The sequence below is a fragment of the Chlorocebus sabaeus genome, chromosome 29 (genome assembly GCF_047675955.1).
Source record: "Chlorocebus sabaeus isolate Y175 chromosome 29, mChlSab1.0.hap1, whole genome shotgun sequence".
NCBI classification, from domain to species: Eukaryota; Metazoa; Chordata; class Mammalia; order Primates; family Cercopithecidae; genus Chlorocebus; species Chlorocebus sabaeus.
In genome coordinates this window covers 4,451,700-4,522,571 of record NC_132932.1, presented here as the reverse complement: position 1 = coordinate 4,522,571, position 70,872 = coordinate 4,451,700, and the positions used below count along the sequence as shown (strand labels likewise).

Below are 70,872 nucleotides of genomic sequence, written 5' to 3'. Positions count from 1 at the left end.
GGATTGTCTGGGAGATGCGGGCTCTTTTTTGATTCCATATGAACTTTAAAGCAGTTTTTTCCAATTCTGTGAAGAAACTCATTGGTAGTTTGATGGGGATGGCATTGAATCTATAAATTACCTTGGGCGGTATGGCCATTTTCATGATATTGATTCTTCCTATCCATGAGCATGGTATGTTCTTCCATTTGTTTGTGTCCTCTTTTATTTCACTGAGCAGTGGTTTGTAGTTCTCCTTGAAGAGGTCCTTTATATCCCTTGTAAGTTGGATTCCTAGGTATTTTATTCTCTTTGAAGTAATTGTGAATGGGAGTTCATTCATGATTTGGCTCTCTGTTTCTCTGTTACTGGTGTATACGAATGCTTGTGATTTTTGCACATTAATTTTGTATCCTGAGACTTTGCTGAAGTTGCTTATCAGCTTAAGGAGATTTTGGGCTGAGACAATGGGATTTTCTAAATATACAATCATGTCATCTGCAAAGAGGGACAATTTGACTTCTTCTTTTCCTAACTGAATACCCTTGATTTCTTTCTCTTGCCTGATTGCCTTAGCCAGAACTTCCAACACTATGTTGAATAGGAGTGGTGAGAGAGGGCATCCCTGTCTTGTGCCAGTTTTCAAAGGGAATTTTTCCAATTTTTGCCCATTCAGTATGATATTGGCTGTGGATTTATCATAAATAGCTCTTATTATTTTGAGGTATGTTCCATCAATACCGAATTTATTGAGAGTTTTTAGCATGAAGGGCTGTTGAATTTTGTCAAAAGCCTTTTCTGCATCTATTGAGATAATGATGTGGTTCTTGTCTTTGGTTCTGTTTATATGCTGGATTATGTTTATTGATTTGCGAATGTTGAACCAGCCTTGCATCCCAGGGATGAAGCCCACTTGATCATGGTGGATAAGCTTTTTGATGTGCTGCTGGATTTGGTTTGCCAGTATTTTATTGAGGATTTTTGCATTGATGTTCATCAGGGATATTGGTCTAAAATTCTTTTTTGTTGTGTCTCTGCCAGGCTTTGGTATCAGGATGATGTTGGCCTCATAAAATAGGTTAGGGAGGATTCCCTCTTTTTCTATTGATTGGAATAGTTTCAGAAGGAATGGTACCAGCTCCTCCTTGTACCTCTGGTAGAATTCAGCTGTGAATCCGTCTGGTCCTGGACTTTTTTTTTGGTTGGTAGGCTATTAATTATTGCCTCAATTTCAGAGCCTGCTATTGGTCTATTCAGGGATTCCACTTCTTCCTGGTTTAGTCTTGGAAGAGTGTAAGTGTCCAGGAAATTATCCATTTCTTCTAGATTTTCTAGTTTATTTGCGTAGAGGTGTTTATAGTATTCTCTGATGGTAGTTTGTATTTCTGTGGGGTCGGTGGTGATATCCCCTTTATCATTTTTTATTGCAACTATTGATTCTTCTCTCTTCTCTTCTTTATTAGTCTTGCTAGTGGTCTGTCAATTTTATTGATCTTTTCAAAAAACCAACTCCTGGATTCATTGATTTGTTGGAGGGTTTTTTGTGTCTCTATCTCCTTCAGTTCTGCTCTGAGCTTAGTTATTTCTTGCCTTCTACTAGCTTTCGAATGTGTTTGCTCTTGCTTCTCTAGTTCTTTTAATTGTGATGTTAGGGTGTCATTTTTAGATCTTTCCTGCTTTCTCTTGTGGGCATTTAGTGCTATAAATTTCCCTCTACACACTGCTTTAAATGTGTCCCAGAGATTCTGGTATGTTGTATCTTGGTTCTCATTGGTTTCAAAGAACATCTTTATTTCTGCCTTCATTTCGTTATGTACCCAGTAGTCATTCAGGAGCAGGTTGTTCAGGTTCCATGTAGTTGAGTGGTTTTGATTGAGTTTCTTAGTCCTGAGTTCTAGTTTGATTGCACTGTGGTCTGAGAGACAGTTTGTTATAATTTCTGTTCTTGTACATTTGCTGAGGAGTGCTTTACTTCCAATTATGTGGTCAATTTTGGAATAAGTGTGATGTGGTGCTGAGAAGAATGTATATTCTGTTGATTTGGGATGGAGAGTTCTATAGATGTCTATTAGGTCTGCTTGCTGCAGAGATGAGTTCAATTCCTGGATATCCTTGTTAACTTTCTGTCTCTTTGATCTGTCTAATGTTGACAGTGGAGTGTTGAAGTCTCCCATTATTATTGTATGGGAGTCTAAGTCTCTTTGTAAGTCTCTAAGGACTTGCTTTATGAATCTGGGTGCTCCTGTATTGGGTGTATATATATTTAGGATAGTTAGCTCTTCCTGTTGAATTGATCCCTTTACCATTATGTAATGGCCTTCTTTGTCTCTTTTGATCGTTGATGGTTTAAAGTCTTTTTGTCAGAGACTAGTATTGCAACCCCTGCTTTTTTTTGTTCTCCATTTGCTTGGTAAATCTTCCTCCATTCCTTTATTTTGAGCCTATGTATGTCTCTGCATGTGAGATGGGTCTCCTGAATACAGCAGACTGATGGGTCTTGACTCTTTATCCAGTTTGCCAGTCTGTGTCTTTTAATCGGAGCATTTAGTCCATTTACATTTAAGGTTAATATTGTTATGTGTGAACTTGATCCTGCCATTATGATATTAACTGGTTATTTTACTCGTTAGTTGATGCAGTTTCTTCCTAGCCTCGATGGTCTTTACATTTTGGCATGTTTTTGCAATGGCTGGTACCGGTTGTTCCTTTCCATGTTTAGTGCTTCCTTCAGGGTCTCTTGTAAGGCAGGCCTAGTGGTGACAAAATCTCTAAGCATTTGCTTATCTTTAAAGGATTTTATTTCTCCTTCACTTTTGAAACTTAGTTTGGCTGGATATGAAATTCTGGGTTGAAAATTCTTTTCTTTAAGAATGTTGAATATTGGCCCCCACTCTCTTCTGGCTTGTAGAGTTTCTACTGAGAGGTCTGCTGTTAGTCTGATGGGCTTCCCTTTGTGGGTAACCCAACCTTTCTCTCTGGCTGCCCTTAAGATTTTTTCCTTCATTTCAACTTTGGTGAATCTGGCAATTATGTGTCTCGGAGTTGCTCTTCTTGAGGAGTATCTTGTGGTGTTCTCTGTATTTCCTGGATTTGAATGTTGGCCTGCCCTACTAGGTTGGGGAAGTTCTGCTGGATGATATCCTGAAGAGTGTTTTCCCCCAACTTGGTTCCATTTTCCCCCTCACTTTCAGGCACCCCAATCAGACGTAGATTTGGTCTTTTTACATAATCCCATACTTCTTGCAGGCTTTGTTCATTTCCTTTTCTTCTTTTTTCTTTTGGTTTCTCTTCTCGCTTCATTTCGTTCATTTGATCCTCAATTGCTGATACTCTTTCTTCCAGTTGATCGAGTCGGTTACTGAAGCTTGTGCATTTGTCACGTATTTCTCTTGTCATGGTTTTCATCTCTTTCATTTTGTTTATGACCTTCTCTGCATTAATTATTCTAGCCATCAATTCTTCCACTTTTTTTTCAAGATTTTTAGTTTCTTTGCGCTGGGTATGTAATTCCTCCTTTAGCTCTGAGAAGTTTGATGGACTGAAGCCTTCTTCTCTCATCTCGTCAAAGTCATTCTCCGTCAAGCTGTGATCCGTTGCTGGCGATGAGCTGCGCTCCTTTGCCGGGGGAGATGTGCTCTTATTTTTTGAATTTCCAGCTTTTCTGCCCTGCTTTTTCCCCATCTTTGTGGTTTTATCTGCCACTGGTCTTTGATGATGATGGTGACGTACTGATGGGGTTTTGGTGTAGGTGTCCTTCCTGTTTGATAGTTTTCCTTCTAACAGTCAGGACCCTCAGCTGTAGGTCTGTTGGAGATTGCTTGAGGCCCACTCCAGACCCTGTTTGCCTGGGTGTCAGCAGCAGAGGCTGCAGAAGATGGAATATTGTTGAACAGCGAGTGTACCTCTCTGATTCTTGCTTTGGAAGCTTCCTCTCAGGGGTGTACTCCGCCCTGTGAGGTGTGGGGTGTCAGACTGCCCCTAGTGGGGGATGTCTCCCAGTTAGGCTACTCAGGGGTCAGGGACCCACTTGAGCAGGCAGTCTGTCCCTTCTCAGATCTCAACCTCCGTGTTGGGAGATCCACTGCACTCTTCAAAGCTGTCAGACAGAGTCGTTTGCGTCTGCAGAGCTTTCTGCTGCGTTTGTTATTGTTTACTGTGCCCTGTCCCCAGAGGTGGAGTCTACCTAGACAGGCAGGTTTCCTTGAGCTGCTGTGAGCTCCACCCAGTTCGAGCTTCTCAGCGGCTTTGTTTACCTACTTAAGCCTCAGCAATGGCGGGCGCCCCTCCCCCAGCCTTGCTGCTGCCTTGCCGGTAGATCACAGACTGCTGTGCTAGCAATGAGGGAGGCTCCTTGGGCGTGGGACCCTCCCGGCCAGGTGTGGGATATCATCTCCTGGTGTACCTGTTTGCTTAAAGCGCAGTATTGGGGTGGGAGTTACCCGATTTTCCAGGTGTTGTGTGTCTCAGTTCCCCTGGCTAGGAAAAGGGATTCCCTTTCCACTTGCGCTTCCCAGGTGAGGCGATGCCTCGCTCTGCTTCAGCTCTCGCTGGTTGGGCTGCAGCAGCTGACCAGCACCGATTGTCCTGCACTCCCTAGTGAGATGAACCCAGTACCTCAGTTGAAAATGCAGAAATCACCGGTCTTCTGTGTCGCTCGTGCTGGGAGTTGGAGACTGGAGCTGTTCCTATTCGGCCATCTTGCTCCGCCCCTCCTGGAGTTATTTCTTTATGTAGTTTTGAGTTACTTTCTACTGTTTTTTAGTTTGTGTCTGAAGGTGTCTTTTTTTAAAAGTGTATCTTGAAGTATAGCTTACCAAACATGAACTTTTAAAGCTTTCTTTCTTTTCTTTTTTTTTTTAAATTTGGGAATGTGTAATTTATCCTTAATACTTGAAGGGAATATTCCAAGTTATAGAATTTTTGGTTGACAGTGTGTTTTTCTTTCAGAAGTTTAAAATGCATCCTAAGTTCTTCTGACATCCATGGTTTATAATGAACTATCTGCTGTCAAACTTATTGAGGATCCCTTGTAAATGATGAACTGCCTTTCTCTTGCTGCTTTCAAACATTCACTTTGCCTTTTGACAATTTGAATCATAGTGTGTCTTGGTGTGAATATCTTTGTATATTTTCTTGATGAAGTTCACTGAGCTTTTTGAATGTGTATATTTGTCTTTAGTGAAATTTGGGAAGTTTTCAAACATATTTCTTCAAATAGCCTTCCTGCCCCTCATTCCTCACCAGGATTCTGTATGTAGGCATTCTTGATGTTGTTACACAGGTCTTTAGGCTCTATTCTTTTTTGTTGTCATTCTTTTGTTTCCCTGCTCTTCAAACTGAATCATTTCATTTGATACATCAAGTTCACTGATTCTTTTTTCTACCTCATCAAATCTTCTGTTGGAACCCTAAGTAAAAAATAACTTTTTACTTAGTTATTGTACTTTTCGGCCTCAGAATTTGTTTGTACCTTTAAAAAAAAACATATTTCTTATTTATTCATCTGTCATTCTCTTGGGTTTCTTTTGTTCTCTAAGTTTATTTACGACAGTTATATAAAGTTTTTGTCTAATATCTCTAACATCTATGCTTAGGGATAGTCTCATTTATTTCTTCTGTAAATGGGCCATACTTTTGTGTTTATTTGCATGCTTCTTAATTTTTGTTGAAAACTGGACATTTTGGATATTATGTGTTTTTTCAGGAAACCAAATTTTCCCCCTTTTCAAGGTTATTTTTGTTACTCACTGTGGAATGTAGTTTTTATTTGTTTAGTAACTTTTGTAAACTGCTTTTGTAATATCTGTATTCTTTTTTATGTTTGATGTTTGAAGGCTCTCTTCCTTTAGCTTGTGTTCATTTAGCATTTAGTGATTTAAAAAAGATTTCCTTGACTGCAAGGAGCCAAAAAAGAAAAAAAATATGAAAAACCTCTCCCAGACTTTGCTGACTGAATCTGCATTGGGGATCCTTCAACACTTAGCCAAGCCATATATAAATCTCCCTTAGCCTTTATTTTTTCTTGCCACAGCCTAGGAATTACTAAAGGTAAATTATTAGTGTCTTCTCAGGCCTTTTCTGAGCATTGTCCCACCTTGGTCATGCTCATGGATTTCCAAATTTTTCATTATATATAAGCACTTTTGAATATTCAAATTTCCCAAAGAAACTTTCTCTCCTGCTTTTTCCTCAAGCTTTCAGTACAGTATATCTTGCCTCAATTGTAATATTTTGCCTCAAATGGCTGAGGGTTGTTAATTTGCCTTTGGACGATCTGATTTCTGAAGGTTTAGTGGAATTCTCCATGAAAACATCTAAACCTAGTGTGTGTGTGTGTGTGTGTGTTATAATTCCATGACAACTGTATTTTTCTATGGAAATTGTTCACATAAGTGCTGCACTTCTTCTTCTTCTTCTTTTTTTTTTTTTTGAAGTCAATTGTGGTGAATTGTATTTTTCTAGAAAATTACCCATTCCCTCTAACGTTAAATGTTTTTCATAGATGTGAACAACATTGTTTCTAATGATTTTGTATTTGCTGATTATCAATAGTTATTTCTCTCACCATTCCTTATTCGTTTCTGTGCTTTCTCTTTTTTTTTTTAATTCATGATTAATGAACTACTTGTTTGTCTACTTTGTTGATTTGTTTAAAGAACAAGATTTTTGGTTTACTGATTTGATCTGTTTTTTGGCTTCTTATTTTATTAATTTTCACTTTTATTTAGTTTGGGTTCTTTCTTGTACATTCTGCTTACTCTTTTAGATACTTTTTACAGTTTTGAGTTGATAATTAATTTAATTCCTACACTTTTATTAATAAATGTGTTAAGGCTGTAGATTTTCCTCTGATCACTGCTTTAACTATATTCCATATACAGATGCTTCTTGATGTATGATGAAGTTATGTCTCAATAAAACCCCTGTAAACTGAAAATATCGTAAGTTAAAAATGCATTTACTACACCTAAAATTATAGGTTAGCCTGGCTTACTTTGAACATGCTCAGAACATTTAGATTAGACTTCAGTTGATCAAAATAATATAACAAAATCTATTTTATAATAAAGTATTGAATAACTGTTTTTATTAAATATGGTACTGAAAATAAGAAACAGAATGGTTTTTATGGGTACTCACCATTAATGTACATAGCTGAAATCACACAGGGCCTGAAGAATTTTTGAAACATTGAACAGCAGCGGGTGTGGGTAGGACCCATGGGAGACAGACTGGCTTCTTCTTTGTTGTTGACTGCAGCTCGTTGGAGGTGTGGTTAAAGCACTGGGGGTCTTTGCTCCTTTGTTAGTTCAAGGGTAGCAGGGATAGTACCACCGTAGAGGCAGTGGTAGAGGGACTTTTGGTTGACCCTGGGGGCTCCATCTCCAGGTGGAGCTGCTATTACTGGGAATGTTCAGCTTGTGGGGTGGGGCAGCTGTACTGCTGGTATGAGGTTAGGGCTCTGCTTGTTGGGAATTGGGGGGTTTAGGGCTTACTGGGAGGAGAGACTGTTCTGCTCTCCATATGGGAACTGTGGCATGCTGTAAGTTCAGGTGTAGCCTTCAGGCGCTCTGTTTCTTTCCGAGACAGAGGACAGCAGGGATAGAACTGCTGCTGTGACAGGGGCAGAGAGGCTGCCATTTGCCTCTGGTAGCCTCTCCCCAGGGAAAGTCTGGGCCACTGCCCGTAGGTAAGCTCAGCTGTCAGTGGGGCAACTGATCTGCGGTTATGAGCTGAGGGCCGTGCCTGGTGGAGTGGGTGGTGGGAGTTCCCAGGGGAGGGGGCTGGACTCCTCTCTGTATGGTGGTTGTGGTGTGCCGAAGGTGCCATCGCAGTGACTAGACTCGAACTTCCCCAGCCCAAGGGCTGTTATGGTGGTACCACTAGGGGTTGTGAATTGACTCTGGTATTTCCTCCTTGGAGAAATGCTGGGTTACTTCTTATTGAAGTGATCAGGTGGGGACAGGGTGGTTGTACAGGAGTCCCAGGCCAGGTGGCCCTGCTTGGTGAGGAGAAGTGAGGACTGAAAACTGCATGAAGAAAAATGCAGCCACCTTTCCATGAGGTAGGTGCCCTCTGCTGTGGGTTCAGACCAATCCCTGGTCCCTGTGGACTCTCCAAGGCAAGGGCTGTGAGATTCATTTTCTTATTAGATGATCTGTTTAATTCTGAAAGCGGGGTGTTGAAGTCCTTCACTATTATTATATTTGAGTCTCTCTGTTTTGATCTAGTAATACTTACTTTATGAATCTGGCTGCTCCAGTGTTGGCTGCATATATATTTAAAATTGCTATATCCTCTTTCTGGATTGATTCCTTTATCTTTGTATAATATCTATTTTTGTCTTTTTTCTAAAACTAGTTTTGACTTAAAGTCTGTTTTGTCTGACATAAATATAGTTACTCCTACTCATTTTAGTTTCTGTTTATGGAATATCTTTTTCCATCTCTTTACTTTTAGTTAATATGTGTTTTTACAGGTAAAGTGCATTTGTTCATGGCAGCACATAGGTCATAGTTAAAATTCATTAAGTCATTCTATATCTTTCAGATGGAGAATTTAGAAGAAATATATATTTTTTAAAAATTAGTTTAATTAAATTTTTTATTTTTATTTGTTTTTTGTAGAGATAGGGTCTCATTGTGTTGACCAGGCTGGACTTGAACCTCTGACCTCAAGCAATCCTTCTGCCTTGGCCTCCCAAAGTGCTAGGATTGGCTGGGCGCAGTGGCTCATGCCTGTAATCCTAGCACTTCGGGAGACCCAGGTGGGCGAATCACGAGGTCAGGAGATCGAGACCATCCTAGTTAAAATGGTGAAACCCCATCTCTACTAAAAATACAAAAAATTAGCCGGGCGTGATGGTGGGCGCCTGTAGTCCCAGCTACTGGGGAGGCTGAGGCAGGAGAATGGCATGAACCCAGGAGGTGGAGCTTGCAGTGAGCCGAGATCGCGCCACTGCACTCCAGCCTGGGTGAAAGTGCGAGACTCTGTCTCAAAAAAAAAAAAAGTGCTGGGATTATAGTCATGAGCCACCATGCCCAGCCCCTAAGTGGATATTTAATCCATGTACATTCTAGGTTATTATTGTCTATATTTTATATAATCAAATACCTAGTCATTCTGTAAATTATTTTAATAGTTTCAAATACATTTGTTATGTTTGGTCTATTTGAATTATTTGAATCAGGATCTAAAGAAGTTTCAAAGTTGCATTGGTTAATACATCTTTTTAGTTTTTAAAAACCTGTATGAATTCCTTCCTCCTGCTTTCTCTCTCTGTGTATTTGCTGAATAATCCAGGATATTCGTCCTGTTGAATTTTCCATACCTTGTGATTATCTTATTAAATCCTATAGTGTTCTTGCATGTTTCTCTCTTCCACATATTTCCTGTATATTGTCATAAAATAGAGATTCTTTACTATTTAGGCTCATTTCTAGTTGGTTCTGTGTGCTTTGTATTATACTTTATGTGTATTCACTTCATGTGATATAAAACTTGATCAGTAGGTTCAGGTATTTTCAGCTGATTCATTTCATGTAGGTTTTCTTTTGAAACAGTTACTCATCATTTTAGCTTCTGTTGGTTATCTTAGGCCCATTAATTCACTGGGTTCCAAATGAATTTGACTGTATGTTAGTGTCCCATGAAACAATTCTTTTCTCTGATGTTATATAACTTAATTAAAATACCAGCTCTTGATTTTTAACAGTTGTAATTTTTTTCTATTAATTTAATTACATTTTTAAATTACATAAAACAGCTACATGATTTCAAAATCAAAAATATAAAATAAGATGTATTCAGAAAAGCATAGCTTTTATCCCCATGCCTTGCTCTGTTTCCTCCTTCTGCCATGAAAAAATTATATATGTATTATGTTTTTACCATTTTAAGTATGCTTATTTAAATATTTACAAAATGTATACTTATGAGTTATATATGCATGTAAATCCAATGTATATATCCCTGTCTTAACATAAAAATAGCATTCTGGTGTCAATTTTTTGTTTCTTTTCAGTTAAGATATACCTTGTAGATTACTTTAGAGTTGTATTTGGAGATGTTTCTCACTCATTTTATAGCTGCTTAATACTCTATTGTGTACAAGTCATGCAAGTAGTACTTACTAATTGTCATTTGGTTATTTTCCTTTTTTTTTTTTTTTTTTTTTTTTTGAGATGGAGTCTTACTCTGTTGCCCTAGCTGGAGTGCAGAGGTGCTATCTGGGCTCACTGAAACCTCTATCTCCCAGATTCAAGCGATCCTCCCACCTCAGCTTCTCAAGTAGCTGGAATTACAAGTGTATACCACCACACCCGGCTAATTTTTGTTTTTTTGGTAGAGATGGGATTTCACCATGTTAGCCAGGCTGGTCTTGAATTCCTGGCCTCAAGTGATCTGCCCGCCTCTGCCTCCCAAAGTGCTGGGATTACAGGCATGAGCCACCACGCCCAGCCTACTTTCCATTCTTTACTATTAAAAACAATGCTTCAATGAATAGACTTGTGCATCCATTATTTTGTATTTTTGCCAATATATCTTTTGAATAGAAGTAGGATTGCTAGACCAAAAGTCAGTAACGTGTAAATTTTTTTAGATATTGCCAAGAGGTTGTACCATTTTGTATTCTCACCAACAATGCATAAGAGTGCTTCTCTCTACAGTTTCATCAACAGGTTGTATTATTAAATATTGAGGTCAAATATTTGATATTTTATAGGTTAGAATTGATATTTAAGTATCATTTTACTTTGCGTGTCTCTTAATCTGAGAGGCTTGAACATTTTTTCATATATTTAAAGATTGTTTAACAGATGCTGGTGAGGCTACAGAGAATGGGGAACACTTCTACACTGCTGGAGGGAATGCAACTTAGTCCAGCCACCGTGGAGAATATTCTGGGGATATCTCAAAGAACTAAGAGTTAAACTACCACTCAATCCAGCAATTCCATTACTGCATATATGCCCAAAGGAAAATACGTTGTTTTACCAGAAAGACACATGCACTTGTATGGTTGTCACAGTGCTATTCACAATAGCAGACATGGAATCCACCTGGATGCCCATCAACTTTGGACTAGATAAAGTAAATGTGGTACATATCCACCACAAAATATATGCAGCTAGTAAGAAGAAAGTCATATCCTTTGCAGCAGCATGAATGCAGCTGGAGGCCATTATCCTAAGTGAAATAACACTGAAACAGAAAACCAAATACCACATATTCTCACCTACAAGGGGAAGCTAAACATCGAGTACAGATGGACATAAAGATGAGAACAATAGACACCATAAACTACCAGAGGGAGGATGGAGGAAGAGGGAAAAGAGTTGAAAAACTCCCTGTGGGGTATTGTTCTTGCTACCTGGCAGGTGGAATCATTTGTACTCCAAACCTTAGAATCATGCAGTATACCTTTGTCTCAAACCTGCACATGTACCCTCTGAACCTATAATGAAATTTGAAAGAAAAACCCCAAATATGGTCATTGTAGGCCAGAAGCTAAGACATGGTATAACTGAATGGTTATCAATTAGAAACAGACATAAAAGTAACAATCTCTGTGCTTGATTTTAAGATCAGGTCTATGTGCCATATTTTATCTAGTCTGACATTGATGGGCATTTGGGTTGGTTCCAAGTCTTTCCTATTGTGAGTAGTGCTGCGATAAACATACATGTGCACGTGTCTTTTTAGCAGAATGACTTATAATCCTTTGGGTATATACCCAGTAATGCGATTGCTGAGTCAAATGGTATTTCTAGTTCTAGATCCTTGAGGAACACCACAGTGTCTTCCACAATGGTCGAACTAATGTACACTCTCACCAACAGTGTAAAAGCATTTCTATTTCTCCACATCCTCTCCAGCATCTATTGTTTCGTTTTTAATGATTGCCATTCTAATTGGTGCTAGATGGTATCTCATTATGGGTTTGATTTGCATTTCTTGCAGCCATAAAAAAGAATGAGTCCATGTCCTTTGCAGGGACATGGATGAAGCTGGAAACCATCATTCTCAGCAAACTAACACAAGAACAGAAAACCAAACACTACATGTTCTTACTCATAAGTGGGAGTTGACCAACGAGAACATATGGGCACAGGGAGGGGAACATCACACACCAGGGCCTGTTGGGGGGTGGGAGGCAAGGGGAGGGATAGCGTTAGGAGAAATACTTAATGTCGATGATGAGTTGATGGGCGCAGCAAACCACCATGGCACATGTATACCTGTGTAACAAACCTGCACATTCTGCACATGTATCCCAGAATTTAAAGTATTAAAAAAAAAAAAGACTAGGCCTAATTCAGATAATATGTATGTATGTATGTGTGTGTATGTGTGTGTGTGTGTGTGTGTATTCATATAAGTAACATATTTTACTGCATAGATTCAAAATTTTTTTGCCTGCCTCTTTCCCGGGGAGGGGTACCCATAACTTCTGTTCAAATTTCAAGAGAAATTCTGAATATATTGGTTTCTCCCATGGCATTGTACATATTAATGCACTTAGTAGTTAAATGAATTATGAATAAATTAGGGGTAAATTTTACAAATAAATGCAAAATAAATGTTTCTTGCCTACAACTGTAAAGAAAAAGAAAAAAAGACTGACTCTCCTTATGTATGAACTGTAAGTTTATCTCTTTTGCCCATTTTCCTATTAATACTTTGGGTTTTTTTTAGAAGTTCCATATGTATTATAACTACTATTTTAATATGTGAGTTATAAGTAGTTTCTTCTCACTTATCTTTTAACTTTTCTGATAATTTTATTATGCATTAAAAATTAATTTGATAGTCAATGTTATCCATCTTTATCATATTCATAGATTATAAAAACATTAACTTGTTTTCTTTTAATGTTTGTAGAGTTTTTTGAAAAAAGAGTTATGTCTTGAATTCACTTAGAGATTGTCCTGGCATTGTGTGTAACAAAGAGATTAAATGTCCTGGCATTTGGTGTAACAAAGAGATTAAATATATATTTTCCTATATTGCTATCCAATTATCCCACCATCACATTAGTAGGTCTTTCCCCCCGCATTGATTTGAGATACTGTCATTATTATTTACTACTTTTATTATGTGTTTTTAATCTGCTTATGAATTTTCTATTTTTCCTAAGATAAACATAATTTTAACCCTCTTATCATCTGACTCTCCTTATCTAATAATTCAAGTCACATTTTGACAAACTGGATTCCTTTTTTCTTAGAATATTTAATGTTCGATTTTATTCCGACTCAGTGATTCTCCCTGGAAAGAGAAGATATTTGTCAGAATCATTTGTTAAGGATTTTTTTTTCAATTTATATTTTCCTTTACTTCTATCTTAAATTTTCGGCATGCCTTTCTAGGGTGGTAAGGTGGAAGTATATGAGTACACACTTGCACACAAATGTGCACACTTCCACTTACAACTACAGTAACCCAAATGAGCATCCGTTAAGATTGGAATGTGTCATATTTCATAAGAATGCTGGGAAAAAAATCAAGGTTGAAACTTTTGACTTTGTTGATATACAGGATTTTAATAGTATCTAACGTTTATTAATGCTTAATATGCCTCAAAGTGGGCTATTTGATTTATATCTATTTTGTCATTTTCCTTCATAATAACCATGCATAATAGGTATTATCTCCTGTTTATAAACGTAGAAACTAAAGCTTATGAAAGCCAAGTAATGTGTCCAAAATCGTGATTAATAAGAATCAGTAGAGTTGAACCCAGCTTTTTTTTTTTTTTTTACTTTAAAGCCTGTGCTTTTAAACATTAACCATGGAAAATGACATAGATGGATCCAAGTAATATACTTTTTTTTTTTTTTGAGACGGAATCTCACTCTGTTGCCCAGGCTGGAGTGCTGTGGCATGATCTCGGCTCACTGCAGGCTCCGCCTCCTGGGTTCACGCCATTCTCCTGCCTCAGCCTCCTGAGTAGCTGGGATTACAGGAGGCCGCCACCATGCCAGGCTAATTTTTTGTAGTTTTAGTAGAGATGGGGTTTCACCATTTTAACTAGGATGGTCTCGATCTCCTGACCTCGTGATCTGCCCACCTTAGCCTCCCAAAGTGCTGGGATTACAGGCGTGAGCCACTGTGCCTGGCCCCAAGTAATATACTTTGTGCCAACATGATGAGAGACTGGATCCCTCTAAATTCTTTCTACTGCTTATGAGCAGTTATACCACAGATGTCAAATACCTAGAAGGCACATTTCACATTGGCAAAATTACTCTTCCAATCACTCCTGATAATGCCCTCATGGATTGTGAGTTGTTACAGTGGTGGGAGGGTGAAGTATGAACGCTTATAATGGGAGGCATTTGTTTTTCAAACCTCTTAAAAGTTGACATATATCTCCTTACCACTAAGCATATATTTTTTAAATTAAGCATGTGACAGTTCTTTTTTTATGTTTTTCACAAAATGGGCCAAATAAAAATAGTAAAAAATTTATAAGCTAGGCTATATTTTCTCTCCTTTCTTCTACTAAACTTCTACTAAACACACAGGAAGGTACAGGTGTACACAAATACTATGTTTATGCCTTTCTTTGTTTTAAGAATTAACAAAATAATATTTTGAAAGCATGATAACTTTGTATCTATATTCCAAAATATAACACACAAGTTGTTGAAAGATAAATTGAGGCAATGTATGTGAAAGTTCCTAGACGATTACTAAATTATATGGGAATGAAAGGCACAATTTTCATGAGCTTTTACTAAATACCTTACCAACTTCACTACATTTTATGTCATTATCTGAGATTAATCTCACAGTGATATAAGATTTAAGACTTTACACTAGAATGCACATCCCATTTTCTCAGCCGTCTTATTGCAGTCTTCATGTCTTTGTTCCTCAGTGTGTATATAATTGGGTTCAAGAGAGGGGTGATCACAGAATAAAATACAGCAAGGAATTTATCTAATGACTTGATGGGGAATGGCCAGGCGTAAATAAAGACACATGGTCCAAAGAATAAAAGAACTACTGTGATGTGAGCAGTCAAAGTGGACAGAGCTTTGGATGACCTATCTGAAGGGCGACGTTGGATGGTCATTAGGATGATAGTGTATGAGATGATTAGAAGAACAAAAGAACACACAGTGAACACACCACTGTTAGCAATGACCATAATATCTAGCTTGTAAGTATCTGTACAGGCAAGTTTGATTACCCTAGGAAGGTCACAATGAAAGCTATCGACCTCATTGGGACCACAGAAGGGTAAGTGAATGGCAAAGGCCAACTGGCTCACTGAATGGAGAAAGCCAATTCCCCATGCAACAGCCATAATGCCGACACATGCATTGCCACACATAATTGTAGTATAGTGCAGGGGTCTGCATATTGCTACATATCTGTCAAAGCCCATGGCTATGAGGATTACCATCTCACTCCCACCAAAGAAGTGAAGGAGAAATATCTGAACAAGGCAGCCCTTGAAAGAGATGGCTTTGCGCTGGCTGAAAAAGTCAGTAATCATCTTGGGGGCTGTGACTGAAGACAGAGACAGATCAATGACTGAGAGGTTGGCTAGCAGAAAGTACATGGGAGAGTGAAGGTGGGAGTCAGATACCACTGTTATGACAATAAGAAGGTTTCCAAACACGATTCCTCCATAGAATACAAAAAACAACACAAATAGGAAGATCTGGAGTTCCTGAGAATCAGAGAGACCCAGAAAAATGAATTCAGTCACTATGGAGTTATTTGTTTCACTCGTTGATTCATTCCAGAAAGTAGCCGCTTCAGTTACCTTGAAGAAGAGCATGAGAACGAAGTCAGAATTATTATATTCAGATTCAAAGCCTCATTTTGTATCATTCTGCTCACTCTTACAGTGACTTTCTATACTTGATTACTTAAAGACATTCAGAATTCAACAACCAAAGATCATAATTTTATCTCACACTACTTCCCTGGCTATGCCTTATAATTCAGTTATCTTGATCTTCTCAGTGTCTCCATTAATGTTAGGTTTATCCCTAATATAAAATACCATTATTTATGCTTGTCTCTCTGCCAGATTAAGTCTATGCCACAACCCTATGTTTATCTCCTTTTTCTTTGAACTACAAAACAGTTCGTAGCACACATGTTATTTGGTGATATTAAAGTTCTTAAGAGAAAAAAAAATAGGCCAAAATGAAATGAAAGATTAAAAATAGAAAAAAGAAAAAATAATATCATAAATATAATGCTTAAAAATTAAGAGAGGATAAAAGAATAGGGAATTCAAAAGTGAAGTGAGAAAAAGTGAGGAAAATGCAATAAAGTTTAAATGAGAGAAAGCGTGAAGGAGTTTCATAGGAGATAAAATTGGTAAGAGATTTTGGAATGCTTTCTAAAAGATTTCTGTTTTATTATAGAGACAAGAAATACTGAAGAATTTTGAATGATTGTTTAATTTAGCTCTGGACTCTATGTGAATTGGAAGGGAAGGAGCTTGGGAATGAAGCCAAGTAATTATTTTAAGCCTAACAATAGGTAATAACTACAGGTTGTGGTTGTGTGAGCAGGAAAGGGGTGAATGAATACCTGTAAGAGCCCATCGAGCAGCATATTAAAGTGGTTAAGATGTGAGCTTGTGTGCCAGGCTTGTGTTCAAATCCTGGGTATATCTACTATGTATCTGAATGACCTTAGACAAGTTACTTAAGTGATTTGAGTCTTATGCCCACATCCAGAAAAGATAGGTGATAATGGCACATCTTTATAGAAGTTCTGTGAGGATTGGATATGACCAGGTATATAAATTTTCTAGCAAATAGTAATGGTCAATATGTAATAGCCATTATTAAGGTACTGATAACAATATAGTTTTTCAGCAAGATGTGGAAAATAAAAAAAAAAAAAGTTATTCCAGTGTCTTTAGTCTAAGTAATTGGGAACATTGTGATGGCTTTAACTCTGATAATAATTATAACAAGCACTAGTATAACAATATTTTAGATAGAGATCCCTTTTAGGAGCAGAAACAAATACAGAAAAAGGTAAAGGATAATGATAACTGTCTAGACACGAGGCGGTATTGTTGGGGCATCTTTGTAAGTTGCTATCTGCTAGGTGAGAGACTGAACACTGACTTCTGGGCGTAAGTTGAGAGCCTTTTCAATTGTGTATGGAGGAGAAAAAATAAGTACTGTTTCAAGAAGTTTTGCAGTGAAGAGAAGTATCAAATAAAAGGTATCCTGAAGGTGAGGTATAGCCATAGTAACAATCTTTAGATTAGGTATAAGAGTTAATGGGCAAGTAAGATGTAAAAGAGAGAAGTGGAAATTGATGACTAACATTCCATGGGAGATGTGAAGGTATGGAGTTTATGCTTGGCATCTTTTTTGGAGGAATACTGTTATTTATTTTTTGCTGTTTTTTAAATCACAGTAATTCACAGTGCTTGGAAATTCCACTTTTCTCTTTACTACTCTGAATCCCATGTCTTAGTCTTACACACGCAAGCAGCACATTACTGTTTTTAAAGTCCTATAAAAATTTAGTGATTCTAAATATTTTTAAGGATAAAGAGAAGTCTAATAGTGGAATAAATCATCAACATTCACTTCAGTTCTCTTCTGCTTAGCACAGTAGTAAATATAATCATACTAATCATTGACAGTACAAATGATAGGATTTTTATTGTGAGATAATTTCTGTCCTGACTGATTGGTTGAACTGTTTCTTTTGAATCAAAGTGTGCAATTTAGAATAGACCTTAGATATGTGTTGATATAAAATTAATTCATTTCATTGATCAACAAGGACAAACTTGAAATCATATTTCCACATGAAATATGCCAAGGATGAGGTTGACCCAAGGGTTCTCATCTGTAGCAAAATACTTTCTATGATGGTTGTTGTTAGTAAGAATTCATGAATGCTTTTCTTTAGCAAAAGGAATTTCTTGCTAACATAGTTAAGACATCTCTCTCCTGAATTTATGCTGCGGAGGGGATCCTTCACCACCATAATTCTTTCAAAGCTCATTTCTGACTTTCCAAATATTATTCAAAAAAAATTTAGAAGAATTGTATTTATTCTAAGTTGAACATTAAGTTTAGGCCCATTAAAGGAGTTCTTCAGAATCTTATGCACTCATTGTAGCAACCAGGAAGAGCCAGTCACTGTCGAAAGGTAAAATCTTTCATGCCGTAGATTATTCTTGGAATTCAACCATTAGAATTTTGCATTTACAAAAAAACCTTTTACCTAGGTTTAAAGAAAAATGCCTTGTGTGTCCTTATAATATGTCTCAGTGAGATGGAAGTAGGCATTTGGGTTCTGCCACAAATTCACAGTGTGATCATGGGAATATCATTTAAAAATCTCTGGGCCTTAGCTGTCCTGTTTTTAAATGAGTTTATTCCATCAAAAACTCTAAAAATCCTCACAACTCTAACAGTATGATTTGTACTTTTATGTGAAAGAAATGCCCCAAACCAGGTTTCACTGGTATTATAAAAAGGAGGGAAGGAGGTGGGCAAGAAACACCTGACATGGAGAAAGATGGGGAAGAGGACCATTAAATGGGGAGAAAAGAACAAATTAGCCCAGAAGAGTAAGGAGGAGGACTCGACAATTGTTGCCAGCATAATACTTATAACAAGGGTTATTCTTACTAACATTATTCATATTAATTCCTCTAAGTATTTAAGCTAACTCTACAGAATCCTTTCATTTTCCCAGAAGGTAAACACAAAATGGAATTATGCAGAATGGATTCCTACTAATAGAATCATCTCATTGTCAATAAAATGCTACAATTTGGTTCATTCTTCTAATATATTTGTTTCCACCTACCTTCTTCATAACTGGAAGAGACTACAGGAAATTTCAGAGAATGAGGAGTACAAATTTCCCTTTATGTGTACTCCCTTCAAGCATAAAAATTTTAAGAGAATAATATATAGTGAATTGTTCTTTTTAGTAAACCACTTGGCTAATTAAGAGCCTTTATGAATGGACCAGATGTACCTGAAGAGATCTGGGAATAGCCAGTCTGAACTTTGTGTACTGAGACTAACTTTTATAGTCTCACAAGTTTTCCCTTGGCCATTAGAGAAAACACACAGAATTTTCTTGAATTAGAGGACATTGCCAAAAATTTTTTGGTTTATTTGAATATTTTTGCTATCTCACTGAGTCTAAAGGTGCTAGAACTTAAAGTATATGTATAAAAAAAGAACCACAGCAAAACAAATATAATAAAGTTACAAAATTAAAATCCAGATAGGTTAACAAGAGAGTAAGTAATAATGCTTCGATTTTAGAAAAAGAGGAATGCTTAGAACTTTTATGACCAACTTGTGGACAAAATATAGAAAAATTGCTTTGACCCATAAAAAAACCTCACTTCTTGTAACTTATTTTATTTTGCATCTTTAATTACCATGCAGTAGTTAAAAGTGAGCTGAGTGAGTCACCACAATTAATGTTTCTTAAAACAGTCATAGAAATATATCCAAGTGATGTCTCAGTTGTGTTCCTGGACCACCAAGCTTACCAGGTTTTACCTGAAAGATGTCAATCATCTTCTTTGACCTAAGCACCTTAAGTGCAGACACATTAAATGTTCTTTTAAGATCACAATGGAGTCTCTCCTCCAGGAAATAAATCTCTTCAAATACTTTTAGGTTGTAGATGCTTTTTAGGAATGACTCGAGTAATGCTTTGAAGAAGATTTCAAGGGCAATACGATTGTGTTGTTAAAAAGTGTAACACAGACAAATTTTGCATAATACAGAGTACTAGAGTCTATTTCTAAAATAACATTGTACAAAACATATTGACAATCAAACTGCAAATAATACTTACAGAGTTGTGACAACCTGTTGACCCTGCCATTTATCTAACTTAAAGTACAGTTGAAATAGAAAGTGTTTCTTCCTTAATTTTAGCACTTACTCATTTATATAAACCCATATTTTATCCATTGGATCTATGTAATTTCCATAAGAAAATTAATTTCCACTGATGCTTATTATCAGTATAAAAATGCTGATAAATAAACCTAGGTCATATATATATATATATATGTATGTGCTTATATACAGATACAAAATAACCACATGAAAATTAAAGATGGTCATTGCTGTTAATAATTTAAGTATATGCATTAGATAGAAATATGTAATACTTTATTTTTTATGATTAACAAAAATTGTTGCAACTTTATCTGAAATAAAATTATTAGAATTAATACATTCTTTTTTGCAGATTTCGGTTTTTTTTTTTGTTTTTTTTTTTGAGACGGAGTCTCGTTCTGTCGCCCAGGCTGGAGCGCGGTGGCCGGATCTCAACTCACTGCAAGTTCCGCCTCCTGGATTTAAGCCATTCTCTTGCCTCAGCCTCCCGAGTATCTGGAACTACAGGTGCCCGCCACCTCGTCCCGCTAGTTTTTTGTATTTTTTGGTAGAGACGGGGTTTCACCGGGTTAGCCAGGATGATCTCGATCTCCTGACCTCGTGATCCGCCCGTCTCGGCCTCCCAAAGTGCTGGGATTACAGGCTTGAGCCACCGTGCCCGGCCGATTTCTCAGTTTTTTAAGGCAATACTAAAAATGTGCACATTCCGTAGTGATCATGGTGATCATAAGAGTCTCTATGGTCAATGGCATTTATCCTGTGCTCTCATCAACCAAATCCGTTATGTCATCTCCCTAGAATTTAAAATCTGTTGACTTAGCCTTCTCATTGCAACCTTCATATCTTTGTTCCTTAAAGTATAGATGGCAGGATTTAAGACAGGGGTGACAACGAAGTTCACGATGGCAAAAAATTTATCCAATGACTTAGTAGGGAAAGGCCACACATAGAGAAATATACATGGAGCAAAAAACAAAACCACTACAGTCATGTGAGCTGACAAAGTGAAGAATGCTTTGGATAAATCATTTGAGGAACGTCGTCGGACAGTGACCAGAATAAAGATGTACGATACAATTAAGAAAAAGAAGGTGCCCATAGATATGAATCCACTGTTGGCAGTGACCACAAATTCTAGCCCGTAAGTGTCCATGCATGCAAGTTTAATAACCCGAGGGAAATCACAATAAAAGCTCCCCACATTGTTAGGGCCACAGAAGGGTAAATTTATGACAAAAACAAACTGAGACATAGCATGAATCACTCCAATGACCCAAGCTGCTACTACCAAAAGCACACACATTTTGGGATTCATAATAGTTAGATAGTGGAGCGGCCTGCAGATTGCAGTGTACCTATCATATGCCATGACTATCAGCAGCACCATTTCAACTCCTCCCGTAACATGGATAAAGAACATTTGTATCATACAATTACGGAAGGAAATAACTTTACATTCAGTAGAAAGATCATAGATCAGCCTAGGAACTGTAGTAGAAGAAAGGCTCAAGTCAATGAGCGATAGGTTGGCCAGCAGAATATACATGGGGGAGTGTAAGTGAGGATCAAAGATCACTGTCAACACGATGAAGAGGTTTCCCAGGATAATTCCCACATAGAATAAAGAGAAGAAGAGAAGAAGAAAAAACTGCATTTCCAAGGATTGTGCAAGTCCAAGTAATACAAATTCTGTTACCACAGAGTCATTTACTTGGTCCATTGAATCAGATAGAAGGGAAGACTCTGAAGCAACCTGAAAGAAAAGAAGGAATCAACTTAGTGGGACTGAAAATAATGTGTTAAGTGTTAATAATTTAAAATTTATTATTAACAAATCTTTTATTTGATAATAGATTTTTTAAAAATAGTGGGAACCCAGGGTATAAAATGTTAATGTAATATGGACAAAGCTGTGCTTGTAGGCAGTTTATTGCTTTAAATGTTCTCGTTTTCTCAAATACATGAACTTATTAGCATCTTAAGAAAGTGGAAAAGAATGCATAAAAACTCAAAAAATTCAGGCAAAAAACGGTAAAAAACAAAAATAAAGAAATATGAAATCCCAGAAAATGGCAAGATTGTATACAAATATATAAAAATATATTAAGTAGTTTTAAAAATACAGAATATTAAAAAATGTAATCAATAATAACATTAAATAAAAATTAGAAATGAGAATGCAAATGCATAATTACAGTTAAGGTACCTCTGAAAGCTGTTTCCTACATGTGCGTATAATGATCTACCCAGCACTAACGCGTGAATCATACTTGAATTTGAAATGCTGTACAGACAAAAGGTTGATATCTTCATAATATAAAAAATAGTTTAAACTATTTCACGAAATCTCCAAGACCTAATAAATGAACAAATGAAGGAAGAATTAAAATGTAAGCTATACATCTATTTGTATATATAGATATATGTGTGTGTGTGTCTTAGAAATCAAATAAATATGATACAATTTAATACTATTATTTTTCTGTTAAATTAGGAAAAAGTTTTACAGGCCAGGCATGGTGGCTTACGCCTGTAATCCTAGCACTTTGGGAGGCTGAGGAGGGTGGATCATGAGGTCAAGAGATTGAGACCATCCTGTCCAACATGGTGAAAACCCGACTCTACTAAAAATAACAAAAATTAACTGGGTGTGGTGGTGCATGCCTGTAGTCCCAGCTACTTGGGAGGCTGAGGCAGGAGAATAGCTTGACCCCAGAAGGCAGAGGTTGCAATGAGCCGAGATCGCGCTACTGCACTTCAGCCTGGCAATGGAGACTCTGTCTCAAAAAAAAAAAAAAAAAAAAAAAAAAAAAAAAGTTTTACAATTATTATTACCCAAACTGGCTGAGGATCAGTGAAACTGACACTTTTATACACTGCTAGAGGGAATATAGACTGATTCAAACCTTAAAATATTTTGAAATCATGTATCAAGAATTTTAAGTCCATGCCTTTTGGTGCAATAATACTCTTGGAATTCTATTTGTACAGAAGAAGTTTTCAGCATAGAAATATTCATCATACTTTATTGACAGTGATAAAATCTTGAAATGATTTAAATACCAAACATTAGGTTTAAGTATAATGTATGTACATGATGGACTGTAATAACAGTTATTAAAATAAATATTGATAGACACATTTATAATAACATTGGGAAGACTTTTCTTAAAAATACTAAAAGTAATAATGGTAAACAAATTGCATAGTACAACATTTTAAATAACAGTTGCTTTTGATTTTTAAAAGAGCTTTACAAAGCTCTAAAGCTCTGTTTCTAGATTTTGAAATATCTTTCGGTGTATATGTACATACTGTATATATATTTTGACAAAACATCAAATGGCATAGAAAGCTGAAGGAATAAATGGCTTATTTAGAATTTTGAAAACTAGGACTGACTCTTATAAGAGGGCAAACCAACTAAAGAAATAAAGAACTCTACCACTTCCCTCATCTAATCAATCATTTTTACAACGACTATAATGTTTTCATAGATGGAATTCTCAAGGAGGTATAGTTAAGTAAGTGAAGAGTCCTGATTAAACTTCTTGAACTTAGTGTAATGCTATCATGAAATGGAAACCTCTTGAGACATTCCATCCAGGCAGTTGCCAAGCATCTCGCCTGCCTCACTTTGACCAGAGCTGGCCATACTGAAAGAATTCTGGTAATCATTAAATAATTATAAGAAACATTAATGCTCGGGTGCTCTTATCAAGTTCAGAGTGAGTGAGGCTAGTAATGATGAAGTAGGAAATATTAAGAGATACACAATAAATGGTCAAAGAAATGCAATATAGTACAATGGGATAAGAAGAGATAATATTTTGGGACGAATATGGCAGATGGAGAAAAATAGATTTGATTTCTATCTCCACAATATGCATGCATTTTTTAAAACTCTCAGTCAATTTGTGTATGGCTTTCTACCTTCTGTCATCTAGGTATTCTCTTAAATGCTCTTTCCAGCATTTTCTGAATGAAATACATATGGATGATCTCTGGCTTGTGATAGTTTGATCTACAATTGTTTGACTTTACAATGGTGAGAAAGTGACATGCATTCAGAAGAAACTGTACTTGAGAATAGTAGTCAATATATTATGTGAGCTGTTCAATACTTTATTATAAAATAGGCTTTGTATTAGGTGATCTTATATAAGCTAAGTGTTCTGAGCACATTTAAGGTAGGTTAGGCTAAACTGTGATGTGAGGTAGATTAGGAATATTCAATGCATTTTGACTTATGGTGGATTTATCAGGACATAACGCTATTATAAATCAGAAAGCATCTGTACATTTTTAAACTATGTTTTACTATTTTTACTTCATTCATACTGCTATCCCTGGACTTCTTGCCCATATTTAGATCACCCAGATCACAGGGGCTTAGGAACAAAGAATTTTGGGAGAGGAATTGAACCTGGGAAGCATTATAGAGTAAATAAGATTATGCCTGGGAGGTTTCATGGAAATGTCCTTTATGATGCTGAGCAGAAGGTGTTTGGTGACTTACTGAGCTCAACACAAATTCATAAGTATTTATTTATAAGGAAATAAAGTTGAAGCTGAAGAATCATGTTTACTGCTTAGGATCAAGTGTTTTTCCTGTTAAAACTAAGATACAATATATAAACCAAGCACTCTAGGACTCTCATCATGAAAGTGATATTTCATCTTATAAGATCATTTACAAAACAATTAAAGCAATTGATGTCTGAATTACTTTTCAGATTTGGAGATTCCTATTACTACTGAAATTCATATTGCTACTGAAATGGTGTTTGTCTTGGAGTGTGGGTGATCATTAATTTTTTTAAAGAGGAAAATTCCAAGCTACATGAACCTATTAGTCTAAAGACTGAAAAATTATCTTTATAACATGAATATTTACCATTTTAAAATAAAACAATCACAATCCAAAATATGAAACTATGGGTGTTCAATATCAGTGTGGAGGAGTCAGAGTCAATAGAATGTTTAAAGAGAGTAAAAAGGAAAGGGAAGAATAAAGATGAATTGGAAAGAAAGGTGGAGAATGAAAGAAGGGTCAGGTGAAGGAATAAGAAAGGATCCTAAAGAAAAAAGAGAAGGATAAAATGATGATCGAAAGAAGCATTGGTGGAACATGGTACGTGTTTACCTAGGTTACCTTCATGGCTTAAAGCAATATACATTGATGCATTACGAACACCTGAAAGAGTAGATTTTACTTGAGTTTTCATACACTGTTTATGTATATTGTCACTGCAAACATGGAAAGTAAAAGAAAAGCTGTAGGAAATAGTCACTGATGTGGAGAAAAGTTAAGACTTTAAGCTTGTGAGTGAATGGGTGTGATAATGAGGTATGGTGGGGTGGAATGTATAGTTGGCTATCACTGGTAGTGGTTCCGCTAACTAACAGGTGAGTTCTAGTTCTCTCCTAAAAGAATTAGGGAATAAGTAATCAAAATATGCCTTTAGCCTCCAGGCAGTATTTTACTTATTCTAATGTTTGTAGCTTTTCATAAATGTAAAACTAAAGTCCATGAGTGCAGGGAAACTTTTTACTTTGTTCAGTGCTGTATTACCTGCCCAAAACAGTGCCTGCCTCATAGAAAAAGCTCAAGAAATACTTGATGAATGAATTTTCTAAAAAACAGAGTAATAAATTATTAATATGAGAAATAAATAGTAGCCCCCACAAAAACAGAGAGAAGTTGCATTTTAAAGTACTCCTCCACAAGCTTGTATTTGTTGATGAAAACTCAGTAGTATAAAAAAGGGATTATTTAAATAAGTGAAGAAAGTCCCACCCCTTCTGTTACAAACATTTGGAATTATTACATATTATTGTTGAAGAAATCCTGATGACCCAAAGGAGCTTGTTTGGAGGAAAAGAACATGTGTTTGATTTCTCTGCCTTCTTAGGAAACACTGGTGACTTTGGGAAACTCCTAGGAGTTCTTCAGAAGCCAAGTTTCCATAGAGTTTGTCATCTTTCCTATTGGAGATTTAAAATTTGTCAGTCATTTAGGATCTGGGACACATATCTTCAAACAGGAAATGCAGACATACATTAAACAAAAAAGGATGTTCAGATTATAGTTTTGTACAGAAGTGGGAAAGAACTTTGAGATTCTGCAGGTAGAAAAAGAAACAACAGTGTGTTTAAATGGCTAACAATACATTCAAGAAGTCAGAATCAGAAGTCAGACCTCCTAAATTCCAGTTTAATGGCCTTTCTCAATAGTGGTCTATGCTTTCTTAGTAGAAACAGTCTTTAGAAAAACCTAGAAGCCCATATATGTTTGACAGGATCACTGTAACCTATTGGAAGAACCCTCTTATTTCTTGAGTTCTTATTTTGTTTTAAAATAAAATTAGCCTTCCCTTCCTAAAAGATTATTTCTTCTTTTTCACAGGGCATTTCTCTTCCCAACTCCCTTTCTTATTTCTTCAAACAACCTTGAGCAGTTCCATTTTAGAATTCATAGCCATCAGCTCCTCTGTACCCTCCCCTGGGATAAGGCCAGAATCTTTCTGAATCTGAGATAACCTCTCAGCCTATGCATTGTCTGGAGTGTTCCAATGTGGAGGAAGATAATACCAAAAGAGAGAGAATCATACCAGACTATAGGAGGTAAAGACTTGAGATTCCCTTCCTCTGGTTTAAAACTAAATCTGGTTTTCAAATAGGATGGGAATAACTGAGACCAGACATCTCCTTTTCGCAGTGGAAAATGAAGTTTATAACGAATTGGAGAGAATGAAAGTCAGAAAACTATGCATCTTTAAAGAACTTCATACTAAGGGGACAAACTGAAATTATCATAGGGGTTTATACGTGGGATTAGTTTTATAAGACATAATTTAATCATTAAATTTTGAAAAGAGTGTGGAAGAAAAAGATAAAATATTTCAGAAAGCAGAAGATTTGGGGCACAAATATTTTACAGAAGAGAAGAAATTGAAAAGGAGTTTAGAAGGATAGAGAGATAGAAGCAACCATGACAGGAAAAGTTTTGTAATTAAAAGCATCTCTTTTACCTTTCTTTTCAGTCATAGGATGTGCATTTTTAGAGGGAGAAATTCAGATAACTTCATCTTCATTTATGTAATTAATACCCCAAAGACAAAGCTATATATAAGATCCTTCATATTGGAAAGGAAGCTAATTACCTGCACAGGAGAGTGACCCACTGATGCTGCTGAGACAGGCAATACCCAGCCCATTATTAGTTTCTCTGGGGGACTAGATCTCTGAGTCACACTATTTCCCCAAGAGAAAAGTATCAAAAGAATTGCCTGCTGATGAAATAGAGGGAAAGAAGGAAGGATTTGAGGTACTATATTGGCTAGTAAAAAAGAATCCCCATTTAGCATGGGTAATTTTAGCGTATGAATTGTTTGGAGTGACTGAGATGAGGGAGTGAAAATATATTCAGGGTGGACAGACATACCTTCACTTATGGTACCATGAATGAAATTTAAAGAAATAAATCTAAAACATCTGATCTTTAAATACAGTGCCCATAATTGATAATAGGTGAATAAGCAGATCCTTCTCCTGTTATCAGTTACAGCAAATGTTTACCTCTGGATGCCTACCTGTGCTCCCAAACTTTAGGGTGTTGGGGATGAAGGTTTCTTTGAAAGTTTTTGACCTTTATCCTTCCTGAATTGACTGGTTACAATTCAAACTTATATATTTTGGATCAACTTTTTCAGAGGTATTGGAAAAACAGATACAAATATAAAAGCAAAATTATAGAGAGTCATTCTGAGTTGTCTGTAACAAGAGTATGTTTCCATGAGGGTGAGATAATAATACAACAAAGGACCTGTATTGAGCCATTGAGACAAGCCTAGTAGATCCCCCCTGGAGAAGCCTGGTTTTATTATTGATGTGCAGACACAGAAAAATCTAATCTCCAGGTTATCATGGTGACCTGAAAGTGCAAAGGCTCTACCTTGGTTTACAGTGGCATTTGTTTAGATCTGTATTTCATTTTCTCTTGTTCAGAAATGAGGAAAATGATTTTCTCTAGAACAGTGCAGAATAAGAAATGTTGGTTAATCCCAAATTAATTTTTGAAAAATAGTAACATTCCAAAAAGATGTAAGCAGAATAATGTGGGCAGAAATATTTACTAAAATTAGGATACACAGTCAGTTACATGAATAATTGTCTACATAAGATGAGGTAAAACAGTTTAGGTGCTTAGCGAAACCACAACTACAGTGACATGAGAGGAAAATCTCTTCTGTTGCCCCTACATAGTTCTCTTCTGCAACACAGTGAGCAGTACATAAGTCATTCTGTTATGCCAATGTGCTCCTGTCCTGATGTGCCATTGTTCTAAGTGGGAAACTGGGGTACCAGGCAGAACAGCTTATTGAAATGAATGAAGGAGGATCTAGGCAGAAATAAGTTTTAGGCACTTGGCCAGGCAGATACAGAACATGTTGTGATTTGAAGGCTATCTCCCGAGGCATGAATCATGGGTTTTCTTGGCAGCAAAAGGCTTTTGGGGTAACAGAGAAGCTGGAGTTGTTAATGAAGAGTTCATGAGACCTAGGAGTACAAGAGAGCACTGAGAGTGATAATTTACAGGCTTCTTCACCTGAGATTGACTCAAGATTGGAGTTGGCTTAAGCTGCAAAAGGAATTCATTAGTGGATTTCACCCCAGAGACTTGAGGTGATGCAGGCAGAGGAAATTGAGAATAAAAAAGGAGATTAAAAAGAGAAGGAAGTGTTTTTGTTTTTGTTTTTATTTTTTTTGTTTTTTGTTTTTTTTTGCTCTTTAGACTTTTTAAAAAATTATTATTACACTTTAAGTTCTAGGGTACACGTGCACAATGTGCAGGTTTGTTACATATGTATACATGTGCCATGTTGGTGTGCTGCACCCATTAACTCGTCATTTACATTAGGTATATCTCCTAATGCTATCCCTGTCCCCTACACCCTCCACACAATAGGACCCGGTGTGTGATGCTCCCCTTCCTGTGTTCAAGTGATCTCATTGTTCGATTACCACCTATGAGCGAGAACATGTGGTATTTGGTTTTGTTCTTGTGATAGTTTGCTGAGAATGATGGTTTCCAGTTGCATCCACCAAATGTCCATCAGTGACAGACTGGATTAAGAAAATGTGACACATATACACCATGGAATACTATGCAGCCATGAAAAAGGATGAGTTCATGTCCTTTGTAGGAGAAGGAAGTTCTTTAGTTGTATGTCCTGTGATTGAATGTAAGAAGAAAGCTGAAGCATCATTCAATACATTAGTCACGTTGCAAAAGTTTTACCCTTTGCTATATTTATGATGTGATAGAGGTGAACATGACAAAGTCTTACTCATGTCAAACTTAACATGTAATGAGGAAGACATCATTGCATGAGAAATTTTGAGGGCTGTTAGTCTTACAAAAGAGGTACTAGGCAGTGCTAGAGGAATATACAATGCAAGGAACTCTTCTGGACTCAGGTTCTGGGAAGTCTCCCTGATAAAATGATGACACTGAAAGCTGAATAATGAACAGATGTTAAGAGGCAAAACATGAAGGACAAATATTGTATACAAAATGATTAGCTAGTGGAAAGCCCCAGAGTTGATAGAATTTAAAATTTCCAGGCAAGTAAGAGAAAACCAAATTGGATCTGGAGTTGCAGGGAAAGAGTATGCTCTTCTCTGAGACTGAAGAAGAGGAAGGAAGCCAGGTCTTGGATGGTCTACTATACCATGATAATGTACCATTGGATGGTCTACTATACCATGATAATGTACCATTGGATGGCCTACTATACCATGATAATGTACCATTGGATGGTCTACTATACCATGATAATGTACCATTGGATGGTCTACTATACCATGATAATGTACCATTGGATGGTCTACTATACCATGATAATGTACCATTGGATGGTCTACTATACCATGATAATGTACCAGTTTAAGGGCAGGGAAGCATGTGAAGCGTCTTTAGCAAAATAATTACATGCTTTGATTAATTTTTTTTTCTTTTACTGAAGTGTAGATAATGGGATTTTAAATGGGAAGATCACATAGGTGACTATATTCTCTTCCAAAAATGGCATAGGTAGGCTTAAACAAGAATAATGGCATTACAGATGAAAATAAAGGAACATATGTAAGAGCTCTTTGGAAGTTAGAATAAATAAGACTTGATGATTTATTGATTTTGGGGTATGGGGGAGAAAGAAATCTATTATTTTTCCCAGATTTTGGGTTGTGCAACTAGGTAACTATTTGGTACAAATTATTGTGACTGAGAACAATGAAAGAAGAGTAGTTTTGAGAAGAGGAAGGCTAGTTTAGTTGCAGATTTGTTGAGTGGAAGACCTTGTGTGGCATCCAGGAAAGCAGGAGGTTAGATTTGTGGATTATGAACTCAAGAAATAGTACCAGGGCCAGGTGCAATGGCTTGTCCCTGTATTCTCAGCTACTTGGGAGGCTGAGGCAGGCAGATTCCTTGAGGTCAGGAGTTGAGACCAGCTTCAGCAACATAGTGAGACCCTGCCCCTTAAAAAGGAAAGAATGAATGAAAGTATTGGGGGAATCTGCCCCCAATATTTCACTGCAGGTTCTTTCTATTTTCCATAAGTGTCAGCCGGCTGAGAAATAAAGAGAGACAGTACAAAAAGAGGAATTTTACAGCTGGGTCACTGGGGGTGACATCACATATTGGTAGGACTGTGATGCCTGCCTAAGTCTCAGACCAGTAAGTTTTTATTAAGGGTTTCAAAAGGGGAGGGGATGTAAGAACAGGGAGTAGGTACAAAGATCACATGCTTCAAAGGGCAAAAAGCATAACTACTAATAAGGGTCTAACAAAGATCATATGCTTGTGAGGGAAGAGGACAAAGGGAAAAGGCAGAACCTCTGATAAGGGTCCAACAAAGATTACAGGGCAAAGGGCAAAAACAGAACCACTGATAAGGGTCTATGTTCAGTGGTGAATGTATTGTCTTGATAAACATCTTAAGCAACAGAAATCAGGGTTCAAGAGCAGAGAACTGGTCTGACCACAGATTTACCAGGGTGGAGTTTTTCCCCACTGTAGTAAGCTTGAGGGTTCTGAAGGAGACCAGCTCGTATCTCACTCCTCATCTCAACCACATAAGACAGACATTCCCAGAGTGGCCATTTATAGACCTCCACCCAGGAATGCATTCCTTTCCCAGGGTATTAATATTAATATTCTTTGCTAGGAAAAGAATTTAGTGATATCTCTCCTACTTGCATGTCCATTTATAGACTCTTTGCAAGAAGAAAAATATGGCTTTTTTTTCCTGACCCCACAGCAGTCAGACCTTATGGTTATCTTCCCTCGTTCCATAAAAATCGCTGTTATTCTGTTCTTTTTCAAGGTGCACTGATTTCATATTGTTCAAACACACATGTTTTACAATCAATTTGTACAGTTAACACAAGTATCACAGTGGTCCTGAGGTGACGTACATCCTCAGCTTACGAAGATAACAGGATTATGAGATTAAAGTAAAGACAGGCATAAGAAATTATAAAAGTATTATTTGGGAACTGATAAAAGTCCATGAAATCTTCACAATTTATGTTCCTCTGCTGTGGCTCCAGCTGGTTCCTTCATTCGGGGGCCCTGATTTCCCACAACATGAAAGGAAAGGGAGAGGAGGGGAAGGGGAAGGGAAAGGAGAAAGGGAAGGGAAGATAATACAAGGTTTGAGAGCCCCTAGTGTTTAGATGGTAATTAAAGCTGTGGGAATGGGTGATATGTAGTGATAGAATCTAACTGAAAACAGGCCAAAGATGAAATTATGGGCAATAGGTTGATTGGTGGTTAAGCAGATGAGAAACATTCAACAAAAGACACAGGGAAGGACTTGCCTAAGCCGTAGGTGAAAAGTCAGGAAGCCGTGGTGTTTTAGAAGCCAGGTAGAGTATTTGAAGATGGGGGAGATTAGCAATGATTAAGAGAAGAAATTCTCATTTATATGAATGATAAAGCAATTATTCTAAGCAGAATAACTTAGGAAGGTTCTTGGAGAATCACAGACACCAGTTTCTCTTAATCGAGCAATTTTAATTTACAAAGTAGTAGAAACAAATACATGAAAAAAGTATGTGTAACTTCAATAGAGCTTTTATTTCAAATGTAGAAATCATCAATGAAATTGGATATGCCTCACCATTTCTAGCTTTATTCTTATCCCAAAATACCAACCACAGATGTATAAGCTCCAGGGAATCCTTTGCCTGACTAGAAAACCATATTTAAGAAACCAGTATCTCTAAACACATATCCTTGGGTGATTAGTCTCTTGTGAAACGACTAGTATTTCTACACATCTTTTTAGAATAAACTGGGATGACTGAGTTTTGGAATGTTCTCGTTTTTAGAATAATAGAGAGGCAGGAAAAAGTGTAAATACTCTGTATCTATTTTAAAGTATTGACAGCATTAAAGAACTTTACTCTCTTCCTGCAATCACTCAAATCTGAGCACAAAACTGAAATAACATCGTAAGCTGACAAAGCTCAAGATAAAGTAAAGTCTGCATTCAGGGCTTTGCACAGGTATTACATAGTTTTTTTTTTTGTTATTCTAATTTAAACAGAAATTAAAATAGAAATTTTAAAAATATACTTAAATATTGACTTATAATTTACCTAAGTTCACATTTTATTTATTCTATTTATAAGCTTACTATGAGATAAATTTATTATTTTTTGAAGCTGAAAGTAATTACAATTAGCTTGTCTCAGAAAATGTCATTCAGGAAATAGTGTTTGAATATCAAGTTTATTCCTGCAAATCAGCTTGGTTTTGTATTCTTACCTCTCTTCTCAATGGAAGTGTATGAAATTAATCTCTTCTCTGTGGTGGCAAGTTAAAGATAACTCTGATTAATCAATTTCTACATGGCACGTTTGCTGAACTATCTCCACAAATAGTAGTTCTTATCACAATAATGCTGATAGCCATGTGACTCTCAGTGTTCTTGGTGAGACTGAATCATCTTGCACTCTGGATATGCACCATTTATTATGAGATCCTGCTAGAACCTGCAATCCATTTACCCAGTCTTTCCATGGAGACTCTCATGTCTTTGTTTCTTAATGTGTAGATTCTAGACAGGGGTGAGAACAAAAGGAACAATGAACAAATATTAATCATGTGTTGTTTTAGGAAAAGGCTACACAAAGAGAAATATACAAGGCATAAAAACAAAATCCCTACTCTGATGTGATCTGACATGAAACAAATGCTTTGGATAAGTCTCCTGAAGAAGGATTCCAGATGGTCACCAAAATGAAAATATAGGATATAATTAATAAGAAACAGGCAGCCATGGATATAAGCCCACTGTTAGCAATGACTACAAACGCTAGTTTGTAAATGTCTACACAAGCAAGTTTTATGACACAAGGAAAATCACAGTGAAAACCATCTACTTTATTACAGCCACAAAAAGGCAAGTTTATGGCAAAAACAAACTGAGATACAGCATGGATTATCCTGACTATCCAGGATGCCTCTAACAAAGGAAACATACATTTTGGGGTTCATTGTGGTCAGGTAATGGGGAGGCTTACAGATTGCAGAGTACCTGCTATATGCCATGGTTATGAGCAGCACCATCTCAATTTTACCCATGACGCGAATGAAAAATATCTGTGTCATGTATCTTGGAAAAGAAATGATACTGCAGTTAGTGAAAAGGTCAGAACTGTAGTATAAGAAAGACCCAGATTAAGAAGAGAATTGTTGGCCAGTAGGTAGTACCTGGGGAATTTAAATGAGAGTCAATAATTACTGTGAACACAATGAAGAGATTTTCCAGGATAATTCCCACGTAGAACATACAAGGGATGTAAAGGGCCTCTTCAAGGAGAACTACAAACCACTACTCAGTGAAATAAAAGACGACACAAACAAATGGAAGAACATACCATGCTCATGGATAGGAAGAATCAATATCGTGAAAATGGCCATACTGCCCAAGGTTATTTATAGATTCAATGCCATCCCCATCAAGCTACCAATGAGTTTCTTCACAGAATTGGAAAAAACTGCTTTAAAGTTCATATGGAACCAAAAAAGAGCCCACATCTCCAAGATAATCCTAAGTCAAAAGAACAAAGCTGGAGGCATCACGCTACCTGACTTCAAACTATACTACAAGGCTACAGTAACCAAAACAGCATGGTACTGGTACCAAAACAGAGATATAGACCAATGGAACAGAACAGAGTCCTCAGAAATAATACCACACATCTACAGCCATCTGATCTTTGACAACCCTGATACAAACAAGAAATGGGGAAAGGATTCCCTATTTAATAAATGGTGCTGGGAAAATTGGCTAGCCATAAGTAGAAAGCTGAAACTGGATCCTTTCCTTACTCCTTATACGAAAATTAATTCAAGATGGATTAGAGACTTAAATGTTAGACCTAATACCATAAAAACCCTAGAAGAAAACCTAGGTAGTACCATTCAGCACATAGGCATGGGCAAAGACTTCATGTCTAAAACACCAAAAGCAACGGCAGCAAAAGCCAAAATTGACAAATGGGATCTCATTAAACTAAAGAGCTTCTGCACAGCAAAAGAAACTACAATCAGAGTGAACAGGCAACCTACAGAATGGGAGAAAATTTTTGCAATCTACTCATCTGACAAAGGGCTAATATCCAGAACCTAGAAAGAACTCCAACAAATTTACAAGAAAAAAACAAACAACCCCATCAAAAAGTGGGCAAAGGATAGGAACAGACAGTTCTCAAAAGAAGACATTCATACAGCCAACAGACACATGAAAAAATGCTCATCATCACTGGCCATTAGAGAAATGCAAATCAAAACCATAATGAGATACCATCTCACACCAGTTAGAATGGTGATCATTAAAAAGTCAGGAAACAACAGGTGCTGGAGAGGATGTGGAGAAATAGGAACACTTTTACACTGTTGGTGGGATTGTAAACTAGTTCAACCATTATGGAAAACAGTATGGCGATTCCTCAAGGATCTAGAACTAGATGTACCATATGACCCAGCCATCCCATTACTGGGTATATACCCAAAGGATTCTAAATCATGCTGCTATAAAGACACATGCACACGTATGTTTATTGCGGCACTATTCACACTAGCAAAGACTTGGAATCAACCCAAATGTCTATCAGTGACAGACTGGATTAAGAAAATGTGGCACATATACACCATGGAATACTATGCAGCCATAAAAAAGGATGAGTTTGTGTCCTTTGTAGGGACATGGATGCAGCTGGAAACCATCATTCTCAGCAAACTATCACAAGAACAGAAAACCAAACACTGCATGTTCTCACTCATAGGTGGGAACTGAACAATGAGATCACTTGGACTCAGGAAGGGGAACATCACACACCGGGGCCTATCATGGGGAGGGGGTAGGGGGGAGGGATTGCACTGGGAGTTATACCTGATGTAAATGACGAGTTGATGGGTGCTGACGAGTTGATGGGTGCAGCACAGCAACATGGCACAAGTATACATATGTAACAAACCTGCATGTTATGCACATGTAGCCTAGAACTTAAAGTATAATAATAATAATAATTAAATAAGAAAAGAAGTAAATAAATAAGTAAAAAAAAAAAAAAAACATAGAGAAGAATCAAAAAATAAAAACATGCATCTCCCAAGAACTTGAAAGTCTGATCAATACAAATTTAGATATCACAGAATTATTTACTCCATCTGTTGACCGTTGACTCAGTCAGTAGAAAAGAAGCTTTAGTATTCTGAAGGAAGAAAGTAAGGAAGAATTGAGAAATACAAATACTACACATTGAAGTGTTGTTTGACCATAAATGTTTTTGTGGGAAATATGTGGCAAGTGCTGAAATGTGAAGATAGAAAACACACAAAGAGAGAAAATGAAAGAAAGATAAATGAATTGGGGAAATGCGGTGATCATAAGTTATTAGACAAAAGCAGTAAAGAAAAAAATCATGTGGGAATATGGCAGGTAGAGTGAAGGATTAGGGGGGCAAAGAATATAACTTCCCTAACACAGTACTTCTTTACCATGCTTATCATGTAGTAATTATGGCTGCTTCAGTCTTATTCACCTGTTTTCAACAAAACATCTTCCATGTAAGAAATAGTCACCCATATTTGAAATGTTAATACCCTTAATTGTATTTATCTGCATATACCCTTAGAAGGTGTACTCTCTGATCAATCTTTTACTTCACACAATCTCAGGCATTAATCACACATTTAAGAGTGACTGGCCAATGAGGGAAAGAGCAATTAATCTCAGAGGTACAGTAGCATAAAATGCAAAGGCTTACTCTTCTGATGGTTTTCCAATACGTGTGATTCTAGTCAATCACTTGTTGATTTGTTGGAGGATTAAGACTCCCTTTAAATAAAGTGAAACTCAAACTCCTCAAAAAGAGTATCTGAAACTCAGAAAGAGGGCTTTTCTATGCTTTGTTAGGAATCAGAGTTAGTGCTTTTGAGAGTTCTGCTCTAGGATCAATGCCTTTGACAATTTGAATACGAAGTTGAGAAATAACGGTGTCTTTACTAAAACAAAATATTTAATCATGATACACTAAGAGCATGTAAAAACTACAGGGCCCCGTAGAGCCATAGAGATAAAGGTCACGATAGCTGGTCATCAAATATTTGAACTTTGCCCCGTTAAGATGTTTTTAAAGGTCAGTAAAATTGATACCAACTACACTTTAGAGAGAGCATCTGTTATTATCACTACGTATAAGTAGAAAATTTGAAGATATCTATCTATAACATATATTTGGATCCATTCATTATGTGATCTAAAGTGAAAAATTAGAAGTACATTTAAGAGTGATGTATGAGAAAATCATTAAATAATGCCAAAAGGGGTAATTAAGATTCATACCAAAATGAATGTAGCCATTATAGATGACACAGATTTAGGTTTGTTGACAAGTCCAGTAAATTGTTAATGACAAAAGTTGGTTACAAAAGGATATGTCTTATGTAATATACTCTTTATTTGAATACACTGTAAAATATGTAAGCATATACATCAACGTCTCCAGAGAACCACTTTGGATAATGGCATTTTAGGTAACCTTAATATTAAAAAGGTTGACCATCTATACTTTGTTATTTTCTATATTGCTATTTTTCTTTTTAATAAAAATTATGAGAAGGAAATGAAAGCAATAGGAGAGAAAGTAGAGTGAGGAAAGGAAAGAAAAAAGAAAACACTGTGAGATTTATGGAGGGAGTGAAATTCTCTCTCCCTCTTATATGCATACACACACATGACAGTTAGAGACAGATGTTTTGTGGCATTAGTTTCATAATTTGATTACCCTTTGTTAAATCACCATTTTCAATTAGTGAATGACAGTTATTGGGTACATTATGAAAAAATGCCTGGGTGTTGTATGCCAAATTTTAATCGAAATTCTACATGCTAACTTGTTTAGGAAAAAATGAATCCATGTGAATGAATTTTGAGTTAGGGAATATAAATGATAACTGGATGGCATTTTACAGAATCCTTGAGTGTCCCAGTTATTTAGAACAGTGAGTCATACACTGAAAACAATAGGAAAACACTCCTATAAGCCATACCTTCATTTTGACAAATAATTTTATTATTAAATAATTTTTTCCTATGTTTTCTAAAAGAGATAAGACTGAATGAAACAATCATCCTAAAGAGAAAAGTTAGAATTGTGTAGTGGCATCAGACTTACTAGTAACTCTATAACTATATTCATAACTACCTTAGTTCATTGTGATAGTGGCCCCTTTCAGAACTGATAGACACCAGTTTCATTAAACCATTTTCATTCTGATAATTATCCCTTTAATTCTTGGCCCAGGCATTGACTAACGTTATCAAATGCTTTATCAAATATTGCATACAGAGGGAATGGCCCCAGCATTCTCTATATGAGGACAGAGAATCACTTCCCCTGGAATAACCTGTTAGGAAAACAAGTGGGAATGAAATGCACATGATGTGAACATGTTTGGTCTCCACAATGGGAAATGTGATGTATCATATGACATAAGGAAGGTGACAAGAGATAACAGATCCTTGTCATAGTGATTCTCCAAAGAGAGACAGTATAAATGTCAATCCTTTTAGAAATCTCTCCTTTAACAGGCATAATATAATTTAGTGATTAAAGTTGTAAGAATAATGCTCCGACGATTGAAATAACTGGAGATAGGAGGAAAGCAGAAAAGTGGAAGAGAGAGAATGCTGAAGGGAAATATAAGAAGAAAGAGATTGCCATGGCATTGCCAAACATTGGGAGCATTTTTCTGACCTACCTGTTCTGTTCCAGGGTGTGCAGCAGTAACATTGGGAAACTCTGATAATTTTGGTTTCTGCTTTCTAGTATAATCACCACCAAGACAAAACTATATATGTTTTCTTCCCAGTGGTTAACAAAGTTAATTAGTACCACTAGATGTTAGTGACCCATTGATGCTTCTTAGATCCTTGTAACCAGGCCTCCATTGATTTATCTTGGGAACCAGGTCTATGAGTCATATTAATTTTCCCAAGAACAAAAGTATCAGAAGAGTTAATTGGTGATGGGAAGTAAGGAAAAAAAGAAAAATACAGGAAATATGTTCCTTCTAGGACAGGAAAGTGAGACCATGAGCTTACTTAGATTAACTGAGTTGAGGGAGACTAAGATGTCATTCACAATTGTTGAAGATGCCCTCATTCATGGTGTGGAGGACAGTGGGCTCAGTGTGTGTCAAGATATTCTTTTAGAAACAAGAAAGAGAGCTTTAATGCAATGGTGATATTCCTATAACTATTCTTGATTCCTTCCCATTCAACATTTTTTTTTTTTTACTTCATTGGATAGAGATGACTGAAACCAACACTTTTATCATCTGTTAACTATTCCAAAATGTATCATTCAACACTGAAAATGTATAAATGAATGAATATATGACTTTGTATAACCATTCTTTCCTTAAAACGTACTGAAGTCTGACTAAATATAAGGGACATAGAGCCCTGCTTAACTGTTGAGCAAAATAAAAGGGCTCAAAAGTGTTTCTCTAGATCTGGAGGTGGCAAATTTGACCCATGGGCCAAATCTTTTGTAAATAAAATTTCACTGGAACTCAGTCACACTCATTTGTTTCTGTATTGTCTGTGACAGCTCTTGCTGCAATAAAACAGTTGAGTAGTTATGACAGACACTCCAGAGCCTGTAAAGTTTACAATATTTGCTTTTGATCTTTTACAGAAAAAGTTTACTGACCTTATCCTAGATCAAGGAAGTTTGGCACAGGAAGAGGGTATGGTAGAAGCACCATCCACATCTATCTTCATCATCTTCATATATATTTGGGAGTAAAGATGCAGATAAAAGTTGAGAAGGTAAGGTTCTTGAAGTCCTGTAAACTCTGCCTCCAGACACATTGTCTGGAATCAGGATGTCTACATGATTTCAGGGCTCAATGTAAACTGAATTTGTGAGGACTTTGGTTAAAAAACTTAAGAATTTAAAGACAAAAACAGCAGAGCATTAAAACAAGTGTAGGATCCTTTTAAGTGTGGGATTTTGTTCAGCTGTGCAGGTCACATACTTGTGAAGCTGATGTTGTCTGCAATAAGGTTAAGAATCTTAAAGTGTTGAATTAGAAGTTAATATAACTGGGCAACCCACTCGGATCCACTTCCACGCTGTGGAAGCTTTGTTCTTTCGCTCTTCACAATAAATCTTGCTGCTGCTCAAAAACAAAACAAAAAAAAAGTAGTTAATACAAATTTGAGCAGTCAGTACATAAAGTTTCCTTTCCAATTCCAGAGGAATTTATAATGGCCCGTACCCTGTATATTAACACATGAATGAGAGAAATGAGTGCATTAATATTTTGAACAGTGTGACTTAGGTGAGGTACAAACCTCAAAAAGAGGTTTTTTAAAAAATTTAAATTTTAACTGCTATATTTCTTTTTGATAACAAATTATATATCTTTATGGTGTGTAATGTGATGTTTCGATACATATGTATATTTATTGTGAAACAATGACCACAATCAACCAATTAACATAATACATCATCTGACATAATTATCATAGTCATTGTTTTGCAGAGTATGAGTGTCTGTTTCCTCACAGGCTCATCCATGATATATGATTATTTATGAAAACATAATAGCAATGCTATATTTTAAAATTTACATTTCTTTGATAAAAAGTGAGTTTGAATATTCTTCATGTTTATTTTTTATTTGGATTTCTTCTTTTGTCCATAGTCTTTTATGCTTATTTTAAATTTGGTTTATAATTATATTTAAAAACCATTTTCCCACATTTGTTTTTACTTTTAAAAATTTATACAGAAGAATTAATTCATTAATCTGAAAATGTCAGTTTTTTTGTTTCTCATTTTTAAAAATTATTTTTTAATTGACAAAAATTATATATATTTATGGAATACAATGTGATGTTTTAATATACGTGTATATTGTTGAATGAATAAATGAAGTTACTTAACACATGTTACCTCATATGATTATATTAACATTCACAATCTACGGTATTAGCAATTTTCAAGAATGCAATACGTTATTAGCTACAGTCAGCATGTTGTATATTGGGTCCCCTGAATGTATTCCTACTAATTGAATTTTTTTTCCTTTTATTAACAATGTCCCATTTCCTTATCCTCTCCCTGCCAGATAACCCTAGTAACCATCGTACTATTCTCTGCTTCTATGAGTTCAAATTTTTTAGATTCTACATATAAGTGAGATCACACAATATTTGTCTTTCCATGTCTAGCTTATTTCGCTTAGCATAATGTCCTCTAGGTTCATCCACATCGTCTCAAATGACAGAATTTCCTACTATTTTTAAGGCAGAATAATTTTCCATATCACATTTCATTCATCCATTCTATGAACAGTTAGGTTGTTTCTAAATCTTGGCCATTGTGAATATGCTGCAATAAACATAGGAGTGCAGATATCCCTTCGACATATAGATTTCAATTCCGTTGGCTATATACCCAGAAGTGGGATTATTGAATCATGTGATAGTTCTATTTTTAATTTTTACATGATACAAGGGTTCGCTTTTATATCATCCTCTCTAATAATTGCTATCTTTCATCTTTTTGATAATTGCCATTCTAACAGGTGTGATGGGACATCTCATTGTGGTTTTAATTAGTGCTTCCCTGACAAATAGTGATGTTGAGCATTTTTGATATACCTGTTGACCCCTTGTATATTTTCTCTTGAAAAATGTCTATTCCTGTCCTCTGCTGATTTTTAAATAATTTTTTTTTTACTTTTGACATATTTGTGTTACTTGTATATTCTGGATATTAATCCCCTGTTGGATGAGTAGTTTGCAAATATTTCTCCCATTCAAGAGGTTATCTTTTTCACTCTATTGATTGTTTCTTTTGTTGTGTAGAAGTTTTTAAATTTAGTATAGTCTCATTTGTCTATTTTTTCTTTTTTTGCCTGTGCTTTTGAGGTCATATCAAAAAAATAATGCCCAAACCAATGTCAAGAAGATTATTTTCTGTGTTTTGTTCTAGTAGTTATACCATTTCATGTTTTAAATTTGTATTTAATCCATTTTGAGTTGAGTTTTGCATATGGTATGAAATAAGGACTCAATTGCATTCTTCTGCCTGTGGAGATGTAGTTTTTCCAGCATCATTTATTGAAAAGATTGTCTTTTCCCCATTGTTTTCTTGACATTGTTGTTGAAAATCAATGGAATGTAAATGTGTGGACTTATTTCTGTGCTCTTTATTCCGTTCTATAGATTTATTTATCTGTTTTTATGACAGTATCATATTGTTTTGATCACTATAGCTTTGTAATAGATTTTGAAATAAGGTAGTGTGATGCTTCCAGTGTTGTTCATTTTCCTCAAGATTGCTTTGACTCTTCACAGACTTTTGTGGTTTCATGCACATTTTAGATTTTTGTTTGTTTGTTTCTGTAAAAAATATCACTGGGATTTTGAAGAGATTGCAATAAATGCATTAGATCTATGAATTGCTTTAAGTAGTGAGGACATCTTAACAATATTACTTTTTCTAATCTATTAACATGAGATAGTTTTATATTTATGCCTTATTCAACTTCTTTTTTCAGTGTTTTATAGTTTTAAGTATACAGATGTTTAGTAAAATTTATTCCTAAGTATTTTTTTTGGATTATATTGTTAATGGTATTGTTTTCTTAACTTCTTTCTCTGTTAAGTCTTTATTAGTTTATACAGGCATTACTGATTTTTGTATCAGATTTTTGCATTCTGCAACTTCACTGAACTTGTTTATTAACTCTGTAGTTTTTTTTTTTTGCTGAAGTTTTAAGGGGTTTCTACATATAAGATTGTATTATCTGTAAACAGAAAAGTTTGCTTCTATCTTTCCAATTTGGGTGTTTTTATTTTTATTTTGTCTAATTGTCCTGGCTAGGACTTTTAGTACTATATGGAATAGAAATAGCAAGAGTGAGCACCCTTATATTATTTCTGACCTTAGAGGAAAAGTTTTCATTTTTTTACCATTATGATGATTTTACTATTATGATGTTAGCTGTGGGCTTGTTATATATGGCTTTTATTGTGTTGCGGTACATTCCTTCTATTCCTAATTTGTTTTATCTGATATTTTATGAAATAATGTTTACTTTTGTTAATGCTTTTTCTGCATCTATTGAGATGATAATAAGATTTTTATTTTTTATTCTGTTAGTGTGGCATATCACATTTATTGATTTCCATATTTTGAACCACTCTTGCATCTCAATAAATTCTACTCGATTATGTTGTATGACCCCTTTAATGTGCTGTCAAAGCTGGTTTGCTGGTATCTTGTTGAGTATGTAGCTTTGTCATTTACATTGTCTATTCAAACTGACAGCTTGAATGGTTGTGGGTATTAATATAATGATTTATAATATTCTTCATATTTAATAGGTATCAGTGACTTGTCATACATGAAGCATACATATTTTTCCCACTTTGTCTATATTTTTGTTTTTGAAAGTTTAAATTCATTATAGTAAAATTTTTTTTTTCCATGGTTTCTGCTTTTGCTTCCTTGCTTAAAGTTGTATACCTGATGCTACAATTATATACATTTTGCCTACATTTTTACAAGTTATTTTATGGTATAATTTTGAAATATTTTGATCCAAAAAATTTAGAAATGTACATATTCAATTTCCATGTGTATAAAAATCCAACTTTTTGCTTGTTTTTCAAAAAATATTTTATTCCTTCCACAGTGCGTGGATCTATTCACCTCTCCTTTGAAAATATACCTTTATTACCAGACAAAACTTAGATCATTTTCTGTGCTTTTTTTTTTAAAAAAAAAAACTATTCTAATCATTTTTTTATTGTGAATAATTTAAGGAATCATTGATTAGTGTACATTCAACAGCACAGACTTCCTACCACAACTCCCCTCCTGATTGCTAATTGATTGGTTTCTAGATCTGATATGTCATTTATTTCCTCCATTGCATTCCATATGGGTTAACTTTTGCATTTTGTGTGTTTAAGAAAAGCAGAAATAGAGATCGACCAAGCACTTTGCTGAGAATTGTCAAATGAATTTAGTATAATATTTGTTCTCACAATTAGTTTTTCTGTGTAGGTCAGTTTTCTAATTTTTGTACAACTATGGATTGCTGCTTAAAATGGATATTGATGAATTACACAGGGGTCAGCTTAAGATGGGATGTAATTGATCCATTAGCCAGAAGGAAACAGGAAGAAACAAATGTACACTTCTTATTTATGTTTCTTGTCTTACTGTATATTCCAAGCATGGTATTAACTAGCAGAGTTGAGAACCTGACTCAGCCACTCTAGTGCTTGCACAGTAGTCTCATGAATAAAGTAGTGATAAGTGTCAAGTATGAAGTTTTTGTATGGGTAATTCAGCATGATCTCTTATCATTAAGGCAGTTTTAGCTACAGCCTCTGTTGAATGTTTGACCTTTCAGAAACAGTCATAGATGCTCAACCCTTGACATGATTGAGGCATTCAATTAGCAACGTAATGGCAAAGTGTTTACCCTCTCCACAGTGGAAGAACAGCAATTCGTTCTTACTGGGATAAACGTGTTTTCCACCTGTGGCTTTGACTCTCTTGCCATCAATGCCTTGGCCATTAAACTATCCAAAGATACATAGAATACCTAATGTTCTTCATAACACACCTTAGGACAAAGGAATACACTTTGTAGCAGAGAAGGTACCACAATATGCATGCAACCAAATGATCCACTGGTGCTATAATATACTATATTAAACAGAATCTATCAGTGTGATAGAACATTAAAAGATATTTCTTTTAAAGGTGGATGTAAAGGTGCAACTAAGTGTCAATTTAGGGATGGCACTTTGCAGAGTTGGGGCTCTGTGCTTTAACATGTTATACTTTGAACCAACGGACATTGTAAGATATTGGGTCCTAGAATGTACAGATTTGTAAACCAAGGGTAGAGGGTGAGAGTGGCTCCTCTCACTAAAATTCCCTTGGAGAATTTGAGCTTCCTGGACCTGCAACATTAAGCTCTGCTGGAGTAGGGAAAATGCTTTTTCTGGGTACATAGGAAGCATTCCAATAAGGATACAGTTTTAGTAGCTCCCCAGCATTTTGGCTTCCTTATGTATGTAGGTCTGCAGACAAAGAAATAAGTTACTATACTGGCAGTTGTAATTGACCTTCATTATCATGAAGAAATAGAAATATTGCTATACTTTTATCAACCATAGATGATGACAATTGTAAATTGGTAATTGCAGCAATTACAGCCTGACAGGGTCATGGTAATCATGGGTCTTTGGAAGTGACCTAGACTACAGAAGCACTGGATAAACATGGGGGAGAATACAGAACAGGTTGTAGAAGAGGAAGATGATGGATGTCATCTTGGGAACAAGGGTAATGACAGGACCCATTAACTCTTGTTCCTTTAACACTCTTGTGTTTGAAGAATCAATAATGGAGTGAACTCACGTAGAGCATAAACTCCTCTACACATGGAAAGATGTATACTGTTTCTAGTGCTGTTGGTGTCTTGCACATACCCCTCTCCACGTAATGCTCCCAGGAATTTGGATTGTTCTCTACTCTGAGCTCCTGAGAATCTCTGGCTGAGGACTTTTCTTTGAATATCGCAAAAGCTAAACTCACAAGGTGGGGAAACCTAGAATTGCTACAGAGAAAATGCCCTACAGCAGCTCTAGACCAGCAAATAAATCCACAGCTTCTTTGTTTCTTAAGGGGGACAACTACAAGTCATAGAATTTATAGAGTCTCCTAGATGGCCACAGCAAGAATGTGTCCTGGGTGTCCACTGTAGTAAATACAAATTAATGCATCCTTTATTGGCATCCTCCCCTTTTCTTGCTCATGTTCATATTTCTGGACCAGTGTCTTCTAGAATTCTTTTCCAAATGAACTACTTGCACTGAGACTTTTGTCTCTGGGCCTTCTTTATTTAATAAATAAAACTACTAGATCGACATATGACAATCCAGTGTGATGATTCCTGATATGCACTACAACCAATTTATAGGTTATTTTTTAGACGTTAAAAATAGCAGAAACCTTGTTATTACATACCTTTATTTGCGAAATAACTAAAATTTTAAGATTAAATTGTTATTTGGTAGATCATGCTTTTCTCTGAAAGAATATCCATTCTTAGCTTGATGGATTTACGTGACGGTAATGGTAATGGCCTCACAGTCTACAGATGAAGCAGTAGCAGGTTTCAGGTGGCAGATGATGAGTTTGTTCTGGATATGTTACATTCGAGGTGCTTAAGTGAAGATAAGCCAATACGCAGTTGGATGTATCATTTTAAAGCTCCAAAAAGAGATTTTGGACGTATCATTTTAAAGCTCCAAAATTTAGAATAAGATCTCTTTTTGAACAGTCTTTTTATTGCTACCCTTATGTCTTTGTTCCTTAATGTATAGATGACAGGATTTAAGGCAGGGGTGATAGCAAAGTCAACAATGAACAGATTTTTATCAAGTGATGGTGGAGGAGAAGGCGAGACATAAAGAACCATGCATGGAGTGAAAAACAAAAAAACTACAGTGATGTGAGCTGACAATGTGACAAATGCCTTGGATAAGTCTCCTGAGGAACGTTTCCAGACAGTGATCAAAATGAACACATAGGAAAGGATTAGCAAGATGAATGTGCCCATGGTCATGAAGCCACTGTTGGCAGTAACAATAAACTCATACTTGGCTCTATCTGTGCATGCAAGTCTTATAATCTTTGGAAAGTCACAGTAAAAGCTGTCTACTTTATTAGGGCCACAAAAAGGCAAGTTTATAACAAAAGCAAATTGAGACATAGCATGGACCACCCCAATTACCCAGCCAGCGATTACAAATGAAACACATATTTTAGGGTTCATGATTTTCAAATAATGAAGAGGCTTACAGATTGCTGCACATCTATCAAAAGCCATGGCCATGAGTAACACCATTTCCACTCCTCCCATGATATGGATGAAGCATATCTGTGCCATACAACTTTGAAAAGAAATTACATCGTATTCATTTAAAAGGTCTGAGATTATTTTAGGGATTGTGGTAGAGGAAAGACCCACATCAATGAGGGACAAGTTAGCTAGCAAGAAGTACATAGGAGACTGTAAGCGAGAATCAAAAATTACCAAAACCAAAATGAAGAGATTTCCCAGGATGACCCCTAAATAAAGCAAACAACATATCAAAATGAGAAGAAATTTTTTCTCTGTAGAGCAAGAAAGAGCCAGTAACACAAGTTCAGTGACCACAGAATCATTTAGTCCACCCATTGACTGGGACAGAAGTGATGATTTTCAAGTGACCTGAGGATAAAAATAGAAAAACATAAATATCATTGGAACAAGTGGATTCTCTATTTTCCCTGTTAATTAAGTTAGATATAACTGGAAGTAGAAAAATGAAGGATATTGAAGAGATAAGATTAACAACAAGTTTATTATGTAAAGGACTCCCTGAGGAAAAAATATGTGACTATAAATTTTTACATATAGAGCAAAAAGGGGCACTTAATTTTCATCCCAAAGTTAAACTCTTTCTTCTTTCTCTAAAATATTCCTGGATCATTTCCCTTACCACTTCTCTAGGTATTCTTCCACAACATAAATGCTGTCTTTTATGTCACATGACTATTAATACTTTTGGACTAATTTTATGTTCTTTTACCTATTCCTGTCTGAGCCCATTAACATTCTCTCACTTCACTAGCCTAATAGAGATCACCCAGTTCAAAAGTACTGAAACACATCCCATTACTCCCTATCTTGCGCTTAAAAAATTTAAATGGAACTCAGGTGCACAGGATTTAAACATTATAATAATTGATTTATGACATATCATCTCTGGTTCATTTTTAATCAATAGATTGATAGTCAATGAAAAATAAATTATTGAATACCTGATAGTAAAGTAAATATAACAATGATAATTAATCAAAGATAGCAATTGGTAAATAACCAATGATAATATAATATCACAGATAACATTTATTTAGTGCCTCCTACATTCAGAACATCGAGTCAGCCCATCCAAATGACTCCATAGGTAGGCACAATTGTATTATGCCTGTTTTACAAATGAAGGAACTGAGGCTCAGAAAAATGAAGTGGCAGAGCTAAGACTTGTATCCAGAGCTGGAGGGCTTCAGAATGCATGTTCCTAACCATGGCACCATGCTCTTCGTGGCCACCATTTCCAAGCGTACTCTAGATTTCTCCAAGGCTGTTAATGCCTCAATTAACCTTTGTCCAACTTCAAGTTTTCACTCCTCTTGATCTGTTGCAAATAGAGTCTCTCCTTTCAAAAATCAAATCTATCAAGGATGAAGGGTGAAGATTCCTTTTGATTCTTCCCTTCTCCCTTAAACTCTTAACAGGTAAGTAAGTTTATTTTAATTTATACATTCCATTTACTGAACAAGCCAAAATAATCTAGCTTTCACTCTAGAAAATCATTTTAGAGAAGTTATCAGGGATACAGCACACAATTTTCTACATATGAAAATATCACATGCAATAATCACTTTTTAGTCATTGTTTTATTTATTCTCCAAGTTTGCTACTATTGACCCTGTCTTTGTTTTGAAATTTCTTTTGCCATTGATTGCTAAATATGTTGCCTATCCCCAAACCTCTTCCATCCCCATTTCCTACTAAAAGAACACCTAATTGATTAGGTATTTGGTAGAGATCTCTCAATTTGGAGGGATGATAGGCCCCTATTCTAGCCCCAGGATGTAACATGATCATCTAAGTACACTTAGCCATGATTGGTTTAAGAAGAGCATGTAATATAGATATGAGTAATGAGTTGTAGAACAATGTCTTCTGTGAAAGATTTTCTTTCCCAGATTAACATACAAAACTTCATTCGGAGAAGGCTCTTTTCCTGGTCCCTTTATTCCTGCATTAAGTGTTAATGTGATGCCTACATGTACAACAACGATAAGCTCTTTAAGAGCTTACCTATATATTAAAATGATAATGTGAAAAGATAGAAAAAGAACCCTGGGTCTCAAAGGTCTTTAACTGATGCCAGCAAAGTTCTACCTTCTGAAATTTGTAATTTGAGAAAAATCAACTCAGTTTGTCTAAGAGATTGTAAATAAGGCATTGGGAGTTGCAGCTGCATTCCTGATATTTGTATAATAGCACTCTTAACTTTTCTCCTACATTTCAGACTTTTTTGTGTCTTTCACTAATAAATGTGTTCTTTTGTCCTGCTTACCCTCCAATTGTTGATGTAACTCAGGAGTCTATTTTATATCTTTCTTTTTTCACCCAAATATGTTTCATTGTTTTAACTATCTATATCTATAGTCTTGGACTTTAGCTTAATATATCCAAAACTATACTGGAGCCCATAAATGGACAACCACAAGTAGTTCAAAGTTAAAATGTCCAAGAGTGATCTTATTATTTTATCATCTATTTAAATCCCTTGGGAAACATTATGACTATTATCCCAGATGCCCAGTGCAGGAATCTATGTGGCACCCTTGTCTTCTCTTTCATGTTGTATCCCAAATGGACAATTGTGCCTCCTGAATATTTCTCAGATTTGTTTCCTTCTATTCATTTCCGCTGTGAGTTCTTACTTCATGTTTAGGTACGTTCTCATGTTGACAACTGAAAAAACTTCTGAATGGACCCTGTCTCCAATCTTATCTAATTTAAATTTATTCTGTACTCTGATTTCAGATCTACCTATCTAAAGATAAAATATGATCATATTACTCTCATTTTAACTTTTAGTTTTATCATAAAGAATATTTGAAATTCAATGTATATCACACAAGACTCTTCATGAACTAGACACTATAGTTACTACATTTTTTCATGTCTTCTGCCTCTGCATATGCTCTTGCCTGTGCTATTCCCGGTCACTAGAAAGTGGAACCATCACTGGCTTTAAGGCCAGATAGACTTCAGTTGCCCTCCCAGTCTGCCAGCTACCTCAGAGCTATATAAACTTGGGCAAGGTACTAAATGGTGCTGATAATGTTTCTTTGTCTAGAAAATGAGAGAAGTGGAATGCACTTCTCTTGATACTGTATTTGAGATAGCTTAGGCAGAACTATTTTTACAAGTGTTACTTCCCTTTCCTTTTATCCTTCAAGACATGGATCAAATATCTCCTCCACCTGATGTATTCATTGAAGACACAAGCAAATACTTTCTTTCTATGAACTATTGTTCTAACATGCATATTTTAAGAATTAAAGTATATTATATTTTTTGTTTGCTGCTGCTTCATTTTCTACTATGATCTCTTTAAGAAAAGGAGCTTCTGGTGAACTTTGTGTACTCCAATACTTACAATTTCTAAAACAGTGTGTGCACTAATACATAGTCTTCAGTAACGTTCATAATAGAAAGTTCAAAAAGATATGTTACGCAAAATAAGTGTCCTAGATGCCCTGATGGGGATCTCTGCCAAGTGACTTTGGGGATTGAACTTACTAATACCTGCATGGTGGTAAGGAAACAGAAAGCAGTCTGGAAGTCAGTGGCTCTCCTGTTTTATAATTGTCTTCTCAGCGTGATCTTGGCATCCCACATTTTCAACTAAATCTTAAATCTAACGAGATAAAACTAGAAGAAAAGGCTTTTAAAAATATTTTTGCCTTGAACTACATGTGTAGAGGTACTATAAAATATCCGGTGAGTTTCTCAAATTACAGTTGAGTACTAACGTAAAGCATTTTATAAAAATATTACAGAACAGGAGAATATCACCAGACATTTGGAAAGGCTCAGTAATTCAAAAGAACACCATAGTGTTCATAACGAAAGCCCCTACAAAAGCTGTTTGTTACATTAATAAGCAAGAGAATTTTTTAATATACTTGAATTTGTAACCCAAGATTTTTTGATGGACATGATTAAATAAGCACAAAATTAAGGTAAATTAACATGAAAAATATATGCAATACTCAAGTTTCAAAAAATTATAAAACACTATGAATATAAATATGTATGTGGAAATATTTAGATGTTACACAACAATGTGTTTGGGGAATTTTTAGATTTTATATTTTTGATAAATATTAACTCATTTTCTATAGTTTTACAAATAATATTTATGGATTAAAGGTTTTTTTTTAAATTTCCAACTTTTATTTTAAGTTCAGTGGTACATGTGCAGGATATGCAGGTTTGTCACATAGGTCAACATGTGCCATGGTGCTTTGCAGCACAGATCATCCTGTCACTCATGTATTAAGTCCAGCATCCACTAGCTATTCTTCCTGATCATCTCCCTCCTCTCACCCATTGCCCTCTGACAGGCCCCAGTGTGTGTAGTTACCCCCACGTGTGTCCATGTGGTCTCCCGATTTTTTAATTTTTAAAGACATTTTCAAGTTAGTGGAGGAAATAAGAAAAATGATATGAGTAATTTCATTTATATATATATATATAATGAAAGTATAATTTCATTGTACTGCTGTATAATGTACTGGCTAACATCACAGATTCTGGGGCCAGACTACCTGGTTTTGAATCTCCATCTCCCGGATTTATGAGCTATGTGTCCTTGGGTGAGTTGCTTCACTTCTCTGTCCCTCAATTTCTTCATCTGTAAAATAGGAATAAGAACAGTACTTACCTCTTAGCGATATTGAATGAGTGAATATCTGGCAGATATTTGAGCATGCCTGGCACATAGGTATTCAGTAAGTGTTTTTTATAATAATTATGATTTTTAAAGACGTGGTCATTCAGTTCTGTCCAAACACAGAGATAGTTTGGTCAGCCGGATTGTGCTCAGTTGAAATAGCCAAGACTTAGACATAACCTTTTATTTCCACGATTCTAGTTTTAGAAATAAAAGAAATAGGAAAATGATGACTTTTTTTTTTTCAAAGATGGGGTCTCAGTTTCTTGCCCAGTCTGGAGTACAGTGATACCAACACAGCTAGCCGCATCATCCACCTCCTGGGCTCAAGTGATCTTCCCGCCTCAGCCTTTGGAGTAGCTGGGACTACAGGCACTCGGCACCACACCTGCCATATATATATATTAGCAGAGATGGGATCTCACGATCTTGCCTAAGTTGGTCTCAAACTCCTGGCTCAAGTGATCCTGCCATCTAGGCCTCTCAAAGTACTGAAATTACAGGTGTGAGCACTGCGCCCAGCAGAAAATGAGGACTCTTTACATATCGATTTAATAAAGATAAAGGCTCTCTGAAGAGAAAGTTATCCCATGATACTGCTGAAATTATGAAAATGAGACCAGAAGGATATAAAACAGCGTGAGTGACAGTCATTCAAATAAAGAACACCACTACCATAAAACAAACAAACAAATAAAAAAACTGTGCATAAAAAGAGTAAAAGTGATCTGGGAGCACAAAGAATAATAAGGAGCAGGAGCAATGTGCCCAGTTGCTGGGGAGTTAAAGAGCAGGTTTCCTAAATACCTGCTCGGGCTCAGTGTTCACTCAGCAGAAGCTTCAGGATATTGAGACACACAGAAAGGTTAACACCAGTTTTGAATCATCACCTTTCCCTAAGACAAAAAATTATAAATATTTTTGACCGTGAGGAAATCAATTAGCAGGGCTTGGTAGTAAGACTGGATGTAGTCCATAATTGCTTCTAATGGAAACCAAGTCTTCTGTGTACCTTATTTTTCCCAAGGGTACATTATCACATTTTGTAGAAAAGAATTATAGGGAAGTTGAGCAGCTTAGTGTGATGATAAGTGATTTTGTGCTCTGTTAATTTACATTGTAGAGAAATAATGAATGGATATTTGAACAAATCATGGGAGTTCCAAAAAGTAGTGCAAAATCAGATCGGGAAAATTTCACTTGGTATTTTTTCACAGCTTTATGCAAGTTTAATGTCTATATTGTAAATTTCACCCATTTTAAGTGTACAGTTAATTCAATGATTTTTAGCAAATATATGGAGTTGTTTAACATTGCAATTCAATTTTAGAACATTTCTATCACCCTAAAGTGATCCTTTGTGCCTGTTTGTAGTTAATCTTCACTCCCAATCCCAGACTCAGACAATAAGCAATTGATTTCTTGTCTCTATATATTTGCCTTTTCAGGATACATCAGATAAAGGGAAGTATACAGTATGTAGTCTTTTGTGACTGGGCTTGTTTCACTTACCATTTTTGCCATTCTTCTATGTGGTAACATGTATCATCTGTTTATTACTTTTAATTGCTGCAGAGTATCCCCTCATATGTCACATTCCATTTATCCATTTACCTGGTGATGGACATTTGGATTATTAACAGTTTGGGCTGATTGTGAATAGTTCTGCTGTGACCATTCCTGTTCAAGATTTTGTGTAAATAAATGTTTTGATTTTTCTTAGGTATACCTAGTAATAGAATTGCTGGATCATACGGTAAATTTATGTTTAGCTTTCTGGGAAACTGCTAACCTGTTTTCCAAGTGGCTGTACCATTTCACATTCCAGCCAGCATTGTGTGAGATGTCCAGTTTCTTGAACCCCATCAACACTTGTTATTGCTTACCTTTTGATTATAAGCATTCTGGCTGTTGTGAAGTGATAATCTCATTTTGATTGTGATTTGCAGTTGTCTAATAACATGACGCAAACATTTTTTTTCTTGTGCTTACTGGCCATTCTCATATCTCCTTTGGAGGAATGTATATTAAAATCTTCTCATTTAAAAATTAGATTTTTGTCTTCTGAGTTGTCACAGTTCTTTATATGTTCTCAATATATGTTTTTTCAAATATAAAGTTTGAAAATATTTTCTCTAAGTCTAACTTTTCCTCTCACTTTATTGATGTGGTAGAAACTTTTGAATCACAAATGTTTCTACTTTTGATGTAGTCCATGTTTTAAAATTTTTAATGCTTTATTCTTTTGGTGTCTTATCTAAGCATTCTATGCCGAACTCGTGGCCAAAAGTTTTCATGCTATGTTTTCTATTGAAAATTTTAGATTTTAGGCTGGTAGCTATTAAATCCATTTTGTGACAATTTTTGTGGGTAGTGTGTGGTAAGGATCTAAATTCATATTTGTGTTCATCCTACTTGGAATTCATTAAGCTTCTTGAATTTTATATTTATAGATTATTTTTATCCAATTTTGAACACTTTCACACATTATTTTGAACATAAAAACTTTTCAAAGTGTTTGAACTTTATTTCTCTTTTTTTGTCATATTTTAAGTTTGGGATACATGTGCAGAATGTGCAGGTTTGTTACATAAGTATACATGTGCTATGGTGGTTTGCTGTACCTATCGACCCATCATCTACATTAGGTGTTTCTCCTAATGCTATCCCTCCCCTTGCCCTCCACCCATAACAGGCTGTGGTGTGTATGTTCTGGGCTGCAGGGCTGCCTCAGACATCGGCAGTGGCTTGCAGGCAGACCATACCCTTCCTGAACCTGTCCTGCAGAGGGAAGCATACCCTGTTACCCCGATGGCCCACAAAACATGGCATCTCAACCACCTCAGTGTTCCGATAGTGGGGGCTCCTTCCCGGCTTGGGTACCACCAAACCTGCCAGTCTTGCCTGGCTGGCAGCAGTGGGGGTAGGGGAGCTGCATGTTCTGCCTTCTAGATCTTTCCTGGTGGTACACAGAGCTGAGCTCTGCCCACCCACAGAGTTCAGGCAGGGATGAGGCTGCTGTGCTGGAAGCAAGAGCAGAGACTTTTCTGGCCAGAAGTGACTGTGGCCTCTATCAGTGTTACGGCAGCTGGTGCTGGGCTGCTCAGAAATATAAGGCCTGCAGTGATTCCCCATAGTCTTGAATGATAATCTCTGCAAAAACTCCAAGTGGTTCTTTGTATCAGTCTAGAAGCCTGGGGATTCCATGGGGGTTCTCCTGTTCCCAGGATGGCAAGGGTCCCTGTGGGAAGTGTGGATCCCCCAGGGACTCTTATGCTCACCCTTTCCCTGTATTGGAGGCTTCCCCTGGCTCTGCCTTGATCTTGGGTGGGTGGCTGCCCAGCTTTCCATTTTTCTGTTCTCTGTGTGTCTTTTTGCTCCCTTGATGGATCCTGATGTGACTTCTCAGACAATTCACTTGAAGAGTCAGTATTTACTTACCACTTTGTTTTCTCTCATACTATTTATAAAAATTACTTCTTTTTAGCTTGACATCTTAGACTCCACTCCTTTTTCTCCACAGCTTAATGTTCAGCCAATTACTGGCCAGAGGTTATGCTCAAACACCTTGAGCCAGTAGGGCTTCCACTCTTTGTCAGTGGATCTGTATGCCCTTGGAAAATGCATTCAAAGTTCAGGCCGTTTACAAATGTTCTCTGCCTTTTACTTTTTGCAGAATTCCCATTTTTATTCTTTCGTTTACACGAGGCCTCATGTTCAACCAGGGATGCGTAAATTGCTAGTGGTTTTTCTTGTCTCTCATAACTGAACAGGCTTACCCAAACACACCTTTTTAGATCACTAGGTGTGGTAAACAGAATAATAACCCTCAACGATGTCCGTGTTCTTATCTCTAAAACCTGATAACATCTTATGTTACCTGGTAAAAAGGACTTAGCCAATGTAACTAATTTATGGACCTTAAAGTTAAGAGCTTATCCTGAGTTATCAGGGTGAACCCAGTATAATCACAAGGGTCCTTACAACAAAGAAGCAGGAAGATCAAAGTAAGGAAAGGAAACTGCTGGGGAAGCAGAGGTCAGGGTAGTGCTGGGCCAAGAGACAAGGAATATGGGAGCCTCTAGTAGTGGGAAAGTCAAGAAAATTGATTCTCTCTTAGAGCCTCCAGAAGGACCACAGCCTTACTGAGCCATTTAGGACTTCTGACTTCCAAATGGTAAGATGATAAATTTGTTTTGGCTTATGCCACTAAGTTTGTGGCAATTTGTTTCAGCAGCAATAGGAAACTAATATTCTAGGTATATGCTAGAGTTTATCAATGTTTACTCCCTGAATCTTCCTGTTAAATTTCTGGCTAGTTTGCTAGTCATTCTTTTTTTTGCCTCCACCAGGATCAAAGTCTCAGGATAGCTATGATGTTAGCTTTCTATATTGTTTGCCACGGAAATTATGACTGTTTCCGATAACACTCAGATAGATGTTTTTTTTTTGTTTGTTTTGTTTGTTTGTTTGTTTTTCCCCATGCCCCAAGTCAAGTCAGCTACCTCTGGCAGTGACAGTGAAGCTTCTAGTTGTCAAGACCTGTCCTGATCTGGTAGAATTACCATGCTGATGGAGCTGGGGGCAGTGGGAGAAGCCCTGGATTAAAACGCCACAGACTACTACTGTTTTCATCTGAGGTGCAGCAGTTTTTCTTGAATATAAACTTAATTTGTTGTATGCATTTAGTTAATATTTAGAGTCCCAAACTGGCTGTTTTACACAATTGCCCAGTTTTTATTATTGCTTTCAAGGGAGATTTATGGAGGTCGTTACTCGCTATTCTGGCTTACTTGGGATTTTAATACCAAAAATTGTTCCATATTTAATTAATATAGACAAAGTATTTTTTTTTCAAAATCAGAGTCTGTTCATTGGATAAAATACAAAGGTGGTATTTTTCAGCCACCACAAACTGGTGAATAAATAGAGTGAACAATGTAGGCTTTCAGTATATGCTTGTATTTAGTACCATCTGTGAAGCTGCTGCTTATTGATTCTTTATTATAAAGAAAGCACTTGATTTCTCTTTAAGAGAAAGATAAACTATCTTATTAAATATTAGCATAATTGTTAGTTTCCAGCTTTAAGTTCTGGGCTTTAAATGGGAAATAGTTTGACCAATTATCTATAATATGAATAGGAGAAAAAAGGCTGAAATAAAATTCAGTGCATAACGTATGCATTATACAGGAAGGAAAAATTCACCCAAGCAAACGGTGTAGGGAAAACTATGTAAAGACTCAATGTCTTCTCTTTGCAAAACCAAATCTATAAATATATAGTGTACCCAGCACATCTAATCATGGGTGGAAATAGAATATTGGACAAATCTTATTCATTCATTCAACGAATATTTATTGAGCACTACTGTCTGTCAGGTACAAGCCTTTCTGCAAGTAGAAACAGCCCTTTTACCCCTGACTGATGAGATCAGTATTCTCCTGCCTGAAGAACATATAGTAGACTGTCATGAGACAATTTCCTTGCAAAGGATTGTTGATTTTCCTAAGGACCTACGTTCATTGTCTCTCATGACTTCTAGACCAGATTGAAGTACAGAAGTATCACAAAGGCTGAAAGTATGGAGTGTGATCCATAAGGAGTTACATTTTTTTATTTCTTATGCTAATTAATATCAACAAAAACCTGGGGACATGAGTGAGAATGAATTATAAGGATGTGGGATGAGAGTGGAAAGAATAAGAAGTTATATCAAGCCAAAAATGCTATATTGATTCACTAACCAGAGATTCTAGATTCAATGTGTTAGTTCAAAGGGCTGGCATCACTTGTAATGGTCTGCTTGGTTAATTTACTGAAACTGGCACCCAAAAGTGGACTAAACAAATGAAGTTGAAGCTTTAGAATTTTCTTTTTTATACTGTTGAGAAAAGTATTCAAACACTTATAAAGACAGGAATGCTGGAATTGATTTATCATGTAAGACATTTATCATTTACCATGTAAGACCTGTTCAGCCATGCTAGAAGGTCCAGGGAACACTCTCTTCACCAAGACTTTGAGGAATAGATTCTTGAGGAAAGCTCTGGTATTGTTGAATAGCTTATTTCCTAAAGACCACTCACTTTATTTAAAGGAAGTGCACAAAAACACACAAAGTTAGGGAACTCACTGTCACTGATCCTATCACATATTGTAACAACTGAGATTTGTCAATATGATAGAACATTGGGATAGCCTTTTAAAGTTGCAACTGAGGCACCAGTTTAAAGATAACAAACTGCAAAATTGAGCTCTGTGCTTCAAGACGTATGTTTTGAACCAATGGACCTATGTCCCCTGTGGATAAAATATGCAGTTCTGTAAACCAAAGGATACAGAAAACAGTAGTATTTATTACCATAAGTCTCAATGACCTTGGGTAGTCTCTGTTTTCTATTCCTGAAACCTTAGAATTTATTAGAGTGGAAAAAATGTTTTTGGAGACATACTTGGGATTCCAATAAATCTAAAATTTGTAGTTGCTTTTCTGTCATTTAGGATTCCTCATGTTGATGAACCAGTAGGCAGAGGAATGTGTTACCTCATCTTTATCCCATTATTAGATAAAGTTAGGATGATGGCATGCAGAGTTTGCCTAAAACTAGGGGTCAACCTAGGCACCACCAGGTGGTGGTTCCATGATTAATAAAAATGGTAGAAGAATAATTGTAGCAACAACAGACTGGCAAGAATATTCTCACCAGGCACTCAAACTGCTCATAAATGAACTGGGTCACTTCACTTGGCAAGCAACCTAGATCAGTAGAAGTGCTGTCTAAGGATGAGGGGAATTGAGAATGAGTAACAGAGGAAGAGATGGTGATGATCAATTAGGAATTAAAATGCTATTGTAGCCTATCCCACTACCTCCTTTTTATAATGTGTGTGTGTGTGTCTGTGTGTGTGTGTCTGTGTATGTGTGTGAGAGAGAAAGAGAGAGATTTTGAACAGACAGCACTTTAAAGAATCTGTGATAGGATGAAGTTAAATTAAATGGGGCCTAAGTGTCTTTAAAAAATGAATAGAGCCATCGCTCATGTCTGTAATGCCAGCACTTTGGTAGGCTGAGGTGGGAGGATCACTTGAGGCCATGTGTTTGAGACCAGCCAGTCTGGTGAACATAGAGATACCCTGTCTATAAAAAATAAAAATAAAATAGCTAGGCATGGTGGTGCATGCCTGTAGTCCCAGTTACGCAGGAGGATGAGGCGAGAGGATTGTTTAAGCCCGGGAGCTTGAAGTCACAGTGAACTATGATTGCGTCACTGCACTTCAGCCTGGGTGACAGAAAAAGACCCTGTCAGGAAAAAAAAAAAAAAAGAGAGAACGGGAGATCAATATACTTTGATACTTGTGGTTTCCAAACAAGGAGATGGTTCCATAAAAGTCTACCTGCGGGCTTGTCTCTGGCTTCCTAACATGCACAGTATTATGTACGGGACATTCTGGACATGCCAAGAAGTTAATGCACCCTCTAAAAATGAAGAAAACAATTCACCTTGTTCTGTTGCAATGAGATAATTATAAGTCACGGGATCAACAGAGTCACTTGCTGGGGTGTCAGTAGGCTTGAATCTCAAGTATGTTTATCAACATAAACATTTTTCACTTCTCAGTATCACTTCCCTACTCCCTCACAGAGCTTCCAAAAATCAACTTCCAAATAAAGCACTTGCAAACAAAGTTTGTTTTTGGGTCTTCCTCTGACAATTCAACTAAGTGACTAAGTGGAGCTACTAGTCCTACATCTATAACCATTCTGTGTGATGATTGCTGACATTTACCAAAACAAGTTTGCAGTTTGAGAACTTCATAGGAAACAGGAGAGGTGATGTCATTATGTCATTTCCTCTACTCAAAATAATTGCAATTTAAATTGTACAATATTATTTATGAATAATTTTGCTATCTAGTAAAATATGCCACATCACAGTAGGTTCACATTTTTTACAGTAATAAAAGCAATTAAGTAAATGCTCTGCAAAAGTAGTAGAAATCTGCTCAGTGAGGTGGATGTCATTTCCAGGTTGGTCTGGACATCATGTTATATGGCAAATGCGTCCAACAGGCAGGTGAATGTATAGTGTTAGCGGCCCAAAGACAGATCTAGTCAGCAAAATCTGACATAATAGTTCCATTTGAACAATCTTTGTATGGCTATCTTCATATCTTTGCTCCTTAATGTATAGATGACAGGATTCAAGGCAGGGTGATAGCAAAGTCAGCAATGAACAGGTATTTGTCAATTGAAGATGTGGGGAAAGGCCACACATAGACAAACGTACATGGAATGAAGAAAAGAACAACCACAGTGATGTGAGCTGAAAATGTGACAAATGCCTTGGATAAGAACGCTCTGGAAAAATGCTTCCAGAAAGTGATGAAGATGAAGATATAAGAAAGGATTAGCAGGAAGAAGGTGCCCATACTCATGAAGCCACTGTTGGCAGCAACAAGAAACTTAACCATGGCTCCATCTGTGCATGCGAGTTTTATGATCCTGGGAAAGTCACAATAAGAGCTGTCTACTTTATCAGGGCCACAAAAAGGCAAGTTTATAACAAAAGCAAAGTGGGACATGGCATGGATAAGCCCAGTAACCCAGCCAGTGACTACGAATAAAACACCTCTTAGGGCTCATGATGTTCAAATAATGAAGGGGCTTACAGATTACTGTGTGCCTGTCAAATGCCATGGCTGTGAGTAACACCATCTCTGCCCCTCCCATGATGTGGATGCAGCACATCTGTGTCATACAGCCTTGGAAAGAAATTACTTGGTATTCATTTGAAAGGTCTGAGATCATCTTGGGGATTGTGGTGGTGGAAAGGTCCACATCAATGAGGGAGAGATTGGAAAGCAGGAAGTACACAGTAGAATGTAAGTGAGAATCAGCAATTACTAAAAACACAATGAAGAGATTTCCCAGGATGATTCCTAAATAGAGCAAGGAGAATATCAATATGAGAAAAATTTTTGGTTTCCCACAAACTGGAGAGTCCCAGCAACACAAACTCAGAAGCCAAGGAATCATTTTGTCCATCCATTGACTTGGAGAAAAAAGCTGATTTTCAAACCACCTGAGGATAGAAAATGAGGAAAAGTCAGAGGCAGTGGTACTCAAGTGTACTGCCTATGTATCCTGCTATTTTTTCTATGGGTTATGTATATTAGAGTCAAAAATCATTGAATCTTATACAAAAACATAAAATAGAACTATAGTAATCAGCAGAGTGATTACATAAGAGAGAAAGAAAATTATGAATATGTTGATGGAATCAAATAGGGGTACTGTTTTTCTTATTCCATTATCAGACCTTTTGTTTTGTTTTTCTTCTCAAGGACTTTCAGACATTTCCCCTGACTACTTACCTAGATGTTGTCCCATCCTAATAATCTCAGGTGATCAAAATTTTTCACACATTAATGCTTCTGCACTAAATGTGGAAATTTTTCTCAGTTGTTATTTCTTACTAAACTGTTCAAATTAGGATTTTCAGGCCAAAACTGTATAATGCATTTTGTATTGTTTTTTATTTGAACAATTTACTATGGAGGTTAGGTACAATTATTGAGATTATAATGTTTAACTCATGATTCATTATCCTAATATACATGGATATTTATGTTCAATACATTGTTGAATAGAAATAGTATTTATTAGGAAGTAAAATAGTATAACTAAATAATGATAATACTAATAGTTAACATTTGTTAAGTAATTTTTTTCCATGCCAGGCACTGCGTTCAGTATGTCATTGCATTAAACTTCAAAAAATTTCTCATATATTTTTATTAGACCCATTTTGCAGAAGAAGATGAAGAAACCTAGTCTGGTGAGATCAAGTATCAGAGCGAGTTATAGGACACAGTAATTCATGCTCCTAACTACGATCCTCTGTTCTTCAAGTTCAGCCTCTTCAAATATCCCATATATCTTCCAAGAACATCCATCAGTTACACTTCCTTCAACTTTTAATTTCCTTGAACTCCTAACATAGTGAACTTCTTCTATTTTTTTTTAAAGATCAAACCCTTGAATCCCCTGTTTTCTTCTAATTGCTCTGTTCCTTTGCCAACCTTTCATTGGCAACATTATCTTCACTTTTCCTTCACTCAATAAGCTTACCATTTGGTGTTCACAGGTTTCCTTGTCAGAGAAAATAATTCTGATTTTCAATATGCCATATGATAATCACTTTTTAATGTTATTTTGCTTGATCTCTCTGCAGGATTTGATACTTTTTATCAAGACCTTGATTCTGCAATTCCCTTTACCCTTGGCTTCTTGCCTTCTATAATGCCATTCCCCTTCCTACTTCTTTTCATCAGAAATTCCATTTGTTTAGGCAATGAGCTGAAGTCTCTCAATTTTAGAGTAAGTAGCACTATTCCAGATAGAGAACATAATGCATTATTTTTCTAAACCAGTTGCTATAATCCCATTATTCCTGGGCATAGATTTGTCTAAGGTGGGGCATGTGACCCAGAACTGTTTAATGAGATATAAACCTGTACCAGTATCTTTTTTGAAGGGATTTTCTTCTCAAGTAAAAGGACAAACCTTCATGGGGAAAAGGGTTTTGTCTTTTTTTTTCTCTTCCATGATTCCTGTATTTCATGTTAATGTTATGCCTTAGGTGAAACAACTATGAAATCCTAACGTATGTAAAATTAGAAAAAAAGTCAGTGAAAAGTTAGGAAGCATATTAGTCAGGGTTCTCTAGAGGGACAGAATTAATAGGATATGTATATATATACACACACACACATATACACATATATCCTATTACATCTTTACATTATATATACATAGGGGAATTTATTAAGTATTAACTCACATAATCACAAGGTCCCACAATAGGCTGTCTGCAACTTGAGGAGCAAGGAGAGCCAGTCCGAGTCCCAGAACTGAGGAACTTGGAATCTGATGTTCGAGGGCAGGAAGCATCCAGCATGGGAGAAAGAGACAGGTTTCGAGGCTAGGCTGGCCTAGTACTTTCACGTTTTTCTGCCTCCTTTATATTCTAGCCATGCTGGCAGCTGATTAGATTGTGCCCACCTAGATTAAGGGTGTGTCTTCCCTTAGCAGCCTACTTACTCAAATGTTAATCTCCTTCGGCAACACCCTCACAGACACACCCAGAAAGAATAGTTTGCCTCCCTCAATCCATTCAAGTTGACACTCAATATTAACCATCACAGGAAGGAACTAGGACCCAACAGACATATTGGCCACTTAATCAAAGCCAGCAATTGTCTCCCTTCAGATTTCTTGTCATTTGAGAAAAATAACCTCTAGCTTGTTTGATCCACTACAAATGAGGTTTTCTGTTAATTGCAGATGATGACAATTTTAGTATTTCTATGATAGCACTTCCCTAATCATTCTATATTCCTGATTTATTTTCTATGTCTTTCACTGACACAGATTGTTTCTTCTCTACTCACCCTTAATATTCGGTGTAACTCAGGGTTCTCACCTAAGAATGTTCTTAATTCAACAGGGTTCTCACCTAAGTATGTTTTTAATTCAATGTCAGTTTATTCATCTAAGCCAGTATCTACATATGGACTTCCAAGTCTGTAATTTTATCCCTACAGTTATATATCCAAAAACCCCAGAGTATCCAAAACTGTAACTGGTATATTCAAATGAGGGTTATGCTTCCATCTTTAAGTTAACTGGTCAAAACTGAACTCATGATTTTATCTACTATATAATTTACTAAAATCTATTCCAATGCCTTAAAAAATATAATTACCAAAGAGAATTTTAGACCAATATCCCTGATGAACATCAATGCAAAAATCCTCAATAAAATACTGGCAAACTGAATCCAGCAGCACATCAAAAAGCTTATCCACCATGATCAAGTGGGCTTCATCCCTGGGATGCAAGGCGGGTTCAACATATGCAAATCAATAAACGTAATCCAGCATATAAACAGAACCAAAGACAAAAACCACATGATTATCTCAATAGATGCAGAAAAGGCCTTTGACAAAATTCAACAGCCCTTCATGGTAAAAACTCTCAATAAATTCGGTATTGATACAAAAAATCTCAAAATAATAAGAGCTATTTATGACAAACCCACAGCCAATATCATACTGAACAGGCAAAAACTGGAAGCATTCCCTTTGAAAACTGGCACAAGACAGGGATACCCTTTCTCACCACTCCTATTCAACATAGTGTTGGAAGTTCTGGCTAGGGCAACCAGGCAAAAGAAAGAAATCAAGGGGATTCAGTTAGGAAAAGAAGAAATCAAATTGTCCCTGTTTGCAGATGACATGATTGTATATTTAGAAAACCCCATTGTCTCAGTCCAAAATCTCCTTAAGCTGATAAGCAACTTCAGCAAAGTCTCAGGATACAAAATTAATGTGCAAAAATCACAAGCATTCTTATACACCAGTAACAGACAAACAGAGAGCCAAATCATGATTGAACTTCCATTCACAATTACTTCAAAGAGAATAAAATACCTAGGAATCCAACTTACAAGGGATGTAAAAGACCTCTTCAAGGAGAACTACAAACCACTGCTCAGTGAAATAAAAGAGGACACAAACAAATGGTAAAACATACCATGCTTATGGATAGGAAGAATCAATATCATGAAAATGGCCATACAGCCCAAGGTAATTTATAGATTCAATGCCATTCCCATCAAGCTACCAATGACTTTCTTCACAGAATTGGAAAAAACTGCTTTAAAGTTCATATGGAACCAAAAAAGAGCCCGCATTGCCAAGACAATCCTATGCCAAAAGAACAAAGCTGGAGGCATCACGCTACCTGACTTCAAACTATACTACAATGCTACAATAACCAAAACAGCATGGTACTGGTACCAAAACAGAGATATAGACCAATGGAACAGAACAGAGTCCTCAGAAATAATACCACACATCTACAGACATCTGATCTTTGATAAACCTGAGAAAAACAAGAAATGGGGAAAGGATTCCCTATTTAATAAATGGTGCTGGGAAAATTGGCTAGCCATAAGTAGAAAGCTGAAACTGGATCCTTTCCTTACTCCTTATATGAAAATTAATTCAAGATGGGTTAGAGACTTAAATGTTAGACCTAATACCATAAAAACCCTAGAAGAAAACCTAGGTAATACCATTCAGGACATAGGCATGGGCAAGGACTTCATGTCTAAAACACCAAAAGCAATGGCAACAAAAGCCAAAATTGACAAATGGGATCTAATTAAACTAAAGAGCTTCTGCACAGCAAAAGAAACTACCATCAGAGTGAACAGGCAACCTACAGAATGGGAGAAAATTTTTGCAATCTACTCATTTTTGCAATCTACTCTTCCAGAACCTACAAAGATCTCAAGCAAATTTACAAGAACAAAACAAATAACCCCATCAAAAAGTGGGCAAAGGATATGAACAGACAGTTCTCAAAAGAAGACATGCATACAGCCAACAGACACATGAAAAAATGCTCATTATCACCGGCCATCAGAGAAATGCAAATCAAAACCACAATGAGATACCATCTCACACAAGTTAGAATGGTGATCATTAAGAAGTCAGGAAACAACAGGTGCTGGAGAGGATGTGGAGAAATAGGAACACTTTTACACTGTTGGTGGGATTGTAAACTAGTTCAACCATTATGGAAAACAGTATGGTGATTCCTCAAAGATCTAGAACTAGAAATACCATTTGACCCAGCCATCCCATTACTGGGTATATACCCAAAGGATTATAAATCATGCTGCTATAAAGACACGTGCACATGTATGTTTACTGCAGCACTATTCACAATAGCAAAGACTTGGAATCAACCCAAATGTCCATCAGTGACAGACTGGATTAAGAAAATGTGGCACATATACACCACGAAATACTATGCAGCCATAAAAAAGAATGAGTTTGTATCCTTTGTAGGGACATGGATGCAGCTGGAAGCCATCATTCTCAGCAACTATCGCAAGAACAGAAAACCAAACACCGCATGTTCTCACTCATAGTTGGGAATTGAACAATGAGACCACTTGGACTCTGGAAGGGGAACATCACACATTGGGGCCTATTATGGGGAGGGGGGAGAGGGGAGGGATGGCATTGGGAGTTATACCTGATGTAAATGATGAGTTGATGGGTGCTGACGAGTTGATGGGTGCAGCACACCAACATGGCACAAATATACATATGTAACAAACCTGCACGTTCTGCATATGTACCCTAGAACTTAAAGTATAATAAAAAAAAAATATATATATATATAAAATTACCATTCTCCCAGATTCCCATGTAGATACCTGTGTGGAACATCTGACTTTCACTTTCCATCTCTATTTGTACAATTTTTACTCTCAAACATTTCCTAATTCAGTTCCTTCCTCTACATTTCCATTGTCATATTTTTTGCCTTCCATTTTCCGTATTTTCTCATCTTGATGGTTAAAAATGCTACTGAATGATATCTCTGCCTCCATTCTTCCCTGAGTCAAGACAATTCTATACTCTGCTTCCAGAGCTGTCTAGAGATCAGATATAATCATGTGACTTTCTAACTAAAATCCTTAGGAGGGTCTTCCAGAGAAAATTCTTGAAGCCCCACATCATATATCACATAAGACTCTGAGTGAAAACAACATCATTTGATTTCAGAGGGCACATTCATAAAAATTTAGAAAATGAACGTGTTGTATAGTTACTGGATACATTTCTAAATGGAGTCCTGATAAAAATCATAGTAAAATAGGAACTATAAGAAATATTTTATTCATGATACTTTTAATAGAATTTTTAAGCCAACTATAAGCTTCTGATTATAGATGAATTATTAAAATTGAGAACATAAGGAAACCTGCTAGGACTGTGGTTCCACAATGTACTATAAAGTAGACAAGAAGATAAAATCAAATAATACTATTGAAAAAGAAGTAGCAAAACTGCAATCATTCATTGGCAAATAAAACAATTGTCTGACTGAAAGACTTAAGATAAATAGAAAATATTAAATCTATTAAGATTAAATAAATATAGTCAACTAGCTATTAAAATAATATAAAAGAGATGCCATTTGCAAAGAAAACAAATGTGCTATGTATACATTCTATTAAAATATGAATTTTATGAACATATTTGAAACCCTGAATAAACTGAGAGATCCAACCATGCTAATAGAATAAAACGGCTGCAAATTATAAAAATATCAATTCTCACTGACCTAATAAGTGCAGTACTTTTTAAAAGTCTAGTGAAAATCTGTTGGAACAATACAAAGTGTCTTAAAAGTCCATTTCAAAACTCAAGCAAACTTTAAAAAGAAAACGTAGAACTGTGTAAGAGAAGTCAATGCTTTCTAGAAAAGACATTGGAACACATCATAAAGTTATGGATAATTAAACAATGAATAATTTGACTAAGATGACAGAAAATGGAACAAAAAGCACAGTCAAGAATTAGATACATATTAGAAAATGTAGTGTATGAAAAAGAAAGCATTATAATTATGTAGGATAATGAAGGATTTTTAAAAGGTCAGAGGATTCAATAGTTGTTCAACATGTTACTTAATACTGAAAACAGAATTGTTAGTGTGTTAGCATCATCCTACAGCAAAATAAGTTCTAGATGTTCAGAAAGCTTAAATATAAAAGTATGATTATAAACTTTTAATAAAATACTTATAAATTAACTTTTAAAGTTGGAGATTAAGAAGGCCTTTTAAGTTTAGTCCGAATTTAGAAACTAGGTTCCATTTTTATAGTACTTCATGAACGGAACATTTAAACCTGCCTGTTGCTGTAGGATTGGAGAAGCAGTGCTCCTCAGTCTCAGCTGATGGGAATGTGAAATGTGCAATCTTTCCAGAAGGCAAAAGAGTAATAGAAGTAAACAGTCTTTTAACTGTGACATAGCAATCTAATCTCATGGAATTAATTGTAAGAAAATAAGCAGACAAATAGAAAAAATGTATTTGTAAAGTCATTTTACTTTGATTATGAGTATTCCCTATCATTGTAAGTGGAAACAGATTATTCAAAAATAAGGGACTGATGAGGTAAGCAAATGGATAAATTCATACAATGCAGGCTTTACAAATGATTATTAAGTCCATTTTAATTAGGATGGAAAGAATATCAAGGAAAGAGTTGTGCAGCATAATTTTTTTTTTTATTTTAGGGGGACCAAATAACATTTTGTATGAGCAAATATTCAAAATTTACTCTAAATTTCTGTAGGGAGTGGGATTTTAAATAATTTTATGATGGCTTTTTTTCCAACTTGATTTAGTCTACTTTAGAGGTATCATTTATTGTATTTCAAATTTAAAAGCAAGGTATATCAAACTTGATGGAGGGAAAAACAAAATTTATATAGATACAACGTCCAATACACAGTATAATGTAATGTGTGAGAGCACTGGGGCCAACTGTTTGTGTTTGCATCCTTGGATCCTCCATTTACTAGCTGTGTTCTAGGGTGAGTTGCTGAACTGCTTGGTGCCTCTGTTTTTTGTCATCTGTAAAAGACAGATAGATACTAAGAGTTACTGCCTCACAAAAGCTGTTTTGAAGATTAAATGAGGTGAAACAAGAAGAACCGTCAGAAAATACTCTGGCATAATATGTGTTATCTATTATTATAACTTTGACAATATTCAGGAAAGAGACCTAGAGTTTTTCAAGTTGGGAGCAGTGATTGAATTCCTCTGGCAAAAATAAAGCCAGTATGCTTCTTCTTGTGTAAGTAGTAAGGGAATAACCAGTATACAGATATTATTTTTATTTTTATGATCCTGATCTTCAGAGAGAAAACAGATAGAAGATTCAAAGTACTGCACATACCACTTTCACAAAAATACAAGTAGTTTTGAAGAATATTTTGTGGTCATCTTGTAACATAAGTTTAACTATAAGAATAAGATCAGCAGAATATAAAAAAGTTGGGTGAAAATTATTCAATTAAGTAAGCTAACAAAGTGTAATGGAGACAGAAAAAAAAAAAAGGTTGTGGGGAGCAAAAAACGGGGGATAACAGTACTTAGGAGGGCAAGGCGGGTGGATCACCTGAGGTCAGGAGTTCGAGGCCAGCCTGGCCAACATGACGAAACCCCATCTCTACTAAAAATACAAAAATTAGCTAGTCGTGGTGGCTGGTGCCTGCAATCCCAGTTACTTAGGAGGCTGAGGCAGGAGAATCGCTTGAACCCAGGAGCTGGAGGTTGCAGTCAGCTGAAATTGCACCATTGCACTCCAGCCTGAATGACAAGAGTGAAACACCATCTTAAAAAAAAGCGGATTGGGGGATAATTATGCAACCTGATGCTGATGCTGGAGAATTAAAGAGTGGGCATCCTACCTACCTGTACAGGAGATGGTTTCATCCTCAGCAGCTTCACGAGATAAGAAACACAGAGAGATTTACTTCTTTTTAGATTCATCATTACATTTCAAGACACATAGTTATAAATAGCTCTTATCTTTAGGAATGAGACAAATGAGAAGGACTGGGAATAATGAACAGTGTTCACTCTATTATTGGCTTTGTATAGAAATTAGGTCTTTCACGCACATTGTTTTTCCAAAGGGTTGAGCACCATGAGATGCAGAACAGAGTCACAGAAAAATTGAACCATTCTGTGTGATGAACGGTAATTATGTGACTCTGACAATACATTTTTTTAATTTGGGAATAATAGTTAACATTGAATTATTGAAAGTTGTTAGCATCACTCATTCTATCTGCTTGCTATCAATATCAGGTTAAAGATCAACTACCACCTTATGTACCCTTAACTGCTCCTTCCATTTAGAATTTTGAGAAATAATGAATTGGCATTTGAAAAATATGGGCATGTTGACAATAGAGTGCATATAAACTCAAAAATTTCACTTGGAATTTAATTACCAAAATTATTTCATATGAAATTCTACAGCCAAAATGTTTTTGTTTTATGGAAACAAGGCAGTGTATGTTCATGAGTTAAGTATACTTAAATGGTGTTTTTCACAGTCTTCCAACACTACTTAGAAAACCTCAGGGTAACTTACCTTGGGCTTCATTGCAAGATTTCTTTTACTTTCATCCGTGCAGGTATTGCTTTGGAATCTTTCGGTGAAGAAATGTTTCACATTCTGTCTATTAACATGGATTTGTTTTCTGGTGACATCAGCTTCCAGGGTATCAGTCCTATTTGGCCATAATGACAAAGCTTTTTATGGCAAATATATTGGTCAACCCTATATTCATAAGGTAGGAAAATAGCAGATTACAAAATGAGGAGAGTATAATGACTCTGAGAAAAATACGAATATAGTATAACAGGTCCATGACTAACATCATTTCATTCAACACTGTTTCATTATAATGTTGTTGAGAAAAAAAAAAAAAATTGATTCCTGGACACAGCCACTGTGTGTGTGGAGTTTGGATGGTCTTTATTTAGAAGTTATTAGAATTAACTCTTGTTTGTATCCATTTATCTATGGTAAAATTGATTTCATTATGAGTCATTTCACTTAAAGTTGCAGTTTCCAAGAAACTTCTAATTACATAAAAGACTTACTGTACAGTGCATAAAGTGTGAATTGTGTAGAAGAGGAAAAAAATCAAGACAAAAAATAGGCAGAAACAACGTATGAGAGCTAGAGTATTTTTTTTTTTAATTTGTGAAATTGAGACCACATCTATTTATTGTTTGGCCAGAACTAAACATAGGGTAGGAGTGGAATAAGTTCAGATTGAGGAATTAAAGATACAGCCTCTATTGACTACGTATTTCTCTTCCTTGTCATAGTAATCCAAATTACAAGAAAGAGGCAATGTGAATACATAATTCCGTGATTTATTATTATCTCTACTGACTTGACCAAAGTCAGCAGTAGTTGGAAAAAGGGGTCCCAATCCAGACTCCACAAGAGGATTCTTGGATCTTCTGCAGGAAGGAATTCAAAACGAGTTGCAGAGTCCAGTGGGAAAAGATAGTTTATTGAAACCTACTCAGATGTACAGCAGGATGTCCTCAGAAAGCAAGAGGAGGAATGCCTCTTCTTTGTTTTAAACTCTTCTTAAATTGGGGTCTTATCTATGTAAAAAATAAGTTATATCTACATGCTGGTGGACTGACAGTGTGACAAAAGTTAGTATTTTGTTGATTTAAAGCAAGTTATTTTTGGCATTTTAGGGCATAAATACATGAAAGTATGAATATATCTTCAAAGCATATATTGTTATATGATATTGAGACATCTGAACGTTCTGCTGTCGTAGGAGTTTGTCCTCACAGGCATCACTAAATTGTTCCCTTAGCCATAAACATCTTATGACCATGGGTCACGACTGGCAAGAAACATGCCTTGCTAGTTTTAACATGGAGTTGGTTTTAAAATGGTGTCACCCTACTCCTCTGTGCTCCTCTTTCCCTAACAGTGATCTGTTTTGTTTGGCTGATAGTTTAGAAATCTGAAAATTTGGATTTATATATTAATATTGCATAACTATTAAATAAAAAATTTGATTACTTTTTTCTCAAAGAAATATTTTTTACCCCCACAGTCTTTGTTGCAAGCTTAATGAATATTTTCTTCTTCATAAGCATATTATTACAACTTCAGTTCTCCCCATCCTTCCAACAACTACTAAGCATAAATTTTATCCTCATTTTCCTTTGCATACATGTTACACTTTCTTCAATGCTTCATAACCTCTAAACATCTGGTACCACTTTTAGTATTTTGATCACAAATACTATCGTGTTCAAACTATGCATCAGTGTCAGTTCAGGTATTCTGTGA

General features: G+C 36.1%; 2 protein-coding genes across 2 annotated transcripts; both read right to left on the bottom strand.

Annotated features, from left to right (window-relative positions):
• Positions 1–14,695: 14,695 nt before the first annotated feature.
• Positions 14,696–18,502, bottom strand: LOC103231296 (olfactory receptor 4F4). Its single transcript, XM_007990594.3, has 2 exons — positions 18,419–18,502; positions 14,696–15,763 (listed from the first exon to the last, which is right to left on the bottom strand). The coding sequence occupies exons 1-2, from the start codon at positions 18,500–18,502 to the stop codon at positions 14,792–14,794; spliced, it is 1,056 nt and encodes a 351-aa protein (XP_007988785.3). The 3' UTR covers positions 14,696–14,791.
• A 1,986-nt stretch (positions 18,503–20,488) lies between these two features.
• On the bottom strand, positions 20,489–21,653 carry LOC103231295 (olfactory receptor 4F6-like). The gene has a single exon (XM_007990593.3). It carries the CDS (start codon positions 21,586–21,588, stop codon positions 20,650–20,652), a length of 939 nt encoding a protein of 312 aa, XP_007988784.3. The 5' UTR covers positions 21,589–21,653; the 3' UTR covers positions 20,489–20,649.
• Positions 21,654–70,872: the final 49,219 nt, after the last annotated feature.

Excerpts from the sequence above, each read along its gene's own strand:
- LOC103231295 (XM_007990593.3), bottom strand. The coding sequence starts at position 21,588 with ATGGACCAAGTAAATGACTCTGTGGTAACAGAATTTGTATTACTTGGA.
- LOC103231296 (XM_007990594.3), bottom strand. The coding sequence starts at position 18,502 with ATGTCAGGTGTTTCTTGCCCACCTCCTTCCCTCCTTTTTATAATACCA. Across the intron at positions 15,764-18,418 it reads GGCATTTCTTTCACATAAAA|GTAACTGAAGCGGCTACTTT; the intron begins GTACAAATCATA and ends CTCTTCTTCAAG.